The following is a 69,809-nucleotide window of genomic DNA, read 5'->3' on the forward strand; positions in this document are numbered from 1 at the left end:
GAAGAGGTAGATGAAACCCTCAATTTTAAAATTCAATGGGGTGATTAGGTTAGAAGTAAAATAAAAAAAAAATTGTGTAGAATTTAGTTTGTATGATTTTTTTATTTAACTGTAAGGAAAGTATTTTAAAATTTTATTGCTGTAGCATTATTTTTTCTACAGCTAAAAATTGTTGTTTTAGAAAATATAGTTTTTTTACATCTATTTTTAATCTTCCTGTTGTAGTTTTCAGAACTATTCTAAAGCATAATTGATAATTTTAAAGGTTATAGATAAAAATTAAAACTAAAAACAGCTACTATAACACAATCCACCACCCCAAGTCTCCACCACTAGCCACATTAAATGAATTGATTTTAGTTCATTCACCATTTATAATCTTATTATATATTCTTAATAAAATACAAAATATATATATTAGAAATGATGCTATTTTTTTTTTTGTAACTGGAGAAATGATGCTATTTTTAATCAACCATTTAACCCACTTGACCCACACAATGAATTTGTTCTGTTTTTGTGTTGTTATTTCCGGATAAAGTGAATTAGTTCCATCCAACTGATTCTTCTACGTATGATAGGTTTCTAAGCATCTAACTAGTATGCAGTATTATATTACGTGATGAATGAAAAACAAAAAACCACCAACTACGTTATGCCAAAAATAGAACTTTTTTTTCCGCGGGGGGGGGGGGGGGGGGGGGGGGAGAGGGGTAACAAATACAAAAAAAAAAAAGTTATTCTTGGGTTCACCCCCTAGAGTGAACTTCTAGGTTCACCAACCAATATGATTTTATTATTTCAAATTCGATATTTGTTAAAAAAGGAAATAAAATATTGTCAAGTTATATTATGCTTTTAAAATAAAAAGGTAAAAAAAAATAGTTACAAAAAAAAGAAGTTTTTAAAAAAAATACTGTTAACGTCGCCAGCAAAACACTAAACTCTAAATCCTAATCCCTAAACCCTAAATCTGAAACCCTAAACCTTTGGGTAAACCCTAAACCCTTGGGTAAACCCTAAATCCTTGGATAAATCATAAATTCTAAATCAAAAACACTAAACACTAAAATCCTAAACCCTTGAGTGTTTTAGTGTTTAGTGTTTTTGATTTAGAGTTTATGATTTATCCAAGGGTTTAGGGTTTCAGATTTAGGGTTTAGGAATTAGGATTTAGGGTTTACTTTTTTCCTGACGACGTTAAAAATATTTTTTTGTAATTACTACTATTTTTATTTTTTATTTTTTATCTTTTTATTTTAAAAACATAATATAACTTGACAATATTTTGTTTCTTTTTTTAAAAGATATTGAATCTGAAATAATGAAATTCTATTGGTTGGTGAACCTAGAAATTCACCCTAGGGAATGAACCCAAGAATAAGTCAAAATAAAATCGCTATTAAAGCAAGACATCTTCCAAAAATATAAAAAAAATAAAAAAAAGCAAGTCATCTCAAATAAATAAAACCGCTGGATACATGTTTAGTAAGTCAAACAAATCATAGTGATGTGGCAACTGTTTTTTCCTCAACTTTCCTCAATTTAATTTGCTAGCAATTTCTACTCAATTCAATTCTAAGCTACTACCCATTAACTACTTCATTTTTTTTTTTAGATTTTCTTATTTATTGGGAAGTTTTATTAATCACTTTTATGATGAACTAATTCCTTATATATTATTTGAGAAAATTACAATATTTAAAACGTGTAGTGTATGGTTCTCAGATTACCTAAAGAAATAAATTGGTCAATCTAAATATACACGGTAGTTCTCATTAAATTAACTAAAAAACTAATTACTAATGTACCAAAAGAAATTATTATTTAGTTTCTTAAATAAAAGCTACAAAATTATTAAATGTGATCAATATATATACATGACAACTAGTGATTTTGAATAATAAAAAATTGATAACAATTTGTGTTTCTTCTATATTTTGTTTTATATTTTTAAAATAAATTAAATAATCATATTAATCATAGAATAAAAATTTAAATTTTTTCTTATATGCGATACTTTGATTTTTTTTAAACAACTATAAATTATTAAAACTGTAAAAAATATTACATTAAAAATTTTGTGAGTAATGGCTTAAATTTTTTGTTATACAATATATAAATATACAAATGATCATAAAATCATATGAATAAAATATCTTATTTAATAGATTTTCATATTAAAAATATGTTTTTACTATCGTTTAAATTAAACTATATACCATATAAGAACATAATAGTTTAATTTGAAATTTGCATTGAAGAAATATTGAGAACTTAATATTCTAATTTTATATTTTGTATTAAATTTTTAAAAACAATTATAAATTACTAAAACTATTAAAAGTATCCCATTGAGAATTTTATTTTCAATATTTTAAAAAATACGAATTGTCATAAAACTATATAACTATAAAGCATTATTTAACAGATATTTTAAAATATACTTCTATATATTAATATTATTTAAATTTAATTATATACCATAGATATAATTGAATTTTTAGATTTTTTATATCAAAATTATTTTAAGTAAAAAGAGTGTTTGTTTTGATTTATGTGTTCGCGTCAACTTAATTATATACATAATAGTTATAGACTTTTCAGTTTATTATTTTATTATTTCATGTAAAAACGTAAAATAAATAATAATTTATATACACAATGTCCATCCCGCACATATAAAAATAATTCATGTTGATCTTAGCCTAGTCAATAAATAATCGACAAAATTTTAGGGAACAAAATATATATGCTAGAGGATCGTTATGTTTGTCTTCCATTCCACTGCATCTACATATGGCATTTGATTCTAGAGTAAGAAACACAAATAAATTTATTTGGTACAATCCTTCCGTCCAAGGAAAATCTAAAAATATAAAAGACATCTTAGTGAAGTTATAGATTATGGTAGCATTCTATTTATACCCAAGTTTAAATATGATTGTCGTATAACGTATTGAATAGCAAATATCTTCGAATCTCATATATATGAAATTAGTGTAAATTTTAAACGTAAACAATTTATACGACCAGAAATGGCAAAATGTTGTTCTTAGCATTTTTTTTTTTTAACTTTACTTTTGCGTAAAACACATTTCTCCAATTTGGTTTCATTGCGTTGAACGACGTAACAAAGTAATACACCTAACCCTTTTTTTTTGGAACATTATACACCCAACCCATTGTACAAAAGTTACAGCTAAATTACCCTTTTTATTCTTTTGATAAATAAAAAAATAAATTATTAATCATTAAAAAATAATTTGGAGTATTTTCTCAATGTCCATATATACATCTTCTCCCTTTATATAAGCCAACCTCACACACCCAAAAAATCCATCAAACCTTTCTTCACCACATTTCACTGAAAGGCCACACATCTAGAGAGAGAAACTTCGTCCAAATCTCTCTCTCCAGCAATGGTTGTTGCTATGGACCAGCGCAGCAATGTTAACGGAGATTCCGGTGCCCGGAAGGAAGAAGGGTTTGATCCAAGCGAACAACCACCGTTTAAGATCGGAGATATCAGGGCGGCGATTCCTAAGCATTGTTGGGTGAAGAGTCCTTTGAGATCTATGAGCTACGTCGCCAGAGACATTTTCGCCGTCGCGGCTCTGGCCATGGCCGCCGTGTATTTTGATAGCTGGTTCCTCTGGCCACTCTACTGGGTTGCCCAAGGAACCCTTTTCTGGGCCATCTTCGTTCTTGGCCACGACTGGTAAATTAAATTTTCTGTTTTAATTATTTTGACTCTTTTTGTTCAATTTATTAATTTCTTGAATGCACGTTCGATGAGTATCGTCGTCACTGACTTCAAGATTTAATTCTTTTGAGGTTACCTTTTCATGTTCAATTATTAAAAAAATAAAATAAAATATAGGATCTAAGATTTTTTTCTTCATCAGTTCAAGCATCATCACTCATCAGTCGTAAGACTCGTAACAAAATATCTTCTTTTCTATAATTAATATTATTTCCGCATTTAATGGATCTACGTTTTGATGTTCTCAAATTTTGTTTCTCTTTCTCTAGATCCCCGGAACTTTTAATTATAATTATAGTATAGTATAATATCAAGAAAATATACTGTTTATTTTTTTTGGCAACAAATATATTACTCTTGTTTCTTTGACAAGAAAAAAATATATTGTTTTTTTTCTTCTTTTTGTGTTCCAATCTATTTTCGAGATTTAGACAAGTGACACGTCATATACCGGATTTGTTACCTTGTTAAAGAGTTTGGGTTAAAACAAATGTAGAAAAGTTAAAATAAATTGTGCAATAAATGATAAATACGTTTTTATGTTAAACAATGATGTGAAAATAAAATTGAATAATGGCAGTGGACATGGGAGTTTTTCAGACATTCCTCTGCTGAACAGTGTGGTTGGTCACATTCTTCATTCATTCATCCTCGTTCCTTACCATGGTTGGTAAGTCATTTATTAACTATTTCCATGTAAACTATTAGTACTTGTTTTCGTATTTCTTACATTTTCGTTTGTCATTCTTCTTGGGTGCATGCTAGCAAACTGTAATCAGTATTAACTGGGAACTACCAACTGTTTTTTTTTTGCTAGAGTAGCAATTTTATAATTAAATAAGAATCCTATTAAACAATGCATGTGACAATATGAGGTTGCTTTTCTGTTCAAAACAAATCTTTAGAAGCCAATGAAAAAGAATCCAAAACTTTTTTTTAAATGATATGCGCCTATCTATTGGTCCTGACTCCTGAGTTTTCTTACTTTCTTAAGTATAATTAGATTTTGATTTTTTTTTATAGGTTTTCACTATTGTTATTTGTTTACATCAGCTTCAGATATCTTCGAAAAAGATTTACATGCATCAATTTCATGAGGATTTATAGTTTTTCTTTTACTTATTTCCGACACAATGTTTAGTAGTAAAAAGCATTAAATGTTTTTTTGCTCAAAAAAAAAAGAATGGGATTGTTAGAGCACTCTATTGTTAGTTGTTCAATAAATATACCAACTAAAAAACAAAATAAATATAAAATGAGTGAGATTGTTAAATCATTATAGAGACAATTTCATTTTCACAAAAATAAATAAATACATAACTTTTTATAATTGGGGTTTGCAGGAGAATAAGCCATCGGACACACCACCAGAACCATGGCCATGTTGAAAACGACGAGTCTTGGGTTCCGGTAATCTTTCCTACTCTCGTAGTTTCTCTTGTCTTTTATTTATTTGTTTGTTTTTCGGAATTTATTCTTATGTCTATGTTCTTAGGATTCTATATGTTTATTTTATTAGTTTATGTTTTCAGTCTGAGGTCAGACCGACCACTTGTCAGATCTGTTTTCTAGCTGTAGTAAAAAACAATTTGCAAGTGTAATAGTTCAGCATAATTGATCTTGTTAGAGCATTTCCAAAACAAACTTTATAATTTTAAATATACAGTTTTTTGTTCTCTAAAAAAGAATTTAAAAATTTTAAAGTTTGAGGGACGAAACTTCAAATTTGAACTTTCACTACTCAACTTCAAATTTGAAATTTCATCTTTTTTATTTACATTTTGATCATTATAATTAATTATACATTACATTTATGATTCTTAAGTATTTTCTCATTTATTGTTTTAATTCTTAAATTTTTTATACATCATAAATATTTCCAATTTGTTTTTATAAATTCAAATTTTACACAAAAAAGTAATAAAAATTTTAAATAAGATTTATAATATTTTAAAACTATAATTAGGCAAAAAAAATATTACAAAAAAATGTAATAAAAACTTTAAAATAAGATATATCAAGACATAATTATTAGAAATTTTAAATATTATAACAATATTAATAATCTGGTAAATTTGCTCCAAAACCTCAAAAATTTCTAAATTATTGTCCAAACAAATTTGTTTAACCGAATATGGAGCATTACAAAAATAATTTTATGGAATAGTGTGGTATTTTGCTTGTAGTTAATATTTAATTATGTATTTCTATTTATAATTTTATATATTTAATGTAAGATTTTTTTAATTAATATTACTGTAATATTTTTATATATGTACTAGTTATTTATAAAAGTTTTATAGATTTGTATTAGTTATAACAAAAATAAGGATCATTGTGTAAAATACAAATAATTTTGAAATTACGTTTAAAGTTTTGGTTATGAAAAAAATACTTTGAAACTTTAAATTTAGAGTTTTGCAAACTTTAAAATGTTAGATAGATAGTTTTTTTGGAGATGCATTTAGTGGTTATGGTAGTAACTCAGAAAATGAAAAATCTATACTTTTATACTCCCTCCGTTTTTTAATATAAGTCGTTTTACAGTTATACACGTAGATTAAGAAAACCATTAATTTCTTATATTTTCTAGACAAAAACATCATTAATTATTTACCTAACCACAATTCAACCAATATAAAAATAGAAGATATATTACCATTGGTCATACAACATTAATTATTAATAAATTTTACATAGAAAACCGAAAACGACATATAATTTGGAACAAAAAAATTTCTCTAAAACGACTTATATTAAAAAACGGAGGGAGTAGTACCTAACTTTAACGATGGACCACTTATATTCGAGTCCTTAGCATAAAATGATTCTCCTCGAAATCCGTTTACTTTCTTCATTATTTTTTCCTTTTCAGTTTTGGCGTTTTCGTAATACTTTTGTCTTCAATCTTGAAAGCTATTAGTATAAAAACTTATAAACACATCACATGCAATGAATTAATACGAATACATAACCAGAATGACAAATTTTCAATGAATATTTAATACCAGTAAGTACTACTCCGTAATAGTAATAGTAATAGTCATATTAATTTTTTTTTTGTCATCAAACAAACAGTAATAGTAATATTAATTATAATTATGTATTTCAGTTGCCAGAAAAGTTGTACAAGAACTTGCCCCATAGTACTCGGATGCTCAGATACACTGTTCCTCTGCCCATGCTCGCTTACCCGATCTATCTGGTAAAAAAAAATACAATTTCAATTTTTTTCTTAAAATTACAAATGGTTTTATATTTTGAGTTTTAAGCCAATATATAAATTAATTTTGATTGGATTTTAACTACAGTGGTACAGAAGTCCTGGAAAAGAAGGGTCACATTTTAACCCATACAGTAGTTTATTTGCTCCAAGCGAGAGGAAGCTTATTGCAACTTCAACAACTTGCTGGTCCATAATGTTGGCCACTCTTGTTTATCTATCGTTCCTCGTTGGTCCAGTCACAGTTCTCAAAGTCTATGGTGTTCCTTACATTGTAAGTTTCACATATTATTACAAGAGATTTATATATTATTAATAATAAATTTGTTTTTTGACATAAAGTTTTGGAAAATTTTCAGATCTTTGTAATGTGGTTGGACGCTGTCACGTACTTGCATCATCATGGTCACGATGAGAAGTTGCCTTGGTACAGAGGCAAGGTAAATAAATCAATTTTTAAAAAGAAATGTACAGAAAGCAATAATGGTTAGTATTGATTAATCTTAATTTTTGATGTTTTGCATACAATAATAGGAATGGAGTTATTTACGTGGAGGATTAACAACTATTGATAGAGATTACGGAATCTTCAACAACATCCATCACGACATTGGAACTCACGTGATCCATCATCTTTTCCCACAAATCCCTCACTATCACTTGGTCGATGCGGTGAGTGATCTAGCTTTCTCTCTCTCTAGTTTCATTTGATTAAATGGTGATTAATTACTAATTTAATTAATGAATTGTGGACAGACGAGAGCAGCTAAACATGTGTTAGGAAGATACTACAGAGAGCCGAAGACGTCAGGAGCAATACCGATTCACTTGGTGGAGAGTTTGGTCGCAAGTATTAAAAAAGATCATTACGTCAGTGACACTGGTGATATTGTCTTCTACGAGACAGATCCAGATCTCTACGTTTATGCTTCGGACAAATCTAAAATCAATTAACTTTTCTTCCTAGCTCTATTAGGAATAAACACTCCTTCTCTTTTACTTATTTGTTTCTGCTTTAAGTTTAAAATGTACTCGTGAAACCTTTTTTATTAATGTATTTACGTTACAAAAAGTGGAAGTTTTGTTATCTTTTTCTCTAGTTGCAATCAAAAGGATCTTTAAAACTTTTTTGATTTGGACAGAAAGAAAAAGACAGTTCCACTGAAAGTCGACAAAATGCACGCCGTTTTTGGGTCCCAGCACAACAACAATATGTCACGGAGTTGTCGCTTTTTTAAGTAATGGGCAATACTTTTCGGCCCAAATATATAAAAGCCTTCTTAAATTGCGTCAGGTATCTCACGCAGGACCTAAATAATTATACAAACATCTCATTCGTCCCCATATATTAAAGAGTTGATTACCTAGTAGGCCACTTTTTGAGTTTTCTTTGCACCCAAAGCTACTTTCCGCTTGTAGCATAAACATTCACGGAAACTGAAAGAGTTTTTGGATTATTTTGCCCTTACTGAAACGAAACGGAAAATTGGAATATTGTTTGTGTTGTTTTTGTTCGGTTAGCTTTTAGACATTTATTAGATTAGGTTTCTCGATAGTTAGATTTTTATAAGGACCACAAGATCGTAAAAAAAATGTTAATCCAACAATCACGTTAAAATGACCAGTTTAGCAAGTTACAGTCATCCATATTTCATGGATGTGGATGCTATCATGTCCACAAATACATGTTCGGTGGTTATGGATGCTTTCGTGTCCATGTAAGGATGTTATGGTTACTCAGATTTGTGGATGGAGAAAGTTGGATAAACATTACTTGGATAGATAAACATTATGTGGACGGACGAACATTATGGATACAAAAATAGTGGACATGTAAGTTGTGGGCAGACAAATGTTACAAGAATGAGTTATAGACGAGAACACAACATGTAAGGGAACAAAAGTTATTTAACTTAACTTTGTGGACAAGATTTTATATTCTACAATTAGGCGGTAAATTAACAAATTTTGTCGGAACTGTTTATCGGAAAGTGATCTGATGATTCCGAAGCACTTCTGAGAAATATTGGCGATGATCATATAAAAATCAATATTTTAAAATAAAAAATAAATTTTGGATAAGAAGTATAAAACATATTGTAGACAAGTTTCTGCAAGAAAATGTGTGAAAATGGCCTGCGAAAACTAAAATCAATATAAAAAAAAGACTTATTCTTAGGTCCACTCCCTAGGGTGAACCTCTACCAATAGGATTGTTTTATTTTATATTCAATATCTTTTAAAAAAAGAAACAAAATATTATCAAATTATATTATGTTTTTAAAATTAAAAGGTAAAAAAAAATAGTAATAATTACAAAAAAAAATATTTTACGTCGTGAGCATAACATTAAACCCTAAAACCTAAATTCTAATCCCTAAACCCTTAATCCTAAACCCTAAACCATTGGATAAACCCTAAACTCTAGGATAAATCCTAAACTCTAAATCAAAATCACTATACACTAAAACATTCAAGCGTTTAGGATTTAGGGTTTTAGTATTTTTTTATTTAGAGTTTAGGATTTATCCAAGGGTTTAGAGTTTACCCAAGGGTTTAGGGTTTACCCAAGGGTTTAGGGTTTACCCAAAGGTTTAGGGTTTATCCAAGGGTTTAGGGTTTAGGGATTAGGATTTAGGATTTAGAGTTTTGTTGAGAACATTAAAAATATATTATTTTTTTTAATTCTTTTTTCTGTAACTATTATCTTTTTTTACTTTTTTATTTTAAAAACATAATATAATTTGAGAATATTTTGTTTCTATTTTTAAAAGATATCAAATTTGAAATAATAAAATCCTATTGGTTGGTGAATCACCCTAGGGGTGAACCCAAGAATGACTAAAAAAAAAACTATAAAGTTTCTTCTGAATGAGCTTGCATGTTTTTTTCTCTACGATCAGTGATGTTAAAGTTCTTCCTTGTAAAGAGATAATCTCTCCAGCAATTTGCTTTGGCTCCTTCTTGACGCCTTATCCTTCGCTGACAACAAAGGTCTTCCTCACTATCTGAAAAAAAAATCTAAACATTGGTTGAGAGAGTTTGATGGTGAAGTTAGAGAAAGAGGCCAAAGTTAAAACCTTTGATTTAATGGGGCGTTGGATAAGAGACCACAGATCTGGAACTGAAAAATGAACAAAACCCAATGATGTTAGTAGCTAGCCAACGAGTAACCACCACAAGTTGCTGGCTCTTCACCATTATCAGCAATGAACTAGGGTTTTGTTCCCACCATTGGTGAATCTGAATCGCAGCATTGAGGGGCTCCACAACCATGGCGGTGACATGGAAGAATTTGTTACGTTTCGTCACACAGTCTCGTCTCCACCCTTTGATTACTACATCTCTTGAAATCATCCATTGGACAAGACAACGACAGAGAAAACAGCTTCGTTGCCACAACTGTCATCAAGGTTGTGTGGACAAATAAAAATGGAGATAACAACCTTTGAGCTCATCTACTCTCTGAAACTCCAGCCACAGCAAATCCCGAACTCAACCACATCCGATCTCGAGCTCACCCACGGCGAGTTCCAAGCTCATCCATTCTCTGAAGTAAAGCGAATTTGGGATTAAGAGAGAAGAAGAGAATAAAAGAAGCGTTGATTAGGTTTTATCAATTTGGGAATTTGGTAATTAGAGTTCCAAAAGAGATTGTCGGTATCTTCCACTCCTCTAAGGCAGGCCGCAAACGAGAAATTAGGAGACTTTTCGAGAGAGATGGGTTTCGTGGCTGAGAGAAAAGATGAAATAAGGGATTAGGGTTTGAAAGTTGATTTTGAAAAAGTGAAGTGAACAGATAGAAAAAAGATGGGCTCCATTAATTTTGAAAACCTAAAGTGAAAATAGAGAAGAAAGACAGGCCCCGTGTAACTCTAGTTTGGTTGCTGGAAGTTGGTTCTTTCTTTAGTTAGAGGGCACTAAGACCATGTTTATCCCTAAAACACTTAGTGGGTTTTCTAATTTTTATTTTATTTTATTTTGTCTGATTTAAAAAAAAAAATTAAAAAGTATACTAATCGCGGGCCGTCACGTGTTGGTGGGGTCCGCGCACAGTGCTAAAAACCCACAACAATCTCTATTATTAAAAGAGAAGTACCCATAAAAAATAACCCTAAAAGTTACACAATATTTACAGTCAAATGCCATTGAGAATTAAATTAATCTTACACTAAAAATGATTGTCTTTTCCACATATTAATTGTTTTCCTAAAATAACTCAAACAAACTACAAAAGAAAGAAACATATTATTAATAACTCAAACAATTACATATTATTAAATAAAGGAACAAGCATAAATAATTCTCCTGCAATATCAACACTGTAACATTCCTTATTATATGAGTCCCATCCTTTTTTTTTTGTCATCATATGAGTCCCATCCTTAGCTTACGTAACCTGTACGAACATCAAATTATATAAGCTTTATAAGAAATTAAACTAAGAAAAACTAACAATGATTTTCATATGAGTTTGAACAATTTCAATTCACTTTATTTCACGGTGGTGTATGTAGCTTATTTTTAACCACCTTATTATATTGAAATATTCCACTGACTTCTATATGTCCAAATAATTAATAATCATTATTATTAATTAAAATCTAATAATTAGGAAAATAACTGTAGTTTTGAGAACACTGGCGACGGCGAATGCGAATTTTTAGGGTTTTGAGATGTTTCATGGATGGGATCCGGGGTCTAGTGGATTTTTCTGGAATTGCAAGGAGCTCTATCTTAATGAGCAAATCGGGAGATTATGGAAGCAAAATGGTCTTCTTGTCATAAGGAGAAAGGGAGATCTGGGAATTTTATTTGGCTTTGATCTTGTACTGTCAAAGATCGGAATCGCGGAGATTCGATTGAGAAGGGAGAAAAGTAAGGCATTCGTTAACATCAAAGCGAGATCTTTTCTACTAATATTGGGGATTTCTTTTTGCTTTTTGGTGCTTAGATATCTGGTAACTGGTTATAGGAAATTCGGGATTTGGGGTTTGATGCGATTTGATATTCAGGAAAGTCGGAATCTAAGGATTAATGGGGTTAGAGGGAGTATCAATAGAGAGGATCTCCTGATTGATTTTCTTTACGATTTGTGTTATTATATAAAGGAGGGTGTTCAGAGCTTCAGTAGCACAAACTTACAAATCTCCTTCTTTCTCTTACGGATTTCGTTTCTGGTTGTTTTTTCTTTGGTATCTATGAGTCAGGGACAATTGGTGGGAAAGGGGGGAGCCTCGAAGGAGGGAGAAGGAGTTCGCAAAAGATTGAAGATCTCCGTTCCTCATTTCGATAACTCGGACCTTATCAAGAGCTATGCAATGACTCTGATTGGGAGGTGTATGAACCCGGTTGCGCAAAAAGTCAACTCGTTGCTGGTGATGTTGCCGAAGATATGGAAGGTGGAAGAGAGGGTGACTGGTGCAGATTTGGGAAAGGGGATGTTCCAGTTTCATTTTGAGAAGGAAGAAGACATTGAAGCGGTTTTGGAGTCACAGCCGTACCATTTTGATTATTGGATGATCTCGATAGCTCGGTGGCAACCAAGGATGACAAGGAGCTTTCCTTCGGAGATCCCTTTTTGGATCAAAGTGGAAGGTCTTCCAACAGAGTTTTGGTCAACTCCAGCGCTTCAAAGCATAGGCGATGCCATTGGAGAGACTACGGATGTGGATCTGGACTATGGAAAGATGCGAGTGGTGCTTGATGGCTTCAAAGAGTTAACACTGGAAACATCCGTGGAGTTCAAAGGAGGTGAATTCTATGATGAGGAAGAGGTCCCGGTATCTCTTAAATACGATAAATTGTTTGGCATTTGCAAGCTCTGTTCTAGTCTATGCCATGACGAGGATCATTGTCCTCTTAATCCTAAAAGTGTGGACAAGAAAACAGATAGCAGAGAGGAGCTGGCTAATAAGAAAGAGGACAGGGCAAGGAGCTACAAAGGAGTGGTGATTCATGGAGAGGAGAGTCAACAGGAGAGGGGCACAGATCAACGGAATTATTATGGTAAGGGGAAAGGGAAAATGCATGAGGACCAGGACTCAAAGTGGGTACGAGTTCCTGAAAGAGGAAACAAGAGGTACTCGTCTTACCACGATAACAACAGAAACGATGAGGGAAATAACAGACACAGGAACACTCGTTGGGAACAGCCTAGGAGTTACGTGCAGGAATCGCGGGAGAAGGGGCATCGTGGCACAAGACGGGAGAGGAGTCCTCCGCATTATGCACGAGAGGAGCCAAAGGAGGAAGGGGAGCTGCAAGACACAGGCAGTGCTAACAAAGGATCTCAAATGGAAGGAAAGACTTCTGCATCTAACAACCTGCAGATTGAATCGAATGGGGCCAGGGCAAATTTGATTAAGCTTCCTCCTAAATCCGTGGAAATGGAGAATGGTGCAATAGCTGCGATAGTTTCAGGAACGGTTGGGGCGGGGAAAGGAACGGAGCCACCATTGGGTGACAATGGAAAGGATATGGAAGAGAATGAAGTAATGGACCTAGCTGAGAATGTGATTCCATCTGCAGGGGACAAAGGTTGCATGGGTGAGGATGAAGCTTTCGAAAATCTTACTGATGGAGAGATGGAGGAACTGAATGGATCACAAGAAGTGGTGCTGGAGACCGTTGAGGAAGAATCACGACCAACGGATGTCGAGGAGAAGGAACTACAAGTTGGAGAGGAGGAAAAAAAGAAGGGCGCTCGCAAGATACTAAAGCACACAATGGCGGCAGGAGCTTCAAAGAAGAAGTTCGTTCAGGCACTCCTTTCACAGAACAAAAATACTCAAGCTAGACAGGGAAAGCGTCAGGGAGACGGAAGCAAATTGCAGGAGGATAAGGGTTCTTCATACCCCAAACAAACTTCCTCAAAGAACTCAACTGCATCCCATGGTTAATACAATTCATATAGAATTGAGGAGTGGACTTCTGGTTGCGTCGGTTTCTGCTTACTGTTGGTTTATTTCAATAAGCTCTAGGAGCTTTCTTCTACGGTTCAATTTGATTTTTGCATTGCTGGTTTTATGTTTCAGTGGCAATTGCCTATCTTTTATTGTATTTGGTTATGGTTTTGGTATTAAGAATAATAATTGTCTTTCTGGTTTCTATGATCTTGATATGGTTAAATATTGGTATGGTGTTAAGACCCTTTATTCAGGTCAGATGGCGTTAGTGGCTTGGCTGTGTGTAGGGATGCATTTGGCTCACTTCATACAATGGATGTTGGACCTGATCTCTGTAAAACAAGTTCAGTGGAAGAATGATACAAGGAGGGTTTTGGACAAGGTACTTGGGTCTGGTTTCATTATTTGGTATAAGGTGGCACTTAATTACTCATTTCTGGATAGTACTAAGTGCACGGTAGTTTGGAGATGTTTGTTGCTTGGTCTTTCTAAGGAACCTAGATGCTCTCGAGTGGCTATGTATTTGAACACATTATATTGTTATGGTTATGGGTTTAATTTCAGGGATAGAGATCTGAGATGGTCCTTAATTATGGGTGGAGGGGGAAGAGGTAGAGTCATGGACACGTCTTGGATCATTGCAGGGGAGCACACTCTTGGCTTGGTCTCATTAAACCAAGTGCAGAGAACCTTTGGATCCATGATCGGTATCAAGCTGGCTTTCTCAGTGCCGCTGCAAGATGGAAGTGGATACGACAAATATACGGTGTCTAACTCTTGGCGTTTATTTAGGACATGTTCAAAATATGCAAGGTTATTGTCCTTTGGAGTCATAATATGGGATATAATATGGTGGGTGAAGTTTTGGTTTCCTTTGGTTACTGGTTTATATGTACAGGTCGAAATGATAATGTGTTTTGGTATCCTGAGTGTACAATATGGAACTGATGAGTATTGGATAATTGATATAGTTCGTAAAAAAATTATATCTTCTCCTACAATCTTATATATCGTTACATACATTGTTAATTGGGCCTTATGGTTTATTATTAGAAGTGGTGAATGTGATCGTATAGTTACTGGTGGGCTGGAGAGTTGGATAAATTATAAGATCACATGGCCTTTTTTGGTCTTTCGTTTTTGTCACCAAAATTTGAGTTTCTTAATCAAGTGGATAATTTTATGGGTCTTGGGATGCGAATTGTGTTTATTGGTTACAGTTGGTATGGGAATGGTTATAGGATCATGGGTATGTGATGGTGATCAAGAGTCTTTATATATAATTGTCCTTACAAGCGATTGTGAAGTATCTGAAGTTTTTTCAGATAGGATGATTAGGCTTATTGAGGTTAAATCTTTTGTCGGTATCATCAAACCTATCTTTTCTGGTTCGAACGATAAATATATATATATATATGAAGATATTAAGCTGGAATTGTAGAGGTCTTGGAAGTCACTGGACAATAAGTTATCTTCGGGAGATATGGCACCAACACAAACCGGAGTTTTTATTTTTGTCTGAAACGAAACAGGATTTCGATTTCGTACAAAGATTTCAGTCTCATTTTGGCTATGATAGCCTGGTTACTGTGGATCCAAATGGGCGGAGTGGTGGTTTAGCTCTTTTTTATAATAATGAGTATCAAGTTAGAGTCATATATTCTAGCAATAGAATGATAGACGTGGAGGCGGTGGTTAAAGGAAAACAAGTTTTTCTTACTTTTGTATACGGGGATCCGGTACCAAAGCTAAGAGAACAGGTATGGGAGAGATTAACTCGATATGGATTAGCAAGATCCGAACCTTGGTTTATTATTGGTGATTTAAACGAGATTACTGGGAATCATGAAAAGGATGGGGGATCCCTAAGATGTGCAACATCTTTTATTCCGTTTAACAATATGATACGGAACAGTGGGTTACTGGAATTCCCGGCTCGTGGAAATAAATTTTCATGGCAAGGAAGGCGTGGCAAAGGAAAGGATGCTGTGACGGTCAGATGTCGATTGGATCGAGCCTTGGCAAATGAAGAATGGCATACGTTGTTCCCGTGCTCCTACACAGAATATTTGAGGTTAGTGGGATCTGACCACCGTCCTGTAATCGCTTTTTTGGAGGACAAGTTATTGAGGAAAAGGAGAGGACAATTCAGATTTGATAAGAGATGGATAGGTCAGGAGGGGCTTATGGAATCAATAGTGACAGGATGGACGGAGAATCAGGGTGGGCAAATTGAGGATTTTGTTACAAAAATTAGTAATTGTCGGCATGAGATTTCTTCATGGCGAAAGGATAATCAGCCATATGGGAAGGATAAAATTAGGGAGCTTCAACATGCACTCGAGGAAGTTCAGACAGATAATAGCAGATCCCAGGAAGAGATTCTGGAAGTTTCCAGGAAGCTACAAGAGGCTTATAAGGATGAAGAGGAATATTGGCATCAGAAAAGCCGGAATATGTGGTATTCATCTGGAGATCTTAATACCAAGTTTTACCATGCTCTAACAAAGCAGCGAAGGGTCCGCAATAAAATAGTGGGTCTCCACGATGAAAGGGGTAATTGGATTACTGAGGACAATGGAATCGAGAAGGTGGCCGTTGATTATTTTGAAGACCTGTTTAGTACGACCACTCCAACAGAATTTGATGGTTTTTTGGATGAGATCGTTCCGTCTATTTCTCCCCAAATGAATCAAGTTTTGTTGAGAATAGCAACAGAGGAAGAGGTCCGACAAGCTTTATTTATGATGCATCCGGAGAAAGCGCCAGGTCCGGATGGAATGACAGCCCTCTTTTTCCAGCATTCCTGGCATGTTATTAAGAAGGATGTGGTAGAAATGGTGAACAATTTTTTGGTTACAGGTGCTATGGATTCAAGGCTAAATACTACTAATATTTGTATGATTCCTAAGACAGAGAGACCTACAAGAATGACGGAACTGAGGCCGATAAGTCTTTGTAATGTGGGTTACAAGATTATCTCGAAAGTTTTGTGTCAACGCCTGAAAATTTGTCTCCCTCTCTTAATATCAGAGACACAGTCAGCTTTTGTGGAAGGCAGGTTAATATCGGATAATATTCTCATAGCGCAGGAAATGTTTCATGGATTGAGAACCAATAAGTCATGTCAAAATAAGTTTATGGCGATTAAAACGGACATGAGCAAGGCTTATGATAGGATAGAATGGAGTTTTATTGAGGCTCTTCTATATAAAATGGGGTTTGATGCACATTGGATTAAGCTAATGGTGGAATGTATATCCTCGGTTCAATATAGAGTACTTCTTAATGGTCAGCCGCGAGGCCTTATAATTCCCCAGCGAGGGTTACGTCAGGGGGATCCTTTGTCTCCTTATCTATTTATTATGTGTACTGAGGCTTTAATTAGGAACATCAAGAAGGCGGAGAGAGACAAACGGTTAACCGGTATGAAGGTAGCAAGAGCTTGTCCAGCAGTCTCTCACTTACTATTCGCTGATGATAGCCTTTTCTTTTGTAAGGCAAATAAGGAAGAGTGTCAAACTATTCTCAGGATTTTAAAGGAATACGAAGCGGTTTCAGGGCAACAAATTAATTTTCAGAAATCCTCAATTCAATTTGGCCACAAGATTATAGAATCCAGTCGGCAAGAAATGAGAGATATTTTGGGTATTCAAAACTTAGGAGGAATGGGATCTTATTTAGGGTTGCCCGAAAGTTTGGGAGGATCTAAGGTACAAGTGTTTGGTTTTGTTCAAGAACGCTTGAATAATAGGGTTAATGGATGGACTTTTCGATTTTTTACTAAAGGAGGAAAAGAGGTGATTATTAAATCAGTGGTCACGGCTTTACCAAATCATGTGATGTCTGTTTATCGGCTACCAAAAGCAACAGTAAAGAAGTTAACAAGTGCAGTAGCTCAGTTTTGGTGGAGCCCAGGAGGAAGCACAAAAGGCATGCATTGGAAATCATGGGATAAAGTGTGTGTCCCTAAAGACAATGGTGGCCTAGGATTCAAGGATCTCATGGATTTTAACACAGCGATGCTTGGTAAGCAAATGTGGAGGCTAATAGACAAGCCACATTCTCTCTTCTCTAGAGTTTTTAAAGGACGGTATTACAGGAATGCTTCACCTCTTGAACCGATCCGTTCTTACTCACCGTCATATGGCTGGCGGAGTATCATATCTGCTAGATCTCTGGTTTGTAAAGGACTAATTAAAAGGGTGGGAACAGGTTCATCTATTTCGGTATGGAATGATCCTTGGATCCCAGCCACTCGCCCGAGACCAGCAAACAAAAACCTTCAAAATAGTTACCCGGACCTTACAGTGGATTCTCTCATTAATATGGAATCCCGAACTTGGAACCTTCAGGCAATTAGGGCTGTGGTGGATCCTCATGATGTAAAAATCATTGAGAGTATGCCATTAAGCAGAAATCTGATGGAAGATAGAAATGGATGGCATTTTACTAACAATGGAAAATATTCGGTAAAATCAGGATATCAGGTGGAACGGGTTTATCCTGATAGAGAAAAACCACCAGAGGTTTATGGGCCTACAGTGGATGTCCTTAAAGCCTTCTGTTGGAAAATACGGTGTCCGCCCAAGATACAACATTTTCTATGGCAACTTCTTTCAGGTTGTATAGCGGTGTTGAAAAATCTAAAGGCGAGAGGAATACATGGGGATATATGTTGTGCTCGATGTGGGGATCCGGAAGAATCAATAAACCATGTATTTTTCGAATGTCCCCCAGTACGTCAAGTATGGGCTTTATCTAAAATCCCTTCGAGCCTCAGTTTATTCCCTACAGGATCTTTTTTTGGTAATATGGATCATCTTTTTTGGCGAGTTAATCCAAAAATGGATGATCATCAATTTGCTTGGATTTTATGGTATATATGGAAAGGTAGGAATAATAAAGTTTTCAGTAACCTGGATGTCGATCCAAGGGAAACCCTTAGACTAGCAGAATTGGAATCTACACTTTGGGCTGCGGCACAGGTGAACAACGACCAAAAACGGGAATTACAGGTACATACCAGACCCATATTGGTAACTTCAGGACGCTGGTGTTTTATAGATGGATCATGGAAAGATAAGGATCTATTTTCAGGACAGGGCTGGTATAGTATCCTACCGGGTTTCGATGGCTTATTAGGGGCACGGAATGTAAGGGCATGTCTTTCACCACTACATTCAGAGGTGGAGGCGCTGATCTGGGCAATGGAATGTATGAGGAATTTAAGACAGCTTCATGTTACGTTTGCAACGGATTGTTCTCAACTGGTGAAGATGGTTTCGGAACCAGAAGAATGGCCAGCATTTGAAAGTTACCTGAAAGATATCAAAGTCCTACAAGGAAGCTTCAACAACTCAGAGATTGTTCATGTACCTCGGACGGAGAATAAAAGGGCGGATAGCTTAGCACGTAGTGTTAGGAAACAATCGTCTTTCGTCGTTCACATGGATGCAGAGTTACCGATTTGGTTTACAGAGTCAAGTTGAGTCTGTGAATGTCTTGTTGTCAAAAAAAAAAATAATTAAAATCTAATATTTTTGAATTGAAAATCTTTTCCCTCCCCCAACAATCTTCTACTTAGATTTCGGAAAAAAAAATAGAAACATTTGCGGAATCTACTAATTTGTTTCTAAACAAGATTTCCCCTTCAATTTCGGAACAAAGAAGATATATATAAAATTTGATCCATAACTACTAAACAATAAACACAATATTCGAATTTCACCAATATAATCTTACTCTCTCCTATTTTGTTAGTTTCACAATAACACACAATAAACAAAGTATTCTAAATATTAATGCAAACAAGAGATGCCTTGCGAGGGTGGTTAAGATATTTCCTCAACTTTAGGGTTTTGTATTGCGTTAAAAAAATTGACCCACACACTTGCGGAACAAGCACAAGATCTTATCATTTCCTATTTCAAATCATAACCATTAAGATTTTACCATAATTTCAAAAACAATAAACAGAATCAACAAAATATTCTTTTCATTTATTTCGCCTAATATGTCTTGCAAAATAAGCAAAGATATTTATTCTCAACTAGGGTATTGTCCCTCTACTATATATTCTACCCGAGTACAAACCCATTCTACACATTCTTTTACCACTTACGCTGATGAAACATTACAAATGGTTTTAGCTGATGAAACTGTTAGTTCTATAATATTTGTATTTTTTTTTTGAATTTTATAAAGTAGACTTTGAACAAAATCATCTCTTCCTATTTTTGAATGTTTTTTTGTAACTTAGTTTCATTATTATTTTTGGTTTGTCTAAATAATGTATTTGTTTTCAAAAATTTCAATAAAATATTTGAACTTTATATTCAACTTTAAAATAAAATATTTATAATTTAATTTAATAAAACCCCAAATATACTTAAACCTCCGATACTTTACTATTTAATTTACCAAATAAACTAAATAAAAATACAATAAAAGAAAAACACAATCTCATAGTTTAAAAATGATGGCTAATCATATTGAACAAGACACACCGAAATCAAACCTGAAAAACATATGAATCTATAACATAATAAGTACAAACAATTAAATTTATCAAATTTTCAAAAGTTAAAAATATATGATTATGAAAAACAAAATCATCCTTTTTTGAACAAGAAGAAAGCCCCCACGTTCTGTCTTGGATGGTATTACCAATATTTCACATTCTTTATCTAATGGAAACGAAGAAACAACAACAAACATACATCGTGATATCAATCAAGAGGATAATGATTTTGTTAGAGGATGATGATTTTATTCATAGCCTTTGAAAAAATTAATTTCCGTAAAAGTTATACCTTATTTATCTATTTCATATATCATACTAACTCATAATTTTTTATTTCATCATATTTTAATGGTTTTCAATAGAAATGTGGTCCAAATTATATTACCTTATCACAGTATGATCAATTTTGTTGCCACCGTGTGATCAAATTATGTTACAGCAATATTTGTATTATGTGATGTATTTTTGTCATTATTTGTATTAAAATTTTGATATATTATATAATGGTGTAAAAAAATTTAATTACATTAAGTAAACAGAAAAAAAACACCCGCCCGGTCGGGCGGGACCAGATCTAGTTGGTTATTATTTCATCAACTTTGTTACCGGTTTTTGCATAAAACATGGGACCCAACACTGTAAGAAACCCTATAATTACCTCCGATAAACATGCCCTAAGAGCATCTGCAATAGTGAGTCTCACCATGAAATTCTTAGCATTATTATAATATACTAGAGATTTTTTCCGCGCTTCGCGCGGATTGTATCTTATAAATTTATTTTATTTATAATATTATTTGTTGGTTTTTTTATATTAACTTTTTGTTTTTCCGATGTTAGTTTTTTTTAATTTAAATTTATATGTTTATATTTTTATATTTTTCTTGTTGTAGATGGAGAATTATATTTTTTATTGATGGTTTTTTGTATGTGACATAAACTTTTTGAAATTTTAAAATAATGTTATATATAGTACGATTAACACATTAAAGAAGAGAAACATATTCAGACACATTTTACACAGGTTTTATATGCATAATTTTAAACATTATATATGTATATATTATAAGTTTGAAACATGTAAATGCTTTCTAAAGCTAAATACTTGTTCTGAGTTTACATAACTTATCGAGAGTTTTATCTCTTTTTAAATTTAAATCACAGAAAAAAAAATATCAAAAAGTCAGTATAAATGGATTTTTTGGGCTTTTAAATCAACACTGAAAAATTACATGAATTAGATAACAACACTTTTATAAACAACTCGATAAAATTTGACCGAGCTAAAGATTTTCACACAATATGTTCTTTCTTCTTCAAATTGCGAAGAGCCTATAGGCACAAGGAAAAAAATTATAATTTTTGCTTTCACTTATATAACATTTTTTCTCCTTTACACACGAAGTTTATTACACTGCTATAAGCAATGGAAAACTCTATTCATATAAGATTCACATCTATGCATTTTGACAAAGAAGAATTTAAGCCATCTTTAGTTTCGGAATGGACAAACTTCAGTCATATACACTATATTTTCTCTATGATTCAAATCTTACAATTTTAATATATGTGCAGATTTCCATGTAAAAAAGCACGCACGCCATCTATCATTCAACCTATTACTTTTTCCAAAGTAAACACTATAATCCTCGTTTGATTAGCTCCACAAACTAATCTCTTTGGATCAGTTTACTAAAAAATATGGATACTAATGTTAGAAAAGAATATAAACACTATCAACAATAAATATTGGCACAAGACTATTTGGTTCAAGGAACATATTCAACGTAATGCGTTTATATCATGGCTGGTTTTGCGGAGAAGACTGCCAACCAAGGATCGCTTGAGGCGTTGGGGGTTAAATGTCTCCGGAACGTGCGTCCTTTGTAATCTGGAAATAGAGACTCACCATCATCTCTTCTTTGAGTGCTCTTTCTCTCGCTTGATATGGGAGCCTTTTGCTACTGAAATTTGGATTTTTCCTCCGGCTGATCTACACTCTGTTGCAGCCTGGATCAATCAACCTCGCGTCAACGTAGATGCGCATGCTACTTCAGTCATCAATCTCTACTTTCAGTCCGCCATCTACCTGCTGTGGAAAGAGCGTAATGCTCGTATGTTCACAGCTGTCTCCTCACCTTCATCAGTCATCCTTGCCTCTTTCGACCGTATGATGCGTGACCGTCTCTTCTCTTACCCGGCAAATTCTTCTTTCTCCTATTCTCTACTTCTTTTTATCTTTCTTGTATAAGACCTCCTTAAGGCTTTTTCTACCTTGAGTTGTTGTTGGTTGTTTTTGTTTCCTTGCTGTAACAAGTTGTTTAAAAACAACAGTGTAACTTTTCAGAAAATGATAATCTTAACATCTTACCAAAAACAACAACAAATATTGACTTATTTATGTGAATATATATTTTATTTTAAATCATTATAGTGGACGAAGAAAACACCATAATTTGTACAACAAATTTTCTTAGATTCACCTCATCATACTCACCATTTTACTATTTTATTTACATAATTTTACATGAGCTTCTTCACCCTCCCCGGTTATTTTATCTTTATTTATAACTACGATATAAAGTTATAAACTATATTATAGATTAATAATTTATTTATCCTTGAAGTCTAACGATTAAAAATAGAACATAATTTAATATAGATATATGATTCTATTAATAAATTAGTAGTTACAAATTTGAAATTTCTAGAAATATCAAAAGTCGTATGTTAGTTAATTATCTTCTTAGTGACATTTATTTTTAATTTTTTTTGGATGAAAATATTTTGGCTGAGGTAGATACTCTCAAAAACCTTGAATTTAGTCCCTTTTATATAGTAGGATATATTTTTTTAAATAGTTAAAGATCCTAATCCAAAAGGTACGTACAATGGTGTTATCTAATTTAGAGTCTTCAGGTCTGAAGCTATAAAACATATTTCAGAAAATGGTTTTGTTCTAAAGAACTTGGCGATCTATTAAATTTTTAATCAGAGTTTGATCTAAAAAACTTGTATTATATTCTATCTTGTATTATATTCTATCTTCTTCTGTTTCCATATAGTCTTAGAGTCAGAATAGGATGTACAAGTTACAAACATATATGCTTATTAACTAACAAATTAATTTTATGTGTTTTGGTAGTAACCACTCATCTTCTTGAAGAACCAATGAAGGAGAATGATAGTAAGCAGAAAAACCATGAAGATGCAGCAAGATTGTCCACTTCCACGTCTTCTTCCTTCACCCGTTGTAGTGTCCTTTATTTCACTACACTCCTCCTCCGTCAACCTTACTGGAACATTCAGTGCTGAAGAACCGCAGATTTCACATACACTACAAAAAAGAGAAACAGAGGTTTTACACAATCCATATGGTTACTAAGCTAATGAACTGAATAGAGTACCTGTTTCCTCTTAGCTTAAACCAAGCTTCAGCGCAATGAAAATGAGCAAGGCCAAGCTCATTTTTGCATTTGCAACCAATCTAAATCAAGTCTACACTTACAAACTTGCCAGAAACTCTATCTGGCGTTTGATCAGAACCAAAATGACAAATCCTGCAGATTCTTTGTCCATTATCACTTTCTTCTCCTCCACCACTCAGATCAATCATGTGAAACTCCTTCTCCTTTGCTTTTTCTGAAGCATCACTCTCGTGACACCATCTTTCCCCATTCTTGAATCATTCTCTTTTTGATCTTCCATCAATACATGGTTTGAGAGAGAGAGTCACTGGTCTCACCCTTGAGGCCAGAGACTACAATCACAGCCTCAGGGACAGATCCACTCGAACTTTCACAAACAGTGATCGAATTTGAACAAGGTATCTGGTCCATTTCATTCATATACACACCAAAAACAAAACCAGGAGTGGTTGTATCAAGATCAAGAATGATTGTATCAGACAAAGAGTTAAACATAAACCCAAAACTGAAAACCTGTAACAGCTAGAACATACTCAAATTATTGGTACGCAGAGTCCTAAAGTACAATAAAGATCGAAACTTTACCAGAATCAAGATCTAGTAGAGTGACAAGGTTTCGTTTTTATTTCAGAAGAATGATAAATCAGACAATTGAATCTAAACCCTTTGCCGGAAACGGATGCGCGCCGCTACAAGTGCTCTCTAATCTGTTGCTCTTCGGTTTCAGTTTGTGTTTTTTCTTTCATAAGATGCCTCAGCTAGATTTTAGGCCAGACTCGAGAATCAATTTTTTTCTCTGCATCGGTCGAGACTCGAGTATGACGACTTTTTTTTCCCCACTACGAAACACAAAAACCTTCCCATCCATTCACAAGTAGCCACGTACCATAAGGATCAAGTCCTAAAATTCCTTAGTTATATATGTTCCAGTCCTTAGTTTTATTAAGCAAAATATTATTATTATATGTGTATTTACCTAAGATTAAGCCCTAAGGATTGGTGATGTTACTCCGTTGCGGGTGGTCTAAGAATATGATTATTGAGAGTTTTTATGGTGGATTTTTAGCGGAATATAAGAACTCCACTCTAAAAATTTCTGCTCTAAGAGCATGATTATCCCTAAATACACATTAGATTAGTTAATGACTATTTAAGTATTAAATTTTAGTGAAGGAATTTAGTTAAGATAGGATTGGAGAAAGAAAAAACACATTAAAAGAGAGGAAGGATTCAAGAATGAAGAGAAGTGTTAATGGAAGGTTCTTCATCAATATACACTTCAGTTCTTATCAGTATACATATAGTTTGTACTATATAAATCATACAAAAGAGAAGTATTCTCAACCATTTGGTGATGTAGTTTTTATTACCATACAAAAACAATTCTAATACAAGCGTGTCTCAAGAACACAAAAATCGTTTCAGTTTTTATTATCTTTCGAGGAGCTTGTACTGAGTGTCGTTCAAGTAAAACGACTGAGCCGTCTCCATGATCCATTTCGCCTCCTCGTCAGTGAGTTTGCTTGTGAACAAAACATCACCTCGGATAAACACCAAGGTGTGTTACAAGCTGTCAAACATACTTAGATCATTAAGCATGATATACACAAAACAAAACAAAAAACATTGAAAAGAGAACAAGAAAAACAAAAAACAAAAAACATTGAAAAAATTGAGAATGAAGAATATGACGACAATGATACAAAAGTTTGTATACTGATAATACACTAGCATACAAAACGTGAGTGACGACAATGACATTTCTTCACTAGGCCGATGATACAAAACGTTACTGCTCCCACAGAAGCATACAAAACGTCTAACGACAAACTATCATGAAACAGGGAGCAAGGCATCGACTCAAATTGGCCATCACCTCTTTCAAATCGTCTGTTTGTTTAGTAAGGAGAAAATAAAGAGTCTAGACCCAAATTGGCTATGTACCTCCTATAAAACGTTATTTATTTTGCAAAACAGGAAACATGGAACGGTGGTTATGCAAATGCAAAACACTTATATACTGTATAACAGTAAAATTTCAAAGGAATGACATTGTGAACCATTCACTATAGAAAATTCAAATTCATAATCTCGTAATGCTGTCAACATCCATGTAAAGCTCAGTGCGCCATCTAAACAAAATTTCTTCATAATCCACATTTCATTAGAAATATAAAAAGGGTCAAGACTCAACTTCGAACTATTAAAAAGGAAAAATTCATTTCGTGTAGAAACGTTGTAATAAACAATTTTGGAATGGACTTAGTGATATCATATTAGTTGCGTTTTTAATAAAATCCTTAATTACTTGTTAATTAATTGAAAGAGAGTAACAGAATGGGTCTTCATATACAAATTAAGCACACCGAAAAATGCAGAATCCTAATATGAAACTGATACTCATATGATAACTAATAACGTTACACAAAATATACAGAAAACCGTAAAATGATAGAAAGAACAATAGCAACTATGGTAAAAACCAACTAAAACCAAAACATGTGGCAATTTGGCCCTCCATTAAAAGCTATATACCACAGTTTAGCTCAGCTATAAGCTTATAATAATATACATTTAGTTGACAAAGCTCAAACTCAAACCAAGCCGATGACAAAAACTCTCAGGAGATCTACATATAACTATCATCACACACTATATATATATATGATAAAATAAAAACCGAAATGATTAGATCACTTCAACTCTCGCCGGTAACTGTATTCCCGCCGTTTCCTCTTCAGCGGTAGAATCTTGAGAGGCGACAAGTTTCACAGCGAAAGAAAAATTGGAATTATACTTTTGTCTCGCTTCAGCGAAGCTTGAAGAAAGAACGGTTTGCATCCACTGATCAACCGTTTTCTCTTCATCTGGTGACCATCTCAAGGCAGCTAGAATCTGAAGGATCGCATCGCTTTCGATCTCTAGACGTGTTTCATGTCCAAACGACCGACGAAAATGCGACAAGATGCTCCTTTGTATGTTCTTCGCTAACCCATCAAAGTCGATCGTTTTGAACGTCACTTTCCCGTCAACTTGCTCGAAAAAATCCTCAAGCCAAGCTTTACTGTTCTCGGACATTGCATGCGCTTCTTCATCTGCGTTTGCTTCTGTCTCATCCACTGGAAGATTCAGATCGAGAAACGAACGTTGAGACTTTACAGCTCGAAGCTCTGTACCCTCTGTTCCTAACTCCTGTCTTCGCTTATTCAGACCGTTCTTGTTAGCATTGTCGGCGAGTTTTATCTGGAGTTTACATTTTTTAGGGGTGAGAACTCTTCCCTCGGAGTATTCGACACGCTCATCAAGAATATTCGAAGTAGTAGCTAAAACTATAACATTCTTCATACCGATCTCTCTTCCGTGCGAGTCACGGAGCTTACCAGTTCTCACAGCATCAGACAGTCTTACCTGATCAGGAAACTCAGCTTTGTCCACGTTCTCGATGAAAACAACAGACTCCACACGCTTGGACACTTCTCCGGCGATGTAGTCAACAACTGTTTTCCCTCTGAATCTATCGTCGAGCCGGTCCTGTGCCTTGAAATCCACGCAAACGCAGTTTTCTCGCCCGCCGAAGAAGGCTTCAGCGAGAGTTGTTGCTACTTTCTTCTTCCCGACTTGATCTGGTCCAAGAAGAGCGAGCCAGACATTACTTGTGGCTGAAGCTAGCTGGCTTCTATCATCTCTGTATCCGCAGATGATCTCGCTAACGGCGTTCACAGCTTCGTTCTGAAACCCTACTTTCCGAGAGAGTAATTCTCTGAGAGACTTGAAGTCTTTGCAGTACCGTGACAATGGTTTCTCTTTGCTCAGCTCAAAGCCTCTCCGGTTAAGTGATACCGGTGTGCTTGACTCCTGGTAGATTGTTCCTAGCCCTAGATCTGTTGTAACACAGCTCAAAGGCGAGTTCGTTGTTGTGCGAGTTGTGTGATCTTCTATATGTTTTGGCTTCGAGATTTTTACAGATAAACCGGGTTGGTGTGGCGGATTCTCAGCTTGAAGGGTTGAAACAAGCTGAAGTGGGAACTGTGGTCTAACAGGCTGGAAGCTGAGTTTAGGAAACGCCGGAGTTTGATGGATTCGTTGACAAATGTCGTCCCATTTCTTCTGCACAGAAGCTAGTGTGTTTGGATCATCTTTAGCCTGCACTGAATGAGAACTAAACACTCTCAAGATAGTAACTGAGAGATTCGAATTCAGAGAAGAAGTTGGTTCATAAAAGCAGCACCTGTCTGAGAATCCCTTTGTCTTGTTCAGATTCCACATTACGTAACCAACAAGGCAACTTCTCTGAACACTGATCACCGGACTTACCTAAGGCTGTGACTTCTTGCTCACACTTCTCGTTACAGAGATGACACCGAGGAAGACGAGACTGGTTCATTGAGTTACTAAACGGTACTCTGAAATCTGATGTTGATGAGAAGAAGCCTCCAAATGGAACAAATGATCCCATCAAACTGTAGATGAAACCACAAAACGTCACGTTTCAATCAAAAATATTTTAGACTTTCCCAACACTAAATACCAGTGTTATAAAAGTTGGGCTCAGAAAGCGCCTATGCGGCAAATCATGTATAAAGCTATTTCTCTAAAGCGATTTTTTTTTAAATTCAGTCCGTTCGTTAAAAAATTGGTCTACACGCCCGTCTAAACATTAGTTTCTTGTAAAATGCATAATTATAGCTTAACTATTTTAAACATTGCTAAAAACAAAAACATTCATCCCGAAAATTCGGTTAAAAAATCGGTGTAGACACCCATCTAAACATCAGTTTCTTGTAAAATGCATTATTATAGCTTAACTACATATTTTAAACACTGCTAAAAGCAAAAACATTTATCCGGAAAATTCAAATCATCCGATAAATAAAAAAATCTTAATTATCCAAACTTTTTACTGAATTGACTATAATTATATAGAAATATATGAATCTAACCAAACGAAATTAAATCGGAGAATTTTTCAAACACAGTATTAGAGATTTCTAGTTTCGAAAAAAAACAAAATAAAACGAAAATAAAGCCACTATAAAAGACATTACCTTGACTTGGGATAAACTCCTTGATTCGAAGATGTAATAGGAAGAAGATGAATATTCCAGTCTTTGTCAATCGTGGGGAACCTCTCGATCAGTTTCAAATACATCTCGTTGCTCGACACACTCCCGACGAACCAGAGCTTCTCACAATGAAGCTTCAACAGCTCCGAGAGCCTCGACACGAGAGCATCACTGGTTAAGACCTTGAGCTCTCCTAGATTCAAAACCGTCCCCGTTTTAGATTTCGAGCAGCTTTGCTCCACGATTCTCCCCAACTCATCGAGTTTCATCTCACCGATCTCTTTCGCTACACTAACGACGCTTAACCCACTAATCTCCAGAGGCAGAAACCCTACCTTTCCTCTGTTGATCGAGTCACTAAACGTTTTGAGCGCTTTACCGCCGCAAGTTCCGACAAGAAGAGGATTCTTCTTGTCTTTCCGACCCAACACTTCCCCGATTCTCCGACAGTTCTCGTCGAAGTCACCGCTATACCCGAATCTCGCCCGACCAGAGCCAGATTCGGTTACGTTACATAGAAACAGTGGAGGACAGCGAGAACGCGGGAACCGCGTCACCGGAGGATGAAGCACGTCGAGCTTTATGTCCGTGCTCCGAAACCCGGCTTCGCCGAACACCCGGCTCACGATCGGGTCATCGAGTATCGACAATATGAAGTACTTAAGCTCAACCTTCAAAACCGACGTCGTTTGAGTAACCCCACCGTGGAGCTGATGGAGATGGTAAGTCTCCGGGTGCCTTCTCTGAGTCGCCTGAGAGCGTTTGATCGCCGCCATGAGGGAGTTAGACACCGGCGGCTCTTCCTCCGCCTCGTTCTCCGTCGTCGTCGTCGTCGTCGGAGAAGGTTTCGAGGAAGGGAGTCTGTCGAGAGATACGCCGACGCAGAGCTCGAGCGCGCGGAACTGGAGGCGGGAAGAGTACGGCGTGCTGTGAGCGGCGCGTGAAATGCAAACTTCGCGGAGAATCGAAGAAGGCATGGTTAAGAGACCGGAGATGGCGTGGAGAGACGTCGTTTGCGCGTGGCTTCTCCTACGCGCGACGGCTACCGCGTCGTCTAGTGCGCGTGCTGTTTCTTCCGTTAAACATTGCCTCGCCGTGGTAACCGGTGTCGGCATCGTCGCCCGCTTTGATCAATTTCAAACTACACCAACCAACAAACAAAGATCGTAAAAGAATAAGGAGAATGCTGAGAAATGTATAAACAAATCGCGCGTGAAATTTCTCGAAATGGATTTTACGACAAAGATATCAAACTGAGTAGTCGCTTTTTTGAAAAAGAAGTATTTTTATTTATTTTTATGTTTTGTTTACTTCTGTTGCTTTGGTTTCAGACCTCAGGCTTACGCTTAGATATGTAAGAAAGAAGAGTCGCTGTTTAACTGGTCTATTGTGAATAGGTCCCACTAATATGTAATATTTATGTTTTTTTTCTTTTCAATTTATAATCATATTTTTGTATTTTTGTTGTTGCCCCCAATCCTCGTGTATATTGAAGGAGCAAAGGCACATGTATAGTGAGCATAGATTCTCTATGGCCCAAGTGAAAGATCTCCTTTTACTTCTATTGGCTTATACTCTTTCAAATTTCAATTAATTTTAGATTTGACAATCCCAACAGTTTTTCACAATTATTCTCTTTCATAATTTTCTCTCTAATTTTTTTAATATCCTCTTCTTTTATTCTTATCTTTAAGAATCTGTTCATTCAGCTGATAAAAATATCTAAATATAAGTATCCATGCATATCTTCTTCTTCTTTTCGTTATTTTTCCAACTTTGTATCCGTATTATACACATTACACTTCCACACCAACTCAATATAAGTTTTGGTCCTTCGGTTTAAGTATCTTGAATCTAGATGCAAGTTTTATTCCTTTTTTGCAAGCTTTCTTTTAGTTTTGTTATACCACTATTCTTAAATATTTGAGAAAATAATTAAAATGACTTAATTCATGCTAACCAACTAAAATCAGGTAATAAACTAAGAAAAATATATAAAGCATCAACACTCATCTAAAAATGAATCGACAAAGCATTAACCATAAGATCATATTGAGTTATACAGGGAAGCACAAAAGCCATTATAATATTTCAGAATCATTACAATTCTCACGTCAAATAAAGGGATCAGTCAAGATCAATAGATGTTGTACTAATCGATTAGTTTTTTTTTTAAAGAGAAAACAAAACATGATGATCATGGTTAAAAAATGTTTGCTTCAAAAAAGTTCTGAACTTGATTGATTTGAATAGAAAATTGATACTTTATGTAAAGGATTTTGAATTATTATGCATTTTAAAAAGATAATAAGAATGATTAATTAGACAGGTCAACTTAAATTATAATTAAGAATATATTCAGTGGTAGACAGTGATATAATTTTACTTTTAAGAGATTAGATGGATGTGATATGGTAAAGAATAAAAACAGGAGTAAGTGATTAGGCCCCAACCCCCTTTATAAATTCCACCACCACCATTTATATGCTACTTTTGTGTCGTTGTCATTGCAAAAGTCTTTTATTAATAATAATGAAGAAGAAAATAAAACTTCCTTTGTGTTCTACTTTTTATATTCTCCATTGCAAAGGCCTCCTTTTGTCTTTCCCCTTTTGGAAAAGGAGATTTACTCAACGAGCAATAATTATTACCAGTGAAATAGTTTTTGATATTATCACACCAGTTAAGGACAAACAAACATCGATCACCGGAACATCGGCTTAATAAAATTTTTTAGATTTATTTTTGTTTCAAAATAATAAATTTTTTAAAATTAAAGTACTTTTATTAGTTAATGCTTAAAAACTGTATATTTTTAAGAAACATATTAATTGAAAATATTTGAATTGGTTAAATACTATCAGTTGATATTTATTAGAAAATATATAATAACATAAATAATAAATTTAATTGTAAATATTTATTATATTTTTAATATGCGTGAATACTCTAGAAAATCTGTTTTTCAGAAACAGAGGGAGTAGTAAGTACTACAAGTTAGTAAATTCAGTTTTAAAACTAAATTGACGGCCTATACTATAGCCAGATATAATTTCCAGACGCATGATCCAAAATTTCCAGAATCGCGAACGAACAACATCTGATTGTTGCATCCAGTTACTGTGCGCGGATGCCGCGTCTGGAATTCTCATCCAGTTTACGAAACGAACATGGCCATATTGTGAGTCAACCTCTTCATAGCTCCATATTGCTTCTTGCAAGAGTTGAACTTGTTCCTAAACTTTATCCATGGATGCCTCACCCCATATGTATCATAAAACTTGTCTGCAATTGTCTTTCTCGCAGTCTCATGGAGAACCTTATTTTTCACATTGCCTTTCAGTTCTTCTTCAATTCTTAGTTGAAGCACAAACCGTGTTTGTTCATCACTCCACAATACAGTCTATGAACAACACAAGAGGACCATCTAAGTCAAGACTAAACTAAATTCAATGCATTAAGACCATATCTAAGTCAAGACTAAACTAAATTCAGTGCGTAAAGACCATCTAAGTCAAGACTAAATGCAACACAGAAACACCAAAATAGAGTGTTGAGAATGACTTACATCACTTCCAGGGACAGATGCCATTCAAACTTGAACAGATAGTCACTGAAACAAAAATAAAAACGAGTTAATACAAGACTTTAAGACTCTTAAGCGCAAACAATGAAACAAGAAGACCATACTCTACAAAGACACAGCAACAAAAACAAGAAGACCATACTAATAAAACAAGAGCTTCCTTGTATTAAGAGCTACGGTTAAATGAAGGTGGGAAAGTAATCATTTTCTTCCCTCAGAACACAATGAAACAAGAAGACCATACTAAAAGATTGTTACCTTACTAAAAGATCTGTTCTGTCTTATTTTGTTTTCTTGTCTGAATGTAATAATGAATATACAAACGACACAACACATTCATTAGCTCTAAGCAACCTTACTAAAGATTGTTACCTTACTAAAGAGAGTCTGAGCTTGAGAGGGTTTGAACTTGAGAGAGCCTGAGCATGGAGAGGGTTTGAACTTGAGAGAGCCTGCGACCTGCAAGAAAAAAAATAACAGACCTTTTGAAGCTGGCAAATGACAGTACATGTTTTGTGACTTAAAACCACTTGGTAAGAGAGCTCAAATGCTCAAATATACAAGAAAGGACGTATTGGTGATGTAATTCAGCTAATTAATCACAAACTCACTGATGAGAATAAAACAAATGCATCACAAATATACACATAACGTCATACCGTGAGAGAGTGAGCTTGAGAGGGTCTCGAGAGAGTGACTTGAGAGGAGCAACAGCTTTACACAAACCTAAGCATCAAAAACCCAATGCTATCATCACTTCATCAACCCAAAAACCCATAAGACTCAAATCAATGTGGTATCAGAGATAGTTACCTCGGAGAAGAGAGAGCTCGAGAGAGATAGCTCGAGAGAGAGAACTCGGGAGAGAGAGCGAGAGAGAGAGAGAGAGAGAGAGAGAGAGAGAGAGAGAGAGAGAGAGAGAGAGAGAGAGAGAGAGAGAGAGAGAGAGAGAGAGAGAGAGAGAGAGAGAGAGAGAGAGAGAGAGAGAGAGAGAGAGAGAGAGAGAGAGAGAGAGAGAGAGAGAGAGAGAGAGAGATCTTGAGAGAGAGCTCGGCTTTACACAAACCTAAGCATAAACAAGACAAAATTTGAAACTTTCAAGTCTTAACGAATTGATCCGAAGTTTTCAAAAGGATGAGATAATTACCTCAAAGAGAGAGAGAGCTCGAGGTCGGAGATTGAGAGACCGAGAGAACTCGGAGATGGGTTAGTGTCAGAGATCAAAAGATAGCTTGAGATGGGTTTGTGTGATGGATACAGAGCTCGAATCCTCACATTGCAGATGGAGAGAGAGAGAGAGAGAGAGAGAGAGAGAGAGAGAGAGAGACTGCGAGAGAGAGGAGGTAGATTTAGGGTTCTGGCATCAAGAGAGGATTCATGGTTGAAGAGAAGTTGCAGAGAAGAATCAGATTTGATTTTCGACGGCGACAAAACAATTTTTTAGGTTTAGAAATTAAAGGCAAAATTTGTAATTCTTAGGATAAATTAAGGGTATTATCGACTTTTACTACTTTTGGATGAGTTTACTGTTTCTGGAAGCGTTTAAAAGTCTCATCCAGAATTTCCGAAAAATCCGGATGAGTTGTGAAAATATATCTGGATGCTGCGTCCAACTTAACCTCTTATTTTGCACCAAACGAACATCGGTCCGCGTCTGCGTCTGGATGCCGCGTCCAATTCACGAAACGAACAGGGCCAAAGGCTAAAAGTTTACGCAAGTAAGTACTAATGGTAGACATGTAGAGTAGGAAATTTTTTTTTTAAATTCAATCTGAGATTTAAGAAATCACGCATATTTTAAACTGAATTATAATTTTAAAATTTTGTATGATAATTTGAGGACTTAAATTTTTTTTATATATTAGTTCTTTCAAATTTAGAAACCAAGCTAGAATATCTCATTAAACTTTGTCTGGAAAAAAAATGAACGTTTGCCCTGTATGTTTTTTGGTGATCTAAATCAGATATGTAATAATTTGGTCTCTTTGTAGAAGATCATATGGGTTTTGATTCTGGTAGAATAGTGGATAAACAGAGGTTAAAAATTTAGGTCATTGAGAAAATAGAAACACATGTCTAGAAAGAGCTTCTCAATTCTCGACAGGATGAGGTGCAGTACTCAACTCAGAAATACCTATATATAGGGGTGGGCACTTTATCCGATATCCGAAGTGGCACCCGAACCCGATCCGAAAAAACCGAACCGAAATCCGAACCGAAGTAGCAAAATACCCGAACGGGTATTGAATAAGGGGAGATTGGATACCCGAACCCGAACGGATAATACCCGAACCCGAATGGATATCCGAAGATAACCGAACATATGTATAATTAACCTTATCTTTCTAGTTTATATCTCTCATTTTATATAAAATATTTATATTGATACTACACATAATTTAAGTTCATATGATATACATACAATTCCGAAAAAAATGATTTGCTACTCACTTAAAATGCATGTCAAGTTTTTTATTTCAAAAATTAACAAAAAGTTATATCCAAAATTAAAAAAAAAATAACTAAATTAGTGCCTTTTTAGTTTTAAAATGTTATGTCCAAATCTATTAACCATTCAATCTATTAAAAATAAAAAATTAGTTAACTAAAAGTTATATTTTTAAATACAATAAACTTGAGAAATGAAAATTTTAATATTTTTTTTCAAAATCTAAATATCCGAACCCGATCCGAAATAACCGAATCCGAACTAAAAATACCCGAACCCGACCCGAAGTACAGAAATACCCGAACGGGTTCTAGACCTCTATACCGAAATACCCGAAAATCCGAAATACCCGATCCGAACCCGAACGGGTACCCGAACGCCCACCCCTACTTATATATATACATAATACAATCTGTCAATCTTAAAAGTTTTTTGAGAAACTATGTTGTGGTGGTATACTGGTTTTCATTGGAAGAAAAGTTGTTATATTGGTCCAGGTAACAGATTGATTTTTTTTCTTATGCGAAGTTGCTAGTTTCACTTGTAATCAGGCGGCATGGATTTTTAACTCTCACGCAAAACACCCGGGCTTACATGTCATTGTTGTACCTGTCCACATGAGTATGATTAATCGGGCTTCGGTTTGGACACTCCTCATGTTTAATCAAAAAAAAAACTTTTGAGAAGGGAAAATGTATTTTTCGAAAGTTCTCCAATGTCTACGGCGAGTGGATTATCATAAAGTAAGTGATGTTTGAAGGAGGGACCTTCTCTGGTGATGGAAATTCATATATGTCGTATGCTGGTGGTTTATAACTAAGAATCCAAAGAGATAAGGTTAGCGTTCTTACTTTAACGACCTAATCCACCATTTAGTGGGTCTTTTATTGGCTATTATAGTCCTAACACCAAGAGTTAGGAAATGTGTTTTTCTTAGATGATAATAATATATCTCACAGTTACCAAACAAAACAAGTAGGGGTATCGAACTTGTAATTAGTGTAAACTCAAACATTACGATAAGGGCATCGTTATCGTCGGCCCTTGGGCCCTACCCTTAACCCATTTTGGGTTTAAAAAAAATTAAAAATGGCAAAGAACGAGACGAACGGGCCTTGATTAAGGGCTTCTCGGTATCGTCCCTCGTGGGTACGTGGCAGCACCGGAGGGGGAGATGATTTCGAAGACAGATCGTCTTTTTCATTTTCTTTCTTCGTATCTCTTTTCTATCCGACTCCAAAAGGCGACGGCGAAGGCGATTTAGCAGAGGAGGAAGCTTTCTACGTGATCTCTTAATCGATATCTGGTGGCGAAGACTTGTTTCCGAAACCGAAAGCGCAATCCACATCCGACTCTGAAATCTCTGATGACAAAGACCTAAATCGTTGGTTCGCTTCGTTTCCCAAGCATCCCCAATCGTATGAGAATTGACCCAATCGTACCAAGGTATTCGTATAGATGATTTGATATTCGTATAGATGATTTGATAAGGGTTTCGTATAGATGATTTTATATTCGTATAGATGATTTGATAAAGGATTCGTATAGATGATTTGAGTTTGAAATATTTGAATGTGTATTTTTAGTTTGAAATCTGTGTATTTTTAATGAACCACACTAACCATTTCCAGTGAAAGTACACTTGTTTTCTAAATGTTTCGCTGTGTCTTCTTCGAAAAAGTTTCTGGTTTTCAATTCGTTTTCAAATCGTTTTCAATTGGAGATCTTTTGGTTTGTAGTTAGGGTTTCAATTCGTTTTTGGTTTCAATCGATTTAGTTTGCTCGAAAACTCATTACTCGTTTTCGGTTTCAATTCGTTTTCGTTTTCGGTTTCAATCGATGTAGTTAGTGTTTCAATTCATTTTCAGTTTCAAACGAACTTCTAGTTTGTTCTTACGGTTTCAAAACACCAATTGTCCCACCAATAATCAACTACTTATACAAAAGCCCTTAGCTCAGTTTCTAAACACAAAAATAATAATAAAAAATAATAAGGGCCCTTAATCAAATCCCTCCAAATACTAAGCACACATGTAAACGGCGAGATATAGCACATAATGGATGGAAGATATATACGTAAGCAGAGAGTAAGAAATGTGAACGAGACTCAAAAGTTCAAAACTCTATACATTACCAATTACAAAATGTGTTCCCCAGGAGTCGATTCCAATAAAAAGCTATTCGATTTGACCCTTACTTTTCTCTTTTATATTTTTTCTTAAAGGCAATTTATTTTGTTTTTAGACAATTATTTGTAGTAGTAATACTTCTCTACTTTCTACTGAATTAAAAATATTAAATACAAAATGAAATGAATAAAGGGAAAATTTGGATAAATGCACTTCAATAAGAATATAATTTGAAAAATGCACCCTTGTTTAAGCTTTTTGAAAAATACACTTATTTATATATAAATTTACCAAATTGCCCAATCTTAATATTTCTCAATTCTTATTAAACAATTTTCAAAAAATTACAAAAAAAATCGTTAGAGAATATCTTTTAATATACTACACAATATCTTTTTCATATCTTTTTAATATATCTTAAATTTATTATTATTATTTTGAAAAAAAATAAAAGAATGCAAGATGCGTCTCGTCTTCTCGTCTCCTTCTCTTTTCCTCTCCATTTCTGATCTTTTTTCCTTTCTTTCTAGTTTTACAGATTTTTTTTCTCATCTCAAGTGGTTTGTTGATTCATGAATCAGATTTCAGTGTCTAGGTCTGCTTCTCTTTTATTCTTCCACTATGTTTGTTTGTGAAACTAAGAATGTGAAACCAAGCATAAGAAAAAAAACATGTCTGCTTTTTTCGTTTTCATTAGATTCAGCGCTGGTTAGAGCTTTCTTGCAGTACACGATGCAGTTGATCAAAAACTTGATGAACTATACAAGAAGCGTATCCATCTATATAAATATATATATATATAAACATTTACTATGTATGTTCGCTATTTCTACCCTTTTTTTTGGTAAAACCAATAGTTTTAGTCATCATCATCCCTTTGTTCATCCTTCGAAACTTTTGGTTTAGCTTCGGGGTTCTTGTCTTCATTCCTGAGAAAATGATTGATGTGGATGGAAACTATGAGATTCTCTCCCTCTCTCGAACCCATCTCCAATATTATCATCGTCAATCATCTCTAATATTCATCCTCTGCTTTCTCTATCCATAAGAGTTTTCCCCCAAACAGATAACTTGATAAGTAAGTAACTAGGGTAGTGATGATTACATGCAAATTTACTTGGATCTGAGTTCATGTTTTTCATGTCACATTAAAAAGAAGAATAACAAGCCAAAGCGATGAATGATAATTAGTGTTCATATTCAAAGTAAAACAAAATAAACACATATGTGAATATCATATTAGAAGAATTAACTTGGTCTCTGCTTCAAGAAATAATGAAATTTGTATAGAATGAGACTTGACTTGTGTTTATATAAAGTTAACAAAATAAATTAAAATCTATATAAACTTCATGATAATTATCTTAAAAATATATTTATCTTAAACACATATTTATCCTAAACATAAATAATTATAATTTCAAATTTATATATTAATTATTGAAATATCAAAATGGGGTAAAAAGGTAAATTCACATTAATGAAAGTGTAGTTTTCAAAAAAAAATAAAGACAATGTATTTTTCAAATTTCAAATCTTAAATAGGGTATTTTGTAAATTATCCCATGAATAAATCTCACTATATTCCATCTTTTTGGATACGCAAATGTGTTTTTCTTTCTTCTTAAAAGTAGAATCTATCGAAGATATTATTTCTGAGGATCAACCTCTTTAAGTTTTAGTAGTACACCTCCATAAATATTTTAGCTCATTAAACTTCTTCATAACCGATTGTTTTGTCACCACATATATGACATATTTATTGATGTTTGCATCTCTTTAGACCTGGCTAGAAGTTATGCTACTGTCACTTTTATTATCAAATAAATAAATTTCAACAGCAAAAATGATTTTAATGTTTAGATTTTTAACAGCATGTTTAAGGTAAGACATAGGATTGTGTTTAGACAGTTTTTTTGTTATCTTTGGAGTATTGATATTAATTTTTGTTTATTCATTTATTATATCGTATGTACCATCTATTAGATAATTCAGAACGTTCATTCATTTCAAAATAATAAATTTATAGCTCCACTCAATACAAAATAAAATTCAAGGTTCCAAACTATATGTCTCTACCGTGAAGACCTTAATGTAAATATTGAACTTTTACTACAAGGTAGAGTGAACAAATTGGAGTCCATCTTCCTCTCTCAAAAATATTTTCTCCCCATCTCTCTAAATATCTAAATCCAGTTTCAGCTTCTTATGCCGGTTTCGGTAGCACTGAAACTATGGTCTTTTATTACTTCTAATCTATTTCGTCACCGGCATTCTATTTTGTTTGGTTTTGTAAGACTAAGCAATGGCTTCGTTGTTTTAGATCGTGTATTTGAAACGGCGCTCTGGCTCTCCTTCGCTTTGACAATCGATAATGTTTTATTTAGAATTTCCTTTTGTAGTTGTTCGAACTTGATGCATGTTGCGTGTTGAGAAGTGATTTTGCATTTGGAGTTTTCATATATTGCTTCCCCTGTTTGAGTTTTGACTTTAGGAATTGGTCTCTTTGTGCGGTGGTTGTCTTGCTCCTTGTCCTGGTGACCGCTCTTGTTTCTGTATTGCTCGGTGGCTTTTGCCAAAGCTGGTGTTTGGATGTAACTTCTTCAGCTCCGCTTTTCTCATTAGTGGAATGTCTCTTTTGAAACAGATGTGATATCATTTTTTTCAATTTCTTCTTTTTTGCCGTTGATTTATCCACAATCAATGGTTCCTCTAGTTGCGGCTGTCAATAGCGTTTTTGTGATGTGGGTCTGTCGTGGTGGTTTTTTGGTGCTTCCAAAGTTTGAACTGTAATAGTTCTTTCAGAAATTATTGGTCACCCGAACTATTATTGTGGCTTTGCAAAAAATATTTTCTGAGACGAGGATTAAACAAATTTGAGGTTCTATTCCACGTTTTTAATTTCTGTTTGGCCATGTCCTTCTTTGGTTTTTATTGTCTTCAGCTAGCATCACCTTGATTTCTTAAGGAAGTGAGTGTGACATGTAACTAAGTTTATAAGTAATTTTTCTTTGTTTCCTCAGTCTCCTACTGTGGAGTTTTAGTTTCAAGGAATATGATGTTTATCCGCATCCTTAATTTTTCTAAGTAATTTTGGTGTTTTTGTTGTAAATTAAAAGTTGAAGTTTTAATGAAAATATTGTTAGAGAAAAAAAAGTGAAAAATATTTGTCACCAACGTGGATTGAATTGTGAAGTCGGGTTGGTGATTCCCTGGTTGAACCCATTAGAGCATCATTACTGATCGGTGTGTTAAACTGGATCTCTTCATATTATTATATTAATATTTTAAAATAATTTAATTGTACATTTAAAATTTATTGTGTTAAAACTAGTTTAACCATTTAAGAAAGGGAAACTGGCAAACTTAATGTGGTTAAAACTTAATGTGCAATCGTCAATCGATTCTAATTTTTTTTTACATTTTCTCTCACTTTTAATTTTTAATTACTTTTTTTGGTAAGAAAATGTGGTGACAGATGATCACTGTGAGTGCCCTCGGTCATGTAAAACTGAAAATATAAGCATCTAAAAAAACATGAAGTTCGATTTATTTTTGGTATAAAAAATTTAATTGTTGTTTATAGTTCTCAAAAATATATGAGTTGAGTTTGGAGCTTTTAGAATAAAAAGAAATGAAAAAACTAATTGTCTTTATAAAGGATTACAACTACTTTTCAAATGTCAAAAGATAACGCAGAGATGTTTTATCTTTTATAATAAGATTACTTTTTAAGTAATGTAGTGACTCCTTTTTATGTGTACTTGAGTGGGAAGGCTCCAACGATTGCGGATGAAAGGCTATGGATCAAAAATGTAGTTGTCAGAAATTTGTAAATACTCCAAAAACATGTTGTTTTGACACAATTAATGATTTAATAAAAATGGGAATACGACGAAGGATGATTATGTTTAGTAGAGAGAGGCGGAACTTTTGAGTGGTGTGTTGTCGTCTTAGTGACACCACCACGACAATGTTGTGTTAATTGGTCAATTCTGGTGACCTACCTTTTTGATGTCTTTCTGGTAACGAGTCAAAATCGATAACTTTAAGAAATTAGAAACCGAACAATTACGTTTTGTGAATTTGAAAAAGATTTGGTAAAACCATCGTTTCAGTACCATAGTTCAAATACAACAAGCTGTGTTAGAGGCGTCTGAGAAGAAGGAAAATCCCCAGTCAAACAACCAAAATGAAAGGAATGAAGTGCATCAACCAAAATATAATTTATTAATAGTAGTTAAAAATATGATCTTAAATTAATAGATTAGATGTCATGTAGATGCATCTTGTACTACTGGTTAATCAATTTTTAGTGTTAGCATGATAGTACAATTTTTGGTGGTTGCACGGTAGCATATCTGCATATGATAGTAGAATTGAAAACAGATCATATCTCCTTACATGTGAAGTTCAACACACACGGAGACGGCTATGAACATTAAGTAACTCTACATATATAAGATTTGCAACAATGCATTCTGAATTGGATTGATTTTCATTGGTAAAGCTGATTGATAAAGAAGAAATATGGCTACGCTTTGATTTCCGAATGAGATAAAATGTATTCATCTACGTTTCATATTTACCTCCTTTTATTTTCATTTCACGTGATTTTTAGTACTGTGCCAACATTTTTTACCGAAAGACCTCGAAAGCAACTTTCTAAACTTAAACGATATGTACACGTATTGATCTCAAAGAAAGAAAAAAAAGATGAACGTCAAGTAACCACACCTCAGCAAAAAGCAGCCCATGCCTTTCTTGGAGCTCTTGGAATGTAAACCCAATTCGAAGCCCAATAAAAGTCGGGCGTATTTTAGCATCTTATCAACATGGCCCATCAAACAGAAGCATAAGCGTTCTTCCCTTCTCTTCTCACACTCTCTGTTTCGATTGAGAAGAAAGCGATCACGAGGATGGCGAGATCAACCTCTATTCTCTTCCTCACGCTACTCCTTTCCGCTTCTCTGGCTTTAATCCAGGTAACTTGTTCTATCCTCCCGATACTGGATCTAGTCAACGTTTCGTGACATTGAATCTAAACCACTATGATCCAGATCCACAACTATGCTTTCATCAGATTTGTAACTACTAAGCTACTAATCCATATTGTGTGTTGCGCTAGTTGAAGCTAATCTATGAACGATTTGTGATGTGGTGTGTTTATTATCAGGCAAAGGAAGATTTGAAGGAGATCACTCACAAAGTTTACTTCGATGTGGAAATTGACGGCAAAGAAGCTGGTATGATCTTTAATGTTTACTTCTTTTTGTTTCCTCAGATCTTGATTTCTTTAGATGTTTTGATTCTCTGATTACTGTTACGCTGCAGGTCGAGTTGTTATTGGCCTTTTCGGCAAGACTGTTCCCAAAACTGCAGGTATAATTAATTAATTAATTATGACTCCAGACCCTTTTTTTTAAAAAAAAATCCAAAAGAGTAATCCATGAGTTTGTGTTTCCCTTGTTGCAGAAAATTTCAGAGCTCTTTGCACTGGTAAGCTACTGCTCATTATATTCTTTATTACAAGTCGGACAAAGGTGTTTTTCACGATGTATGAGTTGCATGTTGTTCATGATCTTGGAGCCGTGTTGTGAAAAATTTCTATGGATACAGGGGAGAAAGGTGTTGGGAAGAGCGGGAAGCCACTACACTACAAGGGGAGCAAGTTCCATAGAATCATTCCTAGTTTTATGATCCAGGGAGGTGACTTCACACACGGGAACGGTATGGGTGGAGAATCCATCTACGGTCAGAAGTTTGCTGATGAGAACTTCAAGCTCAAGCATACCGGACCAGGTGATTGTTATTTATTTGCCTCAAGTCAATTTTAGCAAGTGTTGTGTGTCTGTAATAAACTGACATGAAAGGTTTAAAATGTGAATGGAAAATAGGTTTGCTTTCGATGGCCAACTCTGGAGAGGACACAAACGGTTCGCAGTTTTTCATCACGACGGTGACAACAAGCTGGTTAGATGGAAGGCATGTGGTGTTTGGGAAAGTGGTACAAGGAATGGATGTTGTCTACAAGATTGAAGCTGAGGGGAAGCAAAGTGGAACTCCTAAGAGCAAAGTTGTTATTGCAGACAGTGGAGAGCTTCCTCTCTAAACCCTAAGCACTTGTTCTTCTTCATGAAGAGAATTATGGGGTTTTTAAGTTGTCTTGTATTATAAACACTCCCGAATGCTATCCATCCGAACAAAAGCACTTCAGTTTTTTGAGTTTTTTTAATAATCATTTTCTAAATAGATTTTGGGACTTTTGCTTGTGTTTTTGATGTGAGATTTATGTTTGTTCTTCTTCATGAAGAGAAGCAGGTTTTTAAGCTATATACTTACTAAACACAATTGACAAACACAACTCTTGAGTCACTAAAACATCAACTAGAACCTACTAACTTTCTTTAAATGTACTTTCAGGATATCGGTAGTTTTTAGTCACATTAGTTTTTTTTGGTCTGCGCTATGTAAAAATTGTGTATTATAAATATTTTCCAGACATTTATCGTCACTATTTTAAATGATTTTATAATTTGGAACTAAGAAACCGAAAATATTTACAGCAATAAAGCATACAAAGATAGCTTGCTTTTAAATAATATTGTTATCTTGTAGCATTTGACCTTGATTTTCTATAATCTTTCATGTTTTCAATTTTTCATACAACTATTATAGGGTTGAATTAAATTATTTTTCTTGGTGTTGAGAGGAGTAGTAACTTTCATGTATTTTTTATAAACTTAATTAAAACAACTATACATAGTTCTACAAATTAATATGTAAGTGTCACCACAATTCTTATTGTTCATATACATAAAATAACATCAACGTACACCTAGTGTTCAATCTTTATTTAATTACGAATTTTCAGTTGTGTATTAGTCATTTTATGAGTTGTGGTGTTATTGTGCAAATGATTTGTTTCGATTGTTAAATCTGTTTTTCGTTGACTTATTGCTATTCACGATTCATGATTACTGCTGATTTTTTTAAAAGGTTTTTCCTTTTTGATTTACTAGTTTTGTTATTCATGTGTTTCTATCTTGTTAGAAAATAGATTTCACATATCAAGTTTTGGGAAAATGACTAATTCATCCAGTTCTTCATTATTTTTCATTAGAAGCTAATGTGATATTCTCACATGTCTACCGTTTTAACCTTTGTAACATGGTACTTGAAGGTAATGGAGATAATACACATGGAGATGAAGTCTTTCTACAAAAGCCATGAGAAGATAGAAGCACAATATGCTGAGAAGTTCCTTAAAAATAGATTGAGCTGGAAGATGAGAAGAGTAAGTAATTTTGGTCTTGCTTTATTGTTAGCTTTTAAAGTTCTGCAAAGATTCATTTTAAGGCGATTGTTCTCATGATCAAGTTTTACGGAGTTAATAGGTGATTTGGTGGGATAGAATGATTGTCATGATTTTTCCTTAAAACAATCTATGATAGAATTATTTGAATAAATAAATCTGAAATCAGTTTATTGAAAATTATTTCTTTGCTTTGGATGGTAATAATTTGGAATCCTACTATATAAAAGGGACTAAATTCAAGGCTTTTGAGACTATCCACCTCAGCCAAAATATTCTCATCCAAAAAGAATTAAAAATAAATGTCATTTAGAAAATAATTAACTAATATAAAACTTTTGATATTTCTAAAAATTTCAAATTTGTAACTGCTAATTTATTAATAGAATCATATATCTATATTGAATTATGTTCTATTTTTAATCGTTACTTTAAGAGTAAATAAATTATTAATTTATAATATATATATAGTTTATAACTTTATATTGTAGTTATAAATAAAGAGAAAATAACCGGAAAAGGTGAAGAAGCTCATATAAAATTATGTAATTAAAATGGTAAAATGGTGAATATGATGAAGTGAATCTAAGAAAATTTGTTGTACAAATTATGGTGCTTTCTTCGTCCACTATAATGATTTAAAATAATATATATTCATATAAATAAGTCAATATTTGTTGTTTTTTTTGTAAGATATTAAGATTATCATTTTCTGAAAGGTTACACTGATCCAAAGAGATTAGTTTGTGGAGCTAACCAAACGAGGATTATAGTGTTTACTTTGGAAAAAGTAATAGGTTGAACGATAGATGGCGTGCGTGTTTTTTCACATGGAAATCTGCACATATATTAAAATTGTAAGATTTGAATCATAGAGAAAATATAGTGTATATGACTGAAGTTGATTCATTCCGAAACTAAAGATGGCTAAAATTCTTCTTTGTCAAAATGCATAGATGTGAATCTTATATGAATAGAGTTCTCAATTGCTTATAGCAGTGTAATAAATTCCGTGTGTAAAAGAAAAAAAATATTATATAAGTGAAAACAAAAATTATGATTTTTTTCTTGTGCCTATAGGCTCTTCGCAATTTGAAGAAGAAAGAACATATTGTGTGAAAATCTTTGGCTCGGTCAAATTTTATCGAGTTGTTTATAAAACTGTTGTTATATGATTCATGTAAATTTTCAGTGTTGATTTAAAAGCCCAAGAAAACCCATCTACACTGACTTTTTGATTTTTTTCTGTGATTTAAATTTAAAAAAGATAAAACTTTCGATAAGTTATGTAAACCCAGAACAAGTATTTAACTTTAGAAAGCATTTACATGTTTCAAACTTATAATATATACATATATAATGTTTAAAATTATGTATATAAAACCTGTATAAAATGTGCTTAAATATGTTTCTCTTCTTTAATGTGTTAATTGTACTATATATAACATTATTTTAAAATTTCAAAAAGTTTATGTCACATACAAAAACTATCAATAAAAAATATAATTCTCCATCTACAACCAGAAAAAAGAAAAACTATAAACATATAAATTTAAATTAAGAAAAACTAACATTGGAAAAACAAAAAATTAATGTAAAAGAAACAAACGGACAAATAATATTATAAATAAAATAAATTTATAAGACACAATCCGCGCGAAGCGCGGAAAAAATCTCTAGTAACAGTAATAGAATCCAAATTTAATATATTAACTATATTAAATTTTGTGGGATAATTTTTTTTGTAGATTAATTTAATAATTTTAATGTAAAATGAAAAATAGAATAAAGTTTAAATGCTGTTGACTTAAACATGGTAAATAAAATTAATCATCTGGTTTTAATCATATCTTTATTGTAGGACTTGTTATTACTTTTTTTTTATTAATTGAAATTATTGATTCATAAATCATCTATTGGGTGACCCATAAAACTTTGGTGCGGAATAATGAGCTTAGGCAAGTCATAAGTCACAGTAACCGTTCGTACTCCAAAGTAAGCTCTTTGTTTCTACCAAAAAAAAAATTGGGAATGGTCACCTGAAAACATGAGGAGTATGAGGATGGAGAATGTGACATTTAGTTTGACATCTCTGGATATCATTAAAGCACCAATACGTCTCAAGAATGGCCAGTGTTCGGTGTTCCTGGGGCATTTGGGTGCATTGCTGGAATATGTTAAAGATCAAATAGGTTGGGATATCAGCTTTGAACCACTAGAGCGCAATAGAGGTGCTTTCTATATCGCTCGGAGTGTTGTCAAAGAGTTGCGCCTTCAATCTTATGTTAGTCAAGGTGCTCTAAGGTGGCTGAATGGTCTGTTCTGTGAGGAGATGATACCATAGTGTAGTGTGTTTTTGTTTCTTGCTAATTTTTGTTTAACAATTCAATATATTGTTTTTTTTGGTATTAATCTAAGTGGTGTGTTCTTTGGACACACAGCGTTGGGCTTTTCTGAATGAATTATTCAGATAAAAAAAATATCATTATATTTTTATATGGCTTATGGATATGGAGCGTATGAAAAGAACCTAAAAAAAAAAAAGGTGCTATTTAACCCACTATTTTCAGTTGGTGAAGATATTGTCTAGGCTTCTTCACTAAACACTTGGGAGAATTTCCAAGATGGAAATAGTTCTTCTGTAATTTTACAATCAGACATATTTAAAGAATAAAATATGAAACGATGGATAGAAACTTACACGTGATGCTCAAAGTTTTTTTAAGCTATGTTGTAAGTTGATTTTGTATCACCGGTTTGATTTTCTAAATTGGTTTGTACTCTTTTTTTTTGCCAACGGTATGTAATTTTTTTTTCACTGAAATTTTATTAATGGAACGAGGTCCAACCAAACCAAGCCCAAAACAATATTAAACAGAACAAAAAACAAAGATCCAATACGGAAGGCTCGACTAAACAAACACATTTGAACCGAAAGTCCAAAGAGACAGCCCGTCGCAGAAGAAGTCGAGCAACTCAACCACGTGTTCGATCGCCCGGCGATCAATGGACACATGTCTTGACGAGAACCAACCTTCTTCCTCCGGAGCCAGCAAAGCGACATGACGGATCACCGTCGACGGCGAGTAAACCCTAGATGAATCGTTCAAACCGAACGGCCACCATTGAGCTCGAGCCGATAAGTCCACAAAATTGGCAGATCTGTGAGATCAACGAGAAGATAAACCACCTACAATCAATCTTTAACCTCCGTTTTACTTGCATACGCAAACATACATTTTTAATGATCCAACTAAGCCCGAAGATGCAACAACCCGACAAGAGGGGGAGAAGAAACCATCGGAAAATCAGATCAAGAGGCTGGAGAACAATTGAAACTCATAACCGCAGATCGAAGAGGAACAGGAAAATCTCAAAAAAGATCCGACGAAAGCGGTGCTGAAGAAGCCACCACCTCTCGAAAACAAAAGCCGGCGAAAACGATGCTGAAGAAGCCACCACCTCCTAGAGACAAAGCCGACGAAGCTGGTGCTGAACGAGTTACCGTTACTGGAGACAGAGTTGGTCGACCACCAATGGAGAAGGTGCGACACCGGAGACAAAAAAGCTGGTCAGGAAACTCTCAAAGCTCTATTCCTTGTAAAAGATTTAATTTGGAAAAAAAAAATAGAAAGAAAATCCTCTCTCTAAAAGAGAGGAGAGAGAACTCCATTACTCTTCATTTGTGAACGGTGTGTACTCATAGTTTGGGTTAACAAAAATAAAATTAAAAAATATATAAAATATAATATATTTCATTATTTGTAAAACGCTGCGTTCGAGCTCGCTCACTGTTGAAACCCAGCTGCTTCGTCTTTGATCGTCTTCTAGTTTCCTTTCAAATCGTAAGTTCCCCCCCCCCCCCCCTCCTTTCAACAATATATAATGCCTTTCATCACTCAACTACATCTTCATGAATTACTCTCGACTCTGATAAAATCTCATGTGATCCCTTTTCTTTGTCTGAATTGCGATTGAGACACATAAATATCTGAACTTGTGACCTTAATGGAGTTTCTCATTGGATAGGTTCAGCTATAATCCCTAATCCATGTCTGCCCAAAGAGTCTCTTCTCGTTCTAGAGATTCCATCAGCAGTCTCCCAGACGAGGTCCTCGGTAAAATCCTGTCTCTGCTTCCGACAAGACTTGCTGCTTCCACATCGGTTCTGTCCAAACGGTGGAAGAATCTTCTCCCCCTTGTAGACAGCCTCGATTTGAGCGACGCGATTGGCGATCCACGTGGCTTCTCTGCATTCGTGGACACAACTCTCGCTCTCTTAACCAACTCTTCAATCATCAAGAGATTCTCTCTCAACTGCGAACACAAACACGACACAACCAGAGTGGACACTTGGATTCGCACTGCCCTTGAGCGATTCTCGGAGCTTCACTTGGAGAGCGCATGTTTGCACGGTATCAAAACAGAGTCCTTCACGAGCAACACGTTGCTCAAGCTCACCTTATCTAATGGTTTTTTTCTTTCTGGTCTTCCTCCTAATGGCGGCGTGTTTTTCCCAAACCTCAAAACGCTTTCTCTCGTTTCGGTTGGGTTTGAGCCTTGTGAGGTGTATGAGTATCTCATAACTGGCTGCCCTCTGCTTGAGGAGTTATTCATACGCTATGCTTCTCCCTCGGAGTGTAGCTGGATGGTTGTGAATCAGTCCATCGCAGTGTCGAGTCCTTCTATTAAGAGAATGTCCATCTCTTACCCTTCTCGTGATTACTGTGAGCCTCCCGCTAGTGAGGTGTTTAGGACACCGAGTCTTGTCTACCTTGACTATTCTGGTTACGTGGCGGGACATTATCATGTTGATTTCACCTCGCTTGTCGAAGCTAGGCTGGATCTTAGACGGGAGCGAGTTTTGGCTGTGGAGGAGGATGGTGTTGATGATTCTAGTGTCGGTGGTTGGGATGAGGATGTTTATGATGAAGCTGTGGAGCATAATGCAGAGGTTCATGATGATGATATAGATGATAATGATAATGATAATGATGATGATGATGATGATGATGATAGTGATAGTGATGGAGAAGAGAGTTTGCCTGATGTTGCGAATCTGGTTGAAGGGATAAGCAACGTTAAAACTCTTCACTTGTCTCCTTATTTTCTTGAGGTAGGTCAGCTTTGCTTCTTCTTCTTCTTTTATTGATTGGTTTCAGATCTAATGTTTGGTTTTGGTTTTGGTTTTTGATCTAAGGTGTTTGACATTTGCTGTAAATCGATGCCGGTGTTTCACAATCTCCTTACTCTGTCTTTTGAGAGTGACAAAGAAAGAGGATGGCAAGTGGTGCCACTTCTTCTTAAAAACTCTCCCAACCTGGAAACTTTAGTCATCAAGGTAAAATTAAATACACACAGTAGATTAATTGCTAGATTGTTGTTATACCTGAGTTTTTGCTTTTTAGGGTCTTGTGCACCAAGTTACAGATAAATGCGGGGACGCCTGTGTTTGCATAGCTAAGAAAAAGAAGAAGATGGAGGAGGAGAAAGTATGTTGTTTATCGACATGTCAAGTGAAGGTGCTAAACATTTCAGGGTATAGAGGGACTGGTAGAGAGCTAAAACAGATGAGGCATTTCTTGGGAAATTTGAAATGTCTTGAAACTGTCAAGGTTGGTCTTGTAGCTGAGAATCACCACGAAGACAACAGTGTTAACAATCACTACCAGAGAATCACCAATGCTCTTACTAAGCTTCCCAGAGCTTCATCAAATTGTCAAATCCATTTCTTTTGATTTCCCTCTTAAGAAGCAAATTATTAGCATGTTTAATGAAGAGAAACTCTACCTTTTCTACTAGGATTTTCAAAGATCTCATGCTTTGCTATTTATTTGAGGTAGGAGAGCCTCAGTTTTGAGAATAAGTTACGAGTATGTCTCCAAAGGCAATGCATTTGTAGACCATCTGCTTCATCATTTCAAGTCAAAAAATTCTGGTGGCAAAAAATTAAAGAGGATTCAGATCTATCTTGATTTTTAGAAAGCATAGATAGATACTCTATTGTTTAGGGTTTTACATAAGCTACATTGCATCTTGATAACCTTGAGCTTCCTTTTGTAAAACTGACTAAATGTAGAGCAGTAGTTTTTAGACAAACGTGTATTGGCTACTCAATGATCCACACCAACGCAACTAGTTGACAAACAAAAAGAAACTGTATTCAATACTCTTAAAACATGACAAGGTTTGAAGAACACTGCACAACAAAAACTTCTAAGAACAACCTCGCGAGAAAGTAAAACACAACACCTAACATGATGGAGACAGGAAGAGCAGGCAAAGCCTTTTGATACACAGACAAGAGCATCAACGTAACCCCTAAACCAGCAATAATGGCCAAGTAGCAAGCGTAAACCGTCATCAAATCATACATGGCAGCTCTCCCAACCAAAACACTATAGAAGATGAAATCCCCAAGCCCCAACTTGATCGCACCAGACGCCCCCAACCCAATCCCTTCGAGAAAAGTCTCAGGTCTACTACTACTACTACTACTACTATCAATCAAGGGTACAGATATCTCTTCCGATCTTTGTTCCTCCTCCTCCTCTGCTCTAACCACATTGTTCTCCACGTCATCATCATTCACGTTGGATCTCTGTTCTCTCCAAACTCTCCTCTGCACCAAACGCGAGTCATCCCGGATCACGGGCCTCGCTTCATACACCAGAGCGGGTATATCCTCGTCTCTGGAGATAGCCATCTCGACAAGGAGACGCAACGGACCGACAGGTAAGAGAACAGCAGCGAGGTCGTAAAGCGCCAAAGCGACAAGCAAAACCCAAGTAGTCCACTCGGGCAGCATCGTAAAGAAGTAAGCGACCAAGACACCGATCACGACCAAGTAGCCCTGAGTGATCAAGATCGAGAACCTCGACATGAACACGGCGAACACACCCACGACGGAGAAGTTAAATAACAGGATCGAGAACGTGAGGGAATCGATGGGGAATCGGAAACGATCGATCAAAAGGATTGAGATTTCTCCGCCGAGGTTGGCTAAAACGACCAAGGCCGAGAAGCCCATGTAGAGTTTGAGGAAGGTGACGCATCTGAGGTAGAAGAGGAGGACGAGGAGGAACGTGGCGACGGTGATGGCGGCGACGAAGACGAGGGAGTTGAGGAAGGCGCCGAGGAGCTTGTCCCAGGGGGAGTCGGAGTCGGTTTCGGAGTAAGCGGCGGTGGCGATAGAGGAGAAGGAGGAGGAGGAGGATGGGTCGGAGTTTAGGAGGCAGACGAGGAGGACGACGGTGAACATGCATATGGAGACGGGCGTGAGGATTCCGATGAGCTCTTCGCCTAGGGAGTCCAGGATGCTGCTTCTCGGTCTTTGCTGGTTTCGATCCATTTCTTTGGAGGACGAGAGAGCCTTTCTCAGATTCCGATGAGCTTATTCCAGTCGCATACCTAATACCACGTCGTTTCACTCTAGTATGGAGTTTATTAAAGACTAGGCTTCGACCCCTTCAATATTATTTGACAATGGTTACATATTAAATATTTAAAACAAAAATGATAATTATATAAAAATAAAATTATTAGAATTTTATTTTAAATAAAATATATTGAAACACTAGTGCCAAAGTCATGCAACCCTTTAATAGTATTAGGTTTAATAATCAATATTATTTTTAATATTATTTATACATTAACTGATTTTTAAATGATTATATATATATATATTAAATATTAAATATATTTCCTCTGTTTTATATTGTCATTTTAATTTTTTTTTGTTATAAAAAGAGTGTCATTTTAGAATTTTAATACAATTCTAAACTTAATATTAATTTCAAAAGCATTGGTTTTATAAATAATTTCTCAAATACTATTAGTTGAATATGTGTAATTAAAAAACAATTTAAATGCATTTCAACTATTTTCTTAATTTGTGAATATCAATGTGATATTTTTTATGAAACAATTGGAGTATATAACTCATATAGTTTTTTTTTGGTAAAAAATACTCCCTCTGTTTCTTAATGTTACATATTCTAATTTTTTCACACAATTTAATAAAACACATTAAATTTACATAATTTTTTGTGTTTATCTTTGTTTCATAATTTTAAACCAATAAAAATTTAATAAGTGCAATTAAGTTTTTTGAAATTTGGAATTAGTTGATAAAATATGTCTTGAAAATGTAAAAAATAGATCTTTTTAAAACAAAATTTTTTTCTAGAATATGTAATATTAAGAAACAGAGGGAATATATTTTATGCTCCGCACACAAGTTTGTCATCAATTCGAAGCTTTGGCACTCCACGAACCAAGTCTTTATGCACCAGATTTGTCATGTTCCTAACATTCATATGTCCCAATCGTTGGTGCCATAGTTCCGCATTCCCTTGAGCAGACATGCATTTGATCTTCTTTTCCCACATGTAACAATTGTTGCCTCACCTGATTCCTTACAATACCGTCACACCATACGCATTGATTGCACGACAATCAGTTGCTGAGAACACCACTGTGAGTCCTTCATCACACGGTTAATTCACACTAATCAGATTTGCCTTTAGTCCTTTGACGAAGTACACATTCACCAGTTTGGGTAAGTCTGAGTTAGGGCTGGGCAAATAAACCGAACCCAAAAATCCGAACCGAATCCGATCCGATAAAAATGAATCCGAACCGATCCGAATCCGACATAAATACCGAATGGATCTTGTTTTTTGGTATTTTGGGTTATGGGTATTATCCGAACCGAATCCGAACCTAAATGGATATCCGATAGAACCCGAAATATTTAAAATCACAAAAAGAACTTCTACCAAATATGATCTTAATTCTTAATATGTATCCAAAATACTTTAAGATATTATTGAACTTCTAAAATAATTATCTATACATGAAGGTTGATGGTGGAATGTGTCGGTTGAAGCCTGAAGTTTTTAGATTTTGGTCTTGTTTTCATTGAATAATGTTTCCCATTTCATGAGAACTTAGTTTTTTTTTTTATGATTTCATTTATGTGGTTTTCTTTCTATCACTAACTATGTTTATCCTTCTCTTGATTTTGGATGATCACGTTTGATGTTTTTTCTTATTTTTGAATCAATTTTACTTATGTTTTGGCTGTTAAAATATGTGCAAATCATGTATTTTAAATCCGAAGAACCGATTTCATTTATGTTTTAGTTACAAAATAGGTACAAATTAGGTATTTTTAAACCGAAGAACCGATTGGGACCCGAACCCGAAAGTACAATGGGTTATACCGGTTCTTCGAAGATTTACTAACCCCGACCCGAATTCGATAGAACCCGAACCGGTCACGAACCGAACTTTTATATAACCCGAATGAGGCTGATTTTGATAAACCCGAAAAACCAAAACCCGAATGGATAAAAACGAAACCCGATTGGGACCCCGAATGCCCATGCCTAGTCTGAGTTGCAGGTGGTGCCTTTTCCCTTGATGATTCCATATCCTCCATCTCCAAATGTGACCTTTCCACCTTTAACTTTTGACACTTCTTCAAGATACTCAGCATTTCCTGTCATATGTCTGGAGCATCCGCTGTCAAAGTACCATGGTTCATCTGAATCAGAGTCGTCCGTGACACGTGCCATGTTACACCTAACTCCACAAACGCCATTATTGACTGTTCTTGAATACATATCAGTTTTCATCCAGACTTGGTTAGTTTTCTCGATTCGCCAGAACTTGTGTTGTTTCCATACTTGCTTAACCCATTTGAGGTAGCAGAACTTTTTGTAATGATTAAATTTTCCACAAAAGAAGCACCCAGAAGTCTGATGCACTATTGTCTTAGAGCTGAGTTCCTCTGCATGTGCATAGCCTCCTGACACAAAGTTTGTCTTACCTGTGTCACCATACTGCCTCCCCGTGTAACCCAGACCCATATGTGAGTTTTCGGTTCTTCCAGCACACAGTATTTTGTCCAGTTGTTTAGTTCCAGTGAGCATCCTGATGTTTTTGTTATGTTGATCAAGTTTTGCCTGAAGATCCTCAGACACCTTTCTTTCAGCTACAACTTCCTCTATAAGCTCTTCAACTTGTTTGGCAAGAATTAATTTTTTCTTTATTAGTCCGACACTCTCCTTAGCCAGTTTAGCTTCTCTCTGAAGTTCAAGTCGAACAAGAGATAGTTCAGCTTCCAGTCTCTCTTTATTTTAGTGAGAGAGAGAGATTCTCCATACTAAGTTTGATCAATGTTTTACGAACTTTCTTATAGCTTTCATCCAGTTCTCTTTCTGGTTCAGCATCGCTTTCAGAGCCTGACTCAAAGTCAGTTATCCCAAGAAAAGCCACAAAGTTGTTCAGCTCATCCTCACTGTCACTTTCTGAGTCACTGTCATTGATTCCAATCATTGATTCCCATGACACTGAAATTCTCTTCTCTTCACTGTTGGACATTCGGTTCTGAACTGACCATATCCCTTGCATCCATAGCACTTGACATCAGCCTTTTTTCTTCCCTTGTCCGGTTCAGCAGCTGTCTTTCTTCCTGGGATGAACTTCTTCTGTCCTTGCTCTACCTTGCGTAAGGCTCTGTCAAATCGTCTGACCAGCAAACTCACTGGATCATTATCCATCCCTTCACTTTTCTCAATCGATGCTAGTGCGATCCCTTTTGCCTTCTTTCCACCAGATACCTCCAATCTCATGAGCCTGAAGCATCCCAACTACTTCATCAAAGGTCATCTCCTCAGTGTTCAGGGACACGCTCATCGCTGCCTTATATGGCATGAATTTAGCTGGTTGACACCTTAAGAATTTCTTCACTAGCTTCTTCTCTTTGTATTTTTTACCAAGAATGAGAGCTTTTTGAGCTAGCGAGCTAAGCTTGGAGCTGAAGTTACCAATTGATTCATGTTCCTCCATCTTAAGTTCCTCAAATCTGGTCACAAGCATGTCTTTTCTGGAGCTTTAAACCTTCAGTGTTCCTTCAAAATGGACTTGAAGAATGTTCCATGCATCTTTTGTTGCTTCACAACCTCGAATCAGCTCAAATTGTTTTCTTTCCACACTGCAGTGAATGACAGTAAGAGCTATAGCGTTGAATTTTGCCATCTTGTTTTCTTCATCGGTCCAAAGCTCTTCTCCCTTTGGTACATCTTTCCCATCATCGCCTCTGGCAACAGGTGCTGTCCACCCAGATTCCACTGCTTTCCACGCCATATGGTATATACCCTTGATTGTCGCCTTCATACGCGCCTTCCAAAATCTGTAGTTCCCCACTTCAAGGATCACCTTTGAGTGCGACAACATCTCACAGTAGCTGTCCATCTTACTCCGCAGGATCTTACATGTTTAAAACAAATACAAATACCAGCTCTGATACCACTTGTTAATGTAAGATAATCAAGCTACACTAACTAGAACACACATTAACACATGGATATTTCTTTTCAACAAATACGACTAGATTAATCCTTTTAAAAGCACATACAAGTTCTTCTTAAAAGCAATCCTTCAAGCAAGCTCAAAACAAACCTTGACTTGTTGACTAGTCTCACTCGTTCACAGACTTGATGCAGTCTATGAACCACTCAAGCTCTGAACCCCTAGTGGCTTTGCTTCTCCTTATTCAGACTTGCAAACCTTGCTATTGCTAAAAGTTCTCTCTGTGTGTTAAACGGCCACACAGTGCCAAGACCCCTCTTTATACTTTTAGAGGAAAAACTCTAGATGTAAAATCTAACTAATGGAAACTTTCTATATATGCTTCTTCAGCAAATAAGCCAATCTCCTTTTCCTCTAAGCTTGATTGCTTTTTCTACAATACTTTCTTTAAGCTGAATTCTTCAGTAACTCTTCCTTCAATGCTCGTTAACCGACTCGACCAACTCTTATATCCTCGTCTGATGTCGTAGTTCATGTCATGCTTCATGAACTACTACAGCTTCGTCTTGACCATACATCTTCAATATTTTCTGCATGATTCAAATTGAAGATTTTATCAGAATATACTTCTATTTTTGTAGCTTAAGTTTTCACAAAATGATAGAAAATAAAAGTTTTGTTTCAAAAAATAAACTATTAGAAAGATGAAGTTATTATTAGTGTAACAAGCTATTCTTATGGAAAAAGGTAACAACATTTACATTTACAACTGTAATATCTAAAATCTGTTTAAATGTTCTATTTGATTTTACTGTCGAGCTTTTATCTATTTGTTAGATTTATTATATACAAACATTTTCAGTTAAATTCTAATTCACCATAGTTTATTATTTCTTTATTTTTCTGGTCAATGATTTAATTGTTTAATTTTGTATGTTAACATGAATAAGTTTATATTTTAAAGCAGTATTATAATATTTACTTTTATGTGTTAGCATATATCTTAGTATTTTTAGAACAATGTTTCAAAAACATGTATGTTGTATATATTTTTCAAAACTACATCATAGAAATTGTTTCAGTACTTCTAAGTTTTTGTATGAATGTTTATCTAGGTTAAGAAAAAAAAAAAAATATATATATATAATCTATTTTGATAGTCATTACAATTTTTCAGATAGTATAGAAGACATTAAAATTGGGGGATAATACTAGTAATAGAATATTGTCTCACTATATGTGCTACTTTTAAAATAAATAAAAATAGTTTACGACCCAATTTTTACTTAGGGGAATTAGACCGTATATTCATAGGAAAAATAGAAATAAAGTTTATAACCATAACATTGCATTGGCTATGATATTCTGTGTATTTGTGTATTAATTGCCTTTTTACCCTTTTATCACACGCACCACTTTTTTCTTCTTCTCTCGCTCTTTATAATTTTGTCTACTTCATATCTGATCTTTCATTTTCTTTCGTAATATCACCACAATCACCTTTGCCAATTATTTCCGTACAATCATCTGATCCAACAAGTGTGTCTGATCAATTTTCTTCATATCTTTGTTTGGATTTACAATTTTACTACTTTCGATATATATGGATTAAGAAACAGAGGATGCGTAAAACTATTGGAGAAGATGAACAATACGCGTTGTGTTGTACTATTCTATTTGATAAACATAAAATAGTACAATGCAATGTATTGTTACATCATCTCCACGTCTTATCCTCCTCCTCCTCCTCCTCTTCTATCACCATCAGTTACCTCAAAAGATCCCACATGTAACATCGCCACGTTCAGTTGTTTCATCACCACCACCATCTTCTCCTTTTCCACCATTGCCACCCGTAATCTCCTTACCTCTTCCCAATATATCTTCTTCTCTCTTCCACTTTTCGTAGTAGTTTTTCTCCTTCATTATTCATGGCAACACTCTTTAATCCTTCTGCAAATTGTATTTTTTATAAGTTTCATGATTCTTAACATTCATTTTTCACACTCAAATTTAATACTTTTTTGTTATTCTATTTGAAAAATAGAATAGAAATCGAACGTTCTCTTTCTTTCTTCGTCTTCCTCCGCCCGTTCTCTTCTTTCTCCTCCTCCTCCTCCCCTCCCTCCCTCCCTCCCTCCCTCCCTCCCTCCTCCTCCTCTGATCTCTTCCTACCTCGTCCTTCTCCTCCTCTTCCTTTTTCTCCAAATAGTATACAATATATAGATCGATGTATACTATTTCTCTTCAAAAATAGTATAGTTTTATTTTTTGTCTTTCATATACACAATAGACGCGTCGCTAAGGAGAAAGTGGTCCAACTTTGCTTATAATTGTCACATCAAAGAGTAAACACTGTAGAATGGCTATATTCTTCATTTGTGGACCTCTTATGAATATCCAGCAAATTGACTCTTTTACTTAGGAATAGTTGAAACTATAACCTTTCGTGTTACTGAAAGAAACGTTTTTTTCCATCTTACCAAAAAAGGTAACACTGTTTTGAAATGCTTCGTCTGTTTCGTTCCACGGCCGGTATTGCATCCAAAGCCTTACTATCGGTAGCTTTAAGTCTTTTGATTCTGTAACAAGTATAATTTAGCAATCTTTTTATTCTTTTTTTTCAATGGCAAATGATATTAGAGTTTGTCTTGTTGTCAAATACATTTGTGTTTCTTCAAAAAAAAAGAGAGTCAAATACCTTTGTGTTAAACGTTCAAGATACATTTTGCGAGGACCGTCTCAAACTCTACAGAGACCCTGTTCAAAAAAACAAACAAGACCCTTTATAATAATCTGAAATAATTTATGTTTTTCTGACAAAATATTGTTGTAATATATAATAAATACATCAATCTAATCTAAGTGGAAGAAACATCTTTTGGTTTTATAATTAAAAACTTATGAAAAGCACCTTTTCGGGACTATGAATTTTTCAGTTTCTTTTTTCTTTTAATTTTTTTTTGTATCCACAATCATAAGTTATAATCTATATAAAAAACTAATATAACATTAGAACCTGGATAGTGGTTAGAAAACAAAACCGTGGACTCTTGATTTGATTAAGCATGAAGTTGGAGATTCCTCGGTTTTCTTTTCGATAGAAGCTTAGACTAGTGTTTCTTCTTTGTGTTTACTATTTTTTTGTAAAAGTTGCTGAAATTTTATATATTTCTCTATTTATTTACAATCACTAATTAATAATAGTTTCCCAAATATAGAATATTAACTTTCTAAATTTACATTGAATATTAAATCGAACACCGACAATTATTTTTTACTTTCCAAAATATAATTGATTTAAATATTAATTTCTTCCTGACTTATTGCATTTTTGTTGGTTATGTAAGCAATTGAAGCATGTGTCGCTCCCTAGATAAATCCGGTCGAAGGGAACGGAACACACTGTTGTAATGCTTTCAAACGTAGAGAATCGAGTAAATGTATGCGTACACTCTTTGCGTCCAAGAAATTTTACGTAAAATTTGGGACGGAGCATATTTGTCGGATGTGTGCTAGCCTCAGCAATTGTAGCCATCGTCCAAAGACATAGATATTTATAACTTCGTTTTCTTATATAGTTTTTAAATATATTGAAAATACTTAAATTTTCTGTTTTAATCACAAATGTTTTGTTAGAATTTGTTAGATCATCCTAATCCTGTTGGACTTTACATATCCTTGACCGACTTGTATACAAAAAAATAAATCTTCATCAAACACTAACTGTTCCTCTTCTTGGGCTTGTAGTTGGCTGTTGCAGTTAGTATTATCCCGTACTTTTCTCTGAGTATCTAACCCAAATATTGGCCCATAAAAGTTGAAGATGGAAGCCTAATTCAGACAGCAACTGAATACCTGTACGATGTTTTCTTCCGGTCAATCATTGCGTGACCGAATCAACTTAAGACGCATACATTTTGCATCATGCAGCAGATAAAAATAAAGCAATAAGTTGTTAGGAGCTAGACCGAGCAGTTAATAGTACGTGGCAACCTCCTTAACGAAGGAAAAAAATGACCATACATTTAAAGAGAAGTAGTTAATGCTGTCTTTTACGCAGTTTGAATAAAACCACTAATACTAGCTATGACTTAGCGCTTCCGAAGCAAGTGCATGTTCAATAAAATGGTGTGTCTGTCATAGCTCAAAGTCTCAAACATAAGAAAAAGACGTTTCCATATTAAAATCAATCGCACCTCTCAAATTTAACAGATATCTCTGAAATCAAACTAATCCTCTTTGCCAAATTTTTTTTTCAAGAACCAAAGACAAAAAGGAAAAAAAAATGTTACTCTCTTTTTTTTTTTTTTTTTTTTTGAATTATACAGAGATATCCTGGCCCCACAGAAGTGATCCAGACTAGTCACATGTTGCCACGTGTCGGTCCTCTGTCCCTGGCGATGCCGAAATGTTAATTCTCCAGTGGCCAGGATTCGAACCCAGGTGGCAGTACTCACAGCTGTAAGTCCTTTACCACTAGAGCTAGAAGCTCCGGTTAAAAAAAAAAAAAAAATGTTACTCTCGCCAAAGAGCTATGTGTGGGTATGCTTCCTTGTTTCGTTTACTGCACTTTCGGTTTCAACAAGGCAGTCTCGCACCGATTGCCAGTCAACTTGTGGAACCGTCAAAATCGAGTACCCGTTTGGGACCTCTTCTGATTGTGTTGACGAAGGAAAGTTTCTCCTAAGGTGTGATGAGAAGGAGCAAAAGTTGTTTTTGAACAACTCAAACTTAGAAGTGCTTCGCATCTCCTCGGACGACGGAGAAGTAGAGGTACTGATGAATGTTATTTCCCTATGCAACAACATGGAAGGAGATGGTGGAAATAAAAACCGATCTATAGAAATACCTGGTTTTATGTTCTCGAACAAGAACCAATTCTTTCAAGTTGGTTGTAATATTTATATTTTTTACATTTTCACGACGAGGTATGGAGGAACCACCACATTTACATGTGATACACATTGCGATTCTCTACGACCAGTAGATAAATTATGTTCTGGTTTAAATGGTTGCTGCCGTACTTCAGTCTCTAATCCAGTGAAGTATATTGATTGGTCGTCGTCGTCCTGCTCGTATCCTTGCAACTATGTTTTAATGGTCAAAGAGGGATATTTCATCTTTTCTGAACCGGAGGATCTTAAAAATCTCCGCAACATTACAAGGTTTCCTGTGATACTTGATTGGACGAAACAAGGAACATGCCAACAGGCTGCAAACACGAGCTTTTGTGGAGAGAAGAGCAGATGCAGCAATAATGGACCCGGGTATTCTTGCAAATGTCTAGACGGGTTTGAAGGGAATCCCTACGCCCAACATGGCTGCAAAGGTACTCGTTTTTTTTTTTACCTGCTCTTTCCTAAAATATTTTCATCTACACACTAATTGTTCACTGTTTTTGTTCTTACTAGACGTGGACGAGTGCAAAGTGAATGTTCATTCTTGTGGGAAGCACCAAACCTGCAAGAATGTCGATGGAACCTTCAGGTGCAAGAAGAAAAAGGAATGGACAAAAATCATTCTTTGTAAGTTTTTAGTTATACCGTTGCGTTGCGTTTTATTTATATATCTCTCTCTCATATTTAACTAAACCCCGCAAGGATCCATATAATTAAACCAGTAAGCGTCATCGGATGCTTGGTGGGAGTGTGCTGCGTACTCCTGAAACTCAAGTTCCGTCAACTAGCCAAACTTAGAGAGAGGCGCTTCGAGTCAAACGGTGGAGTCTTGTTGGCGCAGAGACTCCTAGAGTCACCGAATCAGTGTATCAAGATATTCACCGAGGAAGAGATCAAGCAAGCCACTCACGTCACGAGACCAGTTTTCTTGGTGGAGGAGGCCAAGGAGTCGTATTCAGAGCCACTCGCGATCAAAAGATCTCGAAACTGGGACCCTGACCAAGCTGGGCAGTTCGTTAACGAAATCATACTGCTTTCCCAAATCAACCACCCTAACATACCTCCACTTCTCGGCTCCTGTCTCTATAGTTCACCGTGACATTAAACCTGAGAATATTCTCTTAACTCAAACCTTGTCTGTGAAGCTATGTGATTTTGGAGCCTCTAGACCTGTTCCTACCAGAACAGGCCAGCTCACCACATTGGTCCAAGGTACCTATGGCTACCTTGATCCGGAGTATCTCCGGACACGTACCTTAACAGAAAAGAGCGATGTTTATAGTTTCGGCGTGGTCTTGCTGGAACTGCTGTCTGGAGAAAAGGCGCTAAGCTTTAACCCCCCACACGGGGAAAGGGTTCTGGTCAGTCACATAGACGCCGCGTTCAAAGGAAATCGCCTAAGTGAGGTGATGGATCAGAGGGTGGTGACTGCTGACAATCAGGCAGTGATCCACCAAGTAGCTCTTCTGGGGTTGAGTTGCACCAGAATGTGTGGAGTTGAACGGCCAGATATGAGGAGAGTGGCTGAAGACCTTCGAGGTTTACAAGCTTCAGGACAAGTAGTACTGCAGGATGAGGCAGGTCCATCTGGATCCGCTTTTGAGATCGAAGAAATTAACTAGACATTGTCCTCTACATCTCTATCTTTTATGTTTTTGTTGATTATTATCTTATTTCTTATTTTTCTTGTGTGTTTTATTCTCTGCAGCCTTTTTCGTTGTTTATGATGTTTGAACTATGTTGCAATAAAGTGTTATCAAATCTCAAATCATTCATGTGTCTAACAATAAATTGAAGTCTCTTTCTTTTGTGGGAAATTGATGACAATAGAACGTGAATTTAAAAGTCATTCTAGCTCCTAAATACAATGTGACACTAACGTTTAGTCAAGACAAGTTGTCAGTTTTTCGTATAATTTTAATTGCATCGAAGAAGTTAGGTTCAGTAGAAAACAAAGCTTTTAATTTCTTTAATAGGCTTCGGTTTAACCATTTATTTATAAAAAAAAAAAGAAACTTATATTCTACATAACAAAAATTACAAAATATTATGTAGGCTTATGCACAGACCTGGCTTGAAAAAGGAACTGAAAATTTTTGTTTTTCAAATTCTATGCAATTTGTTTTAAAATGTTTCTAGTAAATTAAAGTACACTTCTTTATGTCCCAGAGTCCTCGAGATTAAAAAAAAAAGTGGGTGCTAAAAAGTAAAATTGTATATCTTAAAATGATCTGTAATGAATTCTCAGAAAATTTAAAAGATATATATTTTTAGTTCTTAATTTTTAAAATATTGTATTACTAATTATGATTGGTTTTATATGATTAAATTTATACCAATATTCGGTGAAGTAAATTTTTGCTTTTGAATTCTAACATTAAAAATTAGAGAGATTATAGTTACGAGATAATTATGTTTCTTCTTCTCACAACTTAACCGATTGTGGTTTGACAGAAGTTTGCCTAAGTAATTTTCTAAGACAGAATTTTGCTCCTACAATGGTGTGTAGTTTCGTAGGTGTCTATCTTGAGGATACAACTATCGATCTCCGTACAACACACCCGTACCGAAACTCTAGCAAACTTTACTTTGTGTTTTTCTTAAGAAACTTGTTATGGAAAAAAAGAAGATTAAATCCAATTGATTCTCAGTAATCTTCTCTTTCATTTTATATAATGACTCAAGTGGTGCCTTTAATCAATACATTAGTTAATTCACTGTAACGAACAAGAGAGAGTAATGAGAAATATCTTTTCTTCTCTAACAAATTTTCTCATCACCTTCATGAATCGTAATAGGTGACGCGGGTGGTGACACAAAACTTGAACTAGTAAATATGAACAAATTCCAACTAAGTCATAGTATTTGTTTAAAATTGTTGTGGTGAATTTATTTACCTTTGTCGATTTTTTTTTTGATGGCATGTCATGAACAACAGAACAGGTTTCTTTTTCACCAGTTGAGCTAAAGTTGATAATATGGGAGATTAGGGAACAAGGATCCGTTGCATTTGGTTGTGTTAACCAAAAAAATTATTAGTCACAAACACATCTTAACTCATTCAATATCTTAATCTAGTTTTCTATTTTAATGGTAAATCTATGTATATCCATTGTGATTTTATGAAGGGACATGAACTAATAACCTTCACCCAGCTGAGCTATTTTCGCGTGGTAGAATATAGTTTTTTTTTTTGTCAAAGAAACATTTTAAACAATAATATGAACATTTGCCAGTGAGATTATGTCTATATATACATCTACATTTGAGGCTCATGCCTTTTTTGTATAATGGTGAGCACGGCTCTGTATATACCTTTAACAGGTTTGGCGCCTTCGAGATTGTTTACACCGGCGTACTTGCAGGCTTTGCAGAAGACCACACCCCGCATGGCCACTAGTGTCCTGTTGAACTTAGGAGGTGAAACCGGTGGGAGAACCGGAGGCTTGATCGTAGCTATGGCAGGTGGGAGAGTTGGTATCTTGATAGGAGCTTTGGCCGGTGGGAGAGTTGGCAATGGTGTTATTAGTTTCATTGGAGGTTGAGCTGTAGTGCTGAAAACAGAGGAAATGAAGCAGCAAAGTGCTATGAGAGTTAGCAAAACACTCTTACCAGTGAAACCCATCTTTATCAAGATACCCTCAAGTTCAGTGAGCTTATTTTTGGTGCACTATGAGAAAGAAAATGATAGATTAATGTAAGAGATAAAAGCGTACATTAAGAGGGGAAACAACTACCCTAATTTTCGGTTAGCTAATTTTTTTTTCTGTATTTACTCTCTCATTCTTTATTTTTAATCGTTCTATCTCTTCATCATTTTTCTAACTGTTGATTGCATCAACAAAAATCCATATTTTTTGCCCGCACGGGACACTAGTAATATATTACAAGGCCTATGTGGTTCCAATCCATCATCATTCATCAAACAAAAGATATGCTTTCCCTCTTGTTTAACCGCTGTACCCTTCATAAAGGATGAAGGGATGTGTAGTGAAATTACAACACATTTTTTTGGTATTATATTCTCTTGATGAATTTTGTTTGATGAATGATGATGGATTGGAACCACTAGGGGTGGGCACTTTACCCGATATCCGAAGTGGCACCCAAACCCGATCCGAAAAAACCGAACCGAAATCCGAACCGAAGTAGCAAAATACCCGAACGGGTATTGAATAAGGAGAGATTGGATACCCGAACCCGAACGGATAATACCCGAACCCGAATGGATATCCGAAGATAACCGAACATATGTATAATTAACCTTATGTTTCTAGTTTATATCTCTCATTTTATATAAAATATTTATATTGATACTACACATAATTTAAGTTCATATGATATACATACAATTCCGGAAAAAATGATTTGCTACTCACTTAAAATGCATGTCAAGTTTTTTATTTCAAAAATTAACAAAAAGTTATATCCAAAATTAAAAAAAATAACTAAATTAGTGCCTTTTTAGTTTTAAAATGTTATGTCCAAATCTATTAACCATTCAATCTATTAAAAATAAAAAATTAGTTAACTAAAAGTTATATTTTAAATACAATAAACTTGAGAAATGAAAATTTTAATATATTTTTTTCAAAATCTAAATATCCGAACCCGATCCGAAATAACCGAATCCGAACTAAAAATACCCGAACCCGACCCGAAGTACAGAAATACCCGAACGGGTTCTAGACCTCTATACCGAAATATCCGAAAATCCGAAATACCCGATCCGAACCCGAACGGGTACCCGAACGCCCACCCCTAGGAACCACATAGGCCTTGTGATTCTGAACCGATCCGAACATTGGTATTCTGTTCGGTTAGGAGCTCTGATATAGTTGGTAAATTTACAAAGACAATTTGGTCAGTATGGTTATTGGTTAGTTTGGTTTTCTAGTCAAAAAGTTCTAACCAAAATGATGCTGATTCAATTTAAACCATATCAGAATCATATCAAATTTTTAAACGGAAAAAACAAAATTACCTGAATTTTTAACCATATTAAACTAGAATTTAATACAAATGGCTATGAAATATAAAATGATGTGTAGATGAAGATGAAGCTACAAAAGTTTAATGCTATTCTTGAAATTTTTTTATAAAGTTCAGGACTTTCGATACATATACTCTCAAATAGTTAGGGGGTGTCATACTTTGTTTTGTAAGAAACAAGCATCAACTTTATATCAGGAACTCAGGAAGGTCACTGCACTAAACAGAAACATTAGTTACATTAAAACATGTCTTGCTCCAAGGGTCTTTAACTGAATGTGAGGCTGTTTTAGAAAAGACGGAGGGACATTTTGAGATTGTTCTGTTTCCATTTCGGAAGTGCATAGAACTTTGGTTTTGTCATTTCGAATCTTTCTTCGAACTCTTTCTCTGTTAAGTACGCCTGGAAGACAAAAAAAAAAAATAATAATCTTGGAAGTTCATGTGTTATTCCATAATATATCATACTAGATCTAAGTTGACATATGTGATTGCAGGATTACCTCTCTTCTTGTTGCATCTATATCTGTCACTGGCTCTGGAGAATCAACTCTAAGCTGTTCGTATGAATATGCAAGTGACTCTAGACTAAGATCGACTTTGATTCCTCCCAGTGGATTCTCTTTAGATATGTCTGAATTCGAGCTCGTCGATCCTGCATCGAAAAATAATGTTTTGATGTGAGATTTAAAGCATCAAATAGCTTAGAGGCAATTACAACATTGAGGAATCAATGGAAGATTTGTTGGTATAATCATCACGAAGTTTATGTTGTTACTATAGTTATATATTCTGCTACCTTACGAGTTATATGAGCAAGAAGGTCAAAGAAAAGGTTGAAATATGAAACCTTACCATTGTTTGTATCCACTGAAAGAGATTCTGAGAAAAGCTTTTTGACAAGTGGAGTAGAGTCACTGTTGCTTTCTCTGCCTTGTGAATAGCTTGGAAACTTTTCGCTGGAGCAAGATGATACTCCTCGCTCTGATCCATTTGACCGACTTCGCGAACCACGTGATGCGTTCTCCTTTGAGTCTGATCTCCACGGGCTTCCACTAGATCTCTGAAAGAACAAATGTTGCAGCCACTTAGAAACACGTTGATCATTTCTTATATTTGGTTAGTTTATGATCATTTATCTATTAAAACATCAGTAGTCTTTTTCACATTACTTTTTTTTTTCACAAACTAAATTCTTTCAACCGTGACTTACCTTAGTGACTGGATCCTTCCCTTTCAGACTAGCAAGCTTCCTTTCAAATGAATTACCATGCATCTGCAATGTACCCATGCATGCATAAATTAATTATTAGTGCAAGTTCAGTAGACTAGTATCAAAAGCTTATGTTTGAGGTGATTTAGGAGGGAGGTCCCTTACGTTTGCCTTTTCAGGAACCCAATCAAAGAAACGGGTGAAAAATGGTGGCTCGTGGCCTTCTGTGACAACATATACAGGACTCCTCACTGTTAATAAACCTTCCTCCAGAATGTCCAATTCTAGAAATTTCTGCAAATATCACAAGTACAACAAACTAAGAAACACTAAAAACAGGAACATGAGTTTTTTTGCTTCCTAAATCTTATATATGTTGTTGGATTAGTCTAATTATTAAGTCATGTTTACACCCTTGCCCAAAAATAAAACAGAGGAAACTAACCAGACCAAGAGTAAGAGCTTGTTGCTTCGACTTTATGTTTGAGTTTAGTCCAATCCAGACATACACTTCAGTTTGGCAGTCCAGCAGTAATACATCTTCAGTAGTTAAGTCGTCTTGCACAAAATTGTATACTTCTTTCGCCTAAAAATCATGCAATCAGATGAGAGAGTATTCCAAGCTGATTTTATGCTCACTTAATTAATACACACGTGAATCGTACCTTGAGTACATCTGAAGAGAAGAGCAAAACGAGACCACTTTTACGTTAGGCATAAAAATACAAGTGCGTATAGCTGAACCATGTAACTAAACAATAATATATAATAATAAGATGAAAAGAACACAAATTCAAAGAGATGTTTACCATTACCTGAAATACAAGAACATGTAAATAAACGTGGTTCTTCTACTTGTTTTCTCGTTTCCTTTTCTTTAGGGTACTCTGTTTTGCCACCAAGCAAATCCCAGAATGTGTCTGGTTCACTTCCTTCCCTTGTGGTCATGGGTTGCCTAGACGGCTGCAGATGGAAACCAAGAAACATATTTGTTACTAGCAACCTGAAAGAAAAATAACTAACTCTTAATAAGCCGGAAGGCATGTATGTATGTTAAAGGTTACTTACATCAAGGAAATATAGCATTCTGTCAAGAACATCATGGTCAGACTCTGAGGTAAGTTTCCCAATCCAAGTGAAGACAGAAGCTTCATTTTTTAAAATGTAACAGTAGGATGAGTTCAAGGAGGTTGCTGCCTGCATGCAGTTGAACCAAAGACATATAATTATACTACCAAAACGTATTTATGACAAAGCAGAATCGCAGAAAGGACAAGAGAACCCACTAGGTCAACTTGAATTGCTTGCATGCTCCTTGAGCTTGTCCCTTGAACACGGAAAAGAGAAGCCTTGCTTTCACATTCGTTTGCATTCTCCACTAGAAACGTTGTTTTGTACCGTTTACTCAAACCACCCTGGAAAAGTATCAAAGAAGTAGAGTCGCATACTAAAATACAAAATGTTCAAGAAAGTATTGCAAACTGACCTTGAAAACAACTAGCGACTGGAACATTGAATAAAAGCGAGCAGGTTCGTTGCCCTGGTGTATATGACACTGGAATATGGAGAACGTCAAATGTAACAACAAATCAGTTAGTTCGAACCAAATAAGAGAAAAATAAAAAAAATGATATGATTAGGAACTAACCATTACAGATTCACCCTTGGTTGAAGAAACAATGGCACTAGCATTAGATATGGCATCAGCTCTATCTTCCTGCAATGAAGTGAAGTAAAAAAAAAAGAAAAAACAGAACCAAGGTCATTGAGGAACAACAAATCACAAATGATTGTTGAAAAGAAACAAAACTCAAAGGCTACATACAGCCTGCGTACCTCCATGCTTTCACAACCTATCCATACATATAATAGATATTCGTTTCTTTCATTGTAAGTATATTTATACTGCACAATGTAGCAATCGCCGCTAAACAGCTTTGCCTGGTCATGAATGGAGAGAAGCGAGACATCACCACCATCTACACGCCACACCTGGAATCAGTTTAAAATCCAAATTGATCAGGCTTATGCTCAGATACATTTATGAAAGTTTGATCAAAATATATATATATATATATTAGAGATGAAGTGTACCTTTACAGCGTCTCGGCAGTTTGTATAAAGAGGTTCATCTTCTTCATCAGAAAACTCCTCCACATCATATCCCTTCCGTTTAAACATTGCTGCATAAAAAGTTTTGTAAGTTAGTTATTTCCCATCTATAGAAACCATATCAATAATAATAATAATATGAAACACAGACCTGCCACTTTTTCTCGACCTTCATTGTAAAGGCTAGACTCTGCTGTCTGAGGCCACTCATCAAAAAACGATCTGAATCTAGCATTCTCTAGTCCTTCTGTTAGAAGTACTAGACTTGTGCTGGTCGAGCGTCCCTCCTTTCGTAGAAACTCCTAAACATTTACATTTTATGCTTCTGCATCAATCAACTTATATACTACTACCAAGAATGACTTACTTCTGAGGAAGAAATGGACGTCTTCCTTTCAGTGAGCGATGTGTTTCTTCCCATCCAAACGAATACTTCGCTGTCACAGTCCAGCATGTAGCATTTGTCCTTTTCAAGCATATCTTTGTTCAAAGAACTTGTTTCAGTTGGATGTAGATTCCCCCGAGTATCTATCCTGTTTGTTCATATGATGGTCTCTTTTAAAAACATCCTTTTAAACAAATAAATTAAACAAAAATCTTTACCATAACAGTTTTGCACATGTGGTTGGAGTCTGTTCTTGGTTTGTAGAAGATGAACACTTTGGAATGGGAGCATAACCACCAAAGAAAGTCCAGAACTCACCAGCATCTGCATCACCTAAAAACTTTCCATCCTCTACAAGAAACTAAAATAAATTAATTGTTTTTTTTTTCAGTACTTTTATTGAGTTGCTTAAGAGGAGGGAAAAAAAATCTAACCGATAGTGGCGACCTGACACCTTCCTGCATGCTTGTTATCCTTTATGTATTCGACAACCT

The 69,809-nt window shown here is 35.0% G+C and overlaps 8 protein-coding genes, 2 long non-coding RNA genes and 1 pseudogene across 15 annotated transcripts in view; 4 read left to right on the forward strand and 7 right to left on the reverse strand.

The window, feature by feature from the left end:
* The first annotated feature begins 3,314 nt into the window (after positions 1-3,314).
* LOC103867994 (acyl-lipid omega-3 desaturase (cytochrome b5), endoplasmic reticulum) lies at positions 3,315-8,088 on the forward strand. Of its 2 annotated transcripts, XM_009146092.3 has the most exons (8): positions 3,317-3,721; positions 4,347-4,436; positions 5,110-5,176; positions 6,879-6,971; positions 7,078-7,263; positions 7,349-7,429; positions 7,524-7,661; positions 7,746-8,088. In XM_009146092.3, the coding sequence occupies exons 1-8, from the start codon at positions 3,423-3,425 to the stop codon at positions 7,941-7,943; spliced, it is 1,152 nt and encodes a 383-aa protein (XP_009144340.1). In that variant the 5' UTR covers positions 3,317-3,422; the 3' UTR covers positions 7,944-8,088. The 2 variants fall into 2 exon arrangements, with proteins under 2 accessions (XP_033147601.1, XP_009144340.1); XM_033291710.1 differs by lacking the exon at positions 4,347-4,436 and having other exon boundaries at positions 3,315-3,721.
* A 1,625-nt stretch (positions 8,089-9,713) lies between these two features.
* LOC117134039 lies at positions 9,714-11,588 on the reverse strand. The gene is made up of 2 exons (XR_004458150.1): positions 10,070-11,588; positions 9,714-9,997 (listed from the first exon to the last, which is right to left on the reverse strand). It is a non-coding gene; the product is annotated as an uncharacterized LOC117134039 (long non-coding RNA).
* Positions 11,589-23,438: 11,850 nt separating this feature from the next.
* Positions 23,439-26,001, reverse strand: LOC103868246 (annotated as a pseudogene).
* A 236-nt stretch (positions 26,002-26,237) lies between these two features.
* On the reverse strand, positions 26,238-31,650 carry LOC103867997 (protein SMAX1-LIKE 7). The gene is made up of 3 exons (XM_009146093.3): positions 28,897-31,650; positions 28,080-28,311; positions 26,238-27,994 (listed from the first exon to the last, which is right to left on the reverse strand). The coding sequence occupies exons 1-3, from the start codon at positions 30,027-30,029 to the stop codon at positions 26,540-26,542; spliced, it is 2,820 nt and encodes a 939-aa protein (XP_009144341.1). The 5' UTR covers positions 30,030-31,650; the 3' UTR covers positions 26,238-26,539.
* A 10,253-nt stretch (positions 31,651-41,903) lies between these two features.
* LOC103867999 (peptidyl-prolyl cis-trans isomerase CYP19-4) lies at positions 41,904-43,386 on the forward strand. The gene is made up of 6 exons (XM_009146095.2): positions 41,904-42,063; positions 42,255-42,324; positions 42,413-42,460; positions 42,554-42,577; positions 42,698-42,880; positions 42,976-43,386. The coding sequence occupies exons 1-6, from the start codon at positions 41,998-42,000 to the stop codon at positions 43,188-43,190; spliced, it is 606 nt and encodes a 201-aa protein (XP_009144343.1). The 5' UTR covers positions 41,904-41,997; the 3' UTR covers positions 43,191-43,386.
* Positions 43,387-46,089: 2,703 nt separating this feature from the next.
* LOC103868000 (F-box/LRR-repeat protein At2g29930) lies at positions 46,090-50,329 on the forward strand. Its single transcript, XM_009146096.3, has 3 exons — positions 46,090-49,509; positions 49,594-49,734; positions 49,802-50,329. The coding sequence occupies exons 1-3, from the start codon at positions 48,445-48,447 to the stop codon at positions 50,129-50,131; spliced, it is 1,536 nt and encodes a 511-aa protein (XP_009144344.2). The 5' UTR covers positions 46,090-48,444; the 3' UTR covers positions 50,132-50,329.
* A 181-nt stretch (positions 50,330-50,510) lies between these two features.
* Positions 50,511-52,076, reverse strand: LOC103868001 (presenilin-like protein At2g29900). The gene has a single exon (XM_009146097.3). It carries the CDS (start codon positions 51,742-51,744, stop codon positions 50,566-50,568), a length of 1,179 nt encoding a protein of 392 aa, XP_009144345.1. The 5' UTR covers positions 51,745-52,076; the 3' UTR covers positions 50,511-50,565.
* A 4,410-nt stretch (positions 52,077-56,486) lies between these two features.
* Positions 56,487-60,052, reverse strand: LOC103868002. The gene is made up of 3 exons (XR_632786.3): positions 58,732-60,052; positions 58,414-58,472; positions 56,487-58,294 (listed from the first exon to the last, which is right to left on the reverse strand). It is a non-coding gene; the product is annotated as an uncharacterized LOC103868002 (long non-coding RNA).
* A 175-nt stretch (positions 60,053-60,227) lies between these two features.
* On the forward strand, positions 60,228-62,235 carry LOC108871868 (wall-associated receptor kinase 5-like). Its single transcript, XM_033292034.1, has 4 exons — positions 60,228-61,044; positions 61,127-61,240; positions 61,402-61,692; positions 61,775-62,235. Exons 1-4 carry the CDS (start codon positions 60,228-60,230, stop codon positions 62,233-62,235), a joined length of 1,683 nt encoding a protein of 560 aa, XP_033147925.1.
* Positions 62,236-63,872: 1,637 nt separating this feature from the next.
* On the reverse strand, positions 63,873-64,238 carry LOC103868247 (non-classical arabinogalactan protein 30-like). The gene has a single exon (XM_009146358.2). It carries the CDS (start codon positions 64,236-64,238, stop codon positions 63,873-63,875), a length of 366 nt encoding a protein of 121 aa, XP_009144606.1.
* A 1,433-nt stretch (positions 64,239-65,671) lies between these two features.
* Positions 65,672-69,809, reverse strand: part of LOC103868003 (villin-1) — a 6,200-nt gene continuing 2,062 nt past the window's right edge. For 4 of the 5 annotated variants that reach the window (XM_033291588.1, XM_009146099.2, XM_033291587.1 and 1 more), the window contains 18 exons: positions 69,750-69,809; positions 69,534-69,666; positions 69,298-69,463; positions 69,082-69,232; positions 68,913-69,001; positions 68,655-68,810; positions 68,467-68,535; positions 68,305-68,373; positions 68,105-68,233; positions 67,887-68,015; positions 67,634-67,781; positions 67,484-67,494; positions 67,264-67,404; positions 66,984-67,112; positions 66,819-66,881; positions 66,461-66,668; positions 66,109-66,260; positions 65,672-66,008 (listed from right to left, as the gene is read on the reverse strand). The exon at positions 69,750-69,809 is cut by the window's right edge and continues 118 nt beyond it. In XM_033291588.1, coding sequence (XP_033147479.1) covers positions 65,895-66,008; positions 66,109-66,260; positions 66,461-66,668; positions 66,819-66,881; positions 66,984-67,112; positions 67,264-67,404; positions 67,484-67,494; positions 67,634-67,781; positions 67,887-68,015; positions 68,105-68,233; positions 68,305-68,373; positions 68,467-68,535; positions 68,655-68,810; positions 68,913-69,001; positions 69,082-69,232; positions 69,298-69,463; positions 69,534-69,666; positions 69,750-69,809 — 2,117 coding nt within the window. In that variant the 3' untranslated portion in view covers positions 65,672-65,894. Of the gene's footprint in view, positions 66,009-66,108; positions 66,261-66,460; positions 66,669-66,818; positions 66,882-66,983; positions 67,113-67,263; positions 67,405-67,483; positions 67,501-67,633; positions 67,782-67,886; positions 68,016-68,104; positions 68,234-68,304; positions 68,374-68,466; positions 68,536-68,654; positions 68,811-68,912; positions 69,002-69,081; positions 69,233-69,297; positions 69,464-69,533; positions 69,667-69,749 lie in introns of all 5 variants that reach the window. The other variant, XM_033291589.1, reaches the window with a different exon arrangement.

The sequence above is a fragment of the Brassica rapa genome, chromosome A05 (genome assembly GCF_000309985.2).
Source record: "Brassica rapa cultivar Chiifu-401-42 chromosome A05, CAAS_Brap_v3.01, whole genome shotgun sequence".
Classification (NCBI taxonomy): Eukaryota; Viridiplantae; Streptophyta; class Magnoliopsida; order Brassicales; family Brassicaceae; genus Brassica; species Brassica rapa.

Coding starts and splice junctions, on each gene's coding strand:
- LOC103867994 (XM_009146092.3), top strand. CDS start 3,423: ATGGTTGTTGCTATGGACCAGCGCAGCAATGTTAACGGAGATTCCGGT. Junction 3,722..4,346: donor TTCGTTCTTGGCCACGACTG/GTAAATTAAATT, acceptor GAATAATGGCAG/TGGACATGGGAGTTTTTCAG. Junction 7,264..7,348: donor TCTATGGTGTTCCTTACATT/GTAAGTTTCACA, acceptor GAAAATTTTCAG/ATCTTTGTAATGTGGTTGGA.
- LOC103867997 (XM_009146093.3), bottom strand. CDS start 30,029: ATGCCGACACCGGTTACCACGGCGAGGCAATGTTTAACGGAAGAAACA. Junction 28,312..28,896: donor GGAGTTTATCCCAAGTCAAG/GTAATGTCTTTT, acceptor TTTCATCTACAG/TTTGATGGGATCATTTGTTC. Junction 27,995..28,079: donor ACAAAGGGATTCTCAGACAG/GTGCTGCTTTTA, acceptor CATTCAGTGCAG/GCTAAAGATGATCCAAACAC.
- LOC103867999 (XM_009146095.2), top strand. CDS start 41,998: ATGGCGAGATCAACCTCTATTCTCTTCCTCACGCTACTCCTTTCCGCT. Junction 42,461..42,553: donor GACTGTTCCCAAAACTGCAG/GTATAATTAATT, acceptor CCCTTGTTGCAG/AAAATTTCAGAGCTCTTTGC. Junction 42,881..42,975: donor GCTCAAGCATACCGGACCAG/GTGATTGTTATT, acceptor AATGGAAAATAG/GTTTGCTTTCGATGGCCAAC.
- LOC103868000 (XM_009146096.3), top strand. CDS start 48,445: ATGTCTGCCCAAAGAGTCTCTTCTCGTTCTAGAGATTCCATCAGCAGT. Junction 49,510..49,593: donor TGTCTCCTTATTTTCTTGAG/GTAGGTCAGCTT, acceptor TTTTGATCTAAG/GTGTTTGACATTTGCTGTAA. Junction 49,735..49,801: donor TGGAAACTTTAGTCATCAAG/GTAAAATTAAAT, acceptor TTTGCTTTTTAG/GGTCTTGTGCACCAAGTTAC.
- LOC103868001 (XM_009146097.3), bottom strand. CDS start 51,744: ATGGATCGAAACCAGCAAAGACCGAGAAGCAGCATCCTGGACTCCCTA.
- LOC108871868 (XM_033292034.1), top strand. CDS start 60,228: ATGTTACTCTCGCCAAAGAGCTATGTGTGGGTATGCTTCCTTGTTTCG. Junction 61,241..61,401: donor ATGGACAAAAATCATTCTTT/GTAAGTTTTTAG, acceptor TCCGTCAACTAG/CCAAACTTAGAGAGAGGCGC. Junction 61,693..61,774: donor ACCTCCACTTCTCGGCTCCT/GTCTCTATAGTT, acceptor GTGATTTTGGAG/CCTCTAGACCTGTTCCTACC.
- LOC103868247 (XM_009146358.2), bottom strand. CDS start 64,238: ATGGGTTTCACTGGTAAGAGTGTTTTGCTAACTCTCATAGCACTTTGC.